Source organism: Peromyscus leucopus, chromosome 1 (genome assembly GCF_004664715.2).
Source record: "Peromyscus leucopus breed LL Stock chromosome 1, UCI_PerLeu_2.1, whole genome shotgun sequence".
Taxonomy (NCBI): Eukaryota; Metazoa; Chordata; class Mammalia; order Rodentia; family Cricetidae; genus Peromyscus; species Peromyscus leucopus.
Window position 1 is genome coordinate 105374327 of NC_051063.1, and position 70928 is coordinate 105445254.

The following is a 70928-nucleotide window of genomic DNA, read 5'->3' on the forward strand; positions in this document are numbered from 1 at the left end:
TTGACAGCTCCAGAGAGGCATTTCACAGACAAGGGCATGGAGGATCAGAGGGGGCAATCAACTGGCCCCGAGTCACCCAGAGAGAGCCTCTCTGAGGAGAGAATCCTGCCTTCTTGCAGAGAAGCTGCCCACTCTCTAGGGAGATGGGGCACAATGATGACGTTCTGTGTGGTCCTGCCAAGCAGTTCCTTATCTTTTCTACTGCAGAGGAGGACACTGGCCCTCGGAGAATTCTTGCTGGGTCAGGATTGAAGCATCTAGTGCCTAAAAGGTATCAGGTGACCAAACTCCTGCTCTCTGGGAAAGAGGCCTGCCACTTCTAGAGGAGGATGCGGTTTCTAGCCCAGCATGGAGGCAGTAGGACCAGAGGAAGGCTGCTGAGACATAGAACCTGGGGTGACGTGACGCCCCCATAGTTTAGGAGGTGGAGCACAGTGTTCAGGTGAGCTAAGCAGCCTCGGCAGGCACAAGAAGCTGAGCAGGTTGAACGTGCCAGGGGCTGCCCTGAGCCCAGTGAAGGAGTTCATGGCACAGCTCCTCCCAGAGCCCTTCATCCAGCTGGCCTGCAGACCATGACTTGCTGGAAACAAAGCTATGTCTCGTCAGGATAGAGAGGGCCAGCAAAAGGGGAGGCCTTGACTCTTAGCCAGATGGAGACTGGTTCTCCTCTGCTGGCCAGGTAGAGAAACCCAGGGAGAGGTAGACAGCCGCTCCTGTGCTCATTGCACGCCCATAGCCTCAGTCTCCCAATCTGAAGAAGGGACTTGAATTGAATGAGCTCCCCATTCCTTCCCACACTGACCTCAACACAATACACCCACCTTTGATGTCCTTAACTCACAGCCCACCTCCTGCTGTAAAGAAGAGAGAGAGAGAGAGACAGACAGAGAGACAGAGAGACAGAGAGACAGAGAGAGAGTTGGGGTTGGCTCTGAGCAAGTCACCTTTTTGAGTGGCAGTGTCCTCATAGGAGAAGCAAGCATGACCTTGCCTTCCCTGGACAGAGCTAACGAGCCATACATGGAGCAGGACTATAGAGCAAGGATCTGAGCCGAAGTCTGCTTGTGAGGCTAGGAAAGTCCAGGCTCCCCGAAGACCTTCATTTGCCGCCCAGCTAGCCTAGAGCTCATTTATAGATATCCGCTCCCGGACTGGGAGGCCAGAAGGAAGTGAAAATGAAGGTGCTGAGGGCGCAGTCTGGAGTGTTTGGGGGGAAGGTGCCTCTAACTATTTGTCCCCTTCTTTATCTTCTGAGCAAGGTCATGGTGACCGTCAGGACCTTCTTGGAGGTTGGTGGTTTGAGGGCAGGATTATTTAACAGATGGTAAACCTGGGTCCTAAGGAGCAGAGGATTTGCCCAGTATCCCGCAGCAGGGCTGTGACAGAGCTGGGACCAGAACAGAGCTCAGGAATCGAGTTCCCCGCATCCTTCCCCTGTACCCTGAAGCAGATGGCTCCACAGATGAAGTCTCCTGTTGTGTCAGGTCTACAGAAAGACCTGTCTCTACGTGGGCTAGCTACTCAGAGGGAAGGGCTCAGCTTCCACCAACAGCTCAGGGTTTACAACAGTTACCAGGCTTGGCATGAACCACGGGGCTGTGAGAACAACGTCAGGGACCCTGGGAGCTGCAGCGTTTTGCAAACCATGCCAACAGCAGGAGTCACTAAAAAAGGCATCAAGTTTCACAAACAACGGGAATCTGCAGATGGTGTGGAGATCACACACCCAGTGGGTCTGCGTGAAAAGCACAGGATGCAGCCAACACCAGTGTGCCCAAGTACACTAAGCCACCGAGCAAGGCAGGCCACGAAGCTTAGCGCTCCTGTGGATGGACTCTCCTGAACTTAGTCCAGGAGCTGGTCTGAGGGCCTGTTAACTCAGGTTTCATAAGTTCATATAGGTCCCTGACCTTTGCTCCAGCTAAACACTCCTGAATTCAGGAATAGTCTGGTTCCATATAAAGAACCTCTGAGGCTAAGCCAATGAGAAGAGAGCTTCTAGAAGTCTAAAGGGACCTCCCTTCCTGCCACTGTGCACCTATGACTTGAAATCTGGAGGCTTCCCGCCTCTGCCAGTCTCTAGGAAGACTCGGGGCCGACTGCGGACTGAAGGGCTGAGAGTCCAGATCTAATGTGGCTTTCCAGGCAGGACTAGAGTCCGTTCTTTCTGTCAGTCCAAGATAACTGCTGGCCTTCCTCCACGGTCACATGCTCACATGACTGGTCCTTCAACGACACCTTCATTCGGCTGAGTGCCTAGTAAGTGCCAGGCAGATCTGTAATCCACATGCCCCTGCTTTCTATGGCCAAGTGGGCTAAAGAAAGCTTCTCTATTGTTCCAGAGGAAGCTCGACTCTAAACCCACATCCCTATTGTATGCAAACGTCCTCTTCTGGAGATGGCCTTGGGCTCATTTTTGTATCTAAAATCTGGGCAGAAACTCTTCCCCTGAGAAGACAGTCTAGATTGAAGGGGGAAATGCCTGATTCTAGCAGCAGAGGGCCAGGACATGCTGCCCCAACTAATGGGGTACTCTGTAGCAAGTGACTGAGTGACTCATCTGTGAAATGGGGGGGCAGGCTCCCAGCCTGCTGGGTATAAAGGGCCCTAGGGAGCCTCACATGCAGACTCTCTATGCAAACCAACTGTTTTCTCCCCAGCCTGGGAGTGGCCCTGCCTCCTGCCATGCCCTCCAACTCAGCCTCTGGCCTCCAGGCTTGGCCTCTTTATGTATTTATTGGCTCGCTGTTCACATCAGCCCTGCAGAGGAGAATTTCTGTCTTTGACAGATGAGGTCACAGGCACTCAGAGAGGTGTAGAGACTCGCCTGTGACTCCTCGTCCCTTGGCTGGGGCCAGCTCTGGGATGGGACCATTCCTCCAGCTGTCCAAGCTAAGAATTTCCCATTCACCCTTTTGTCTTCCTTCCTTCTTCCCTCACTTCCTTCCTCCCTCCATCTAAGTGGCTGTGCCTGATGGTGCTTTGGGGGCCCATGATGCTTGAGGGGGCAGTTGTTCGTTAATCTGAACCCTTGAGGTGGATGGGAAGGGCAGTTGTTAGTGAGGGATGAGGGGACAGGGACAGGAGTGTGGTAAAGGAGGACCAAGGCTCAGTGGAGGCTTGCTTCAGAGCCCATAGATGGCCAGGGAGGCAGCAGTCCCACAGGAAAGAGGTCTCAGATGATTGGGACTGCAGCAAAGAGACAGAATGTTCTGGAATATTTGTCTCCCGAATGGCCCTGGATTTAAGAAGAGCCATTAACAGCTTCTCGCTCTTACTTCTGCTGCTTTCCAAGGGAAAGAGCTAGGAAGTAACCCACACAAGTCACAGGGCGGGAACCGCTTCCTGCCAGCCTGGGGGCTGGACCTAAACACACCCGCCTCCTTTACAAGTCCTGGGCTGTCCCAGCCAGAGATCAGAGGAATTAATTCATGGAGCTAAAGAAGCAGAGACAGCAAGGGTCAGGGCTAAGAGCCGGCTGAAGGAGCAAGCGCCCAGAGACAGGAGCTCTCAAGAAGGGCTCAGATTGAGCAGGGTCCCTACCACCTCTGCCTTGGGAGCAGCTGCTGTCCAATGTGGCCAAAGAAATAGCCTGAGGGACAGCTGATGCTCCCTGCAGCTGCTCTCTCAGAATCTGTCTCCAGGAGGCCACTGACAGGCTCACTTGCTCTCTGCTAAGCTCCAGGTTGAACTAGAGGCCACAGTTCTCCGCATTGCCCCATGGGGCCCAGAATAGGTAAGTGCAGGTGAAGGAAGGGAGGGCGTGGGGAGGGAGCCTGGAGGCTTCACCAGACACATGAAAGTATGAGACTACAGTGTCTTGGTAGTGTGCTGGGAAGACCGAGGTTCAGTTCTGCACAGAGCAAACCCACTGGTCTGTGGAACACCGGAGGGTGTATGGGTGAATGAGAGGGACAGGAAGGGAAGCCATTTACTCAGCTGGAGGCAGGGAGCCCAGCCAAACCACCCTGGTAAGCTAGAGTCCTGAGACCTGCCCAGCCACCATTAAGCTGATGTCCCAGTGTGAAACAACGTAGGGATGAATGAATGGTCAAGGCAGAGAACCACAGAGACAAAGAAGAGAGAGCGAGAAAGGAGGGGAGAGAGCATGTGCAAAGAGACGCGGGGATCAGCAGAACTAAGGGGTAGCCTGGGAGGGTGGCCCTGAAGGGGGGTCACAGTGAAGACGTGAAGGGACAGAAAAGAAGGGGAATGTGAGTGTGAGCCAGAAAGGCAGAGAACCACCAGACCACAGGGGCAGATGACCAAGGGGACTGACAGGCGGACTTTAGGCCCCATCCACAGGATCCACACAGAGGAGACTCAGAGAGAGGCCTGCATACACTTAGCAAGGTAGATGGCAATGGGGTATGAGGAGGCTAGAGGGGGAAACGTCTGGAAGGCTCCAGAAACCAAGCTTGGCATGGCATAAGAAAAGCACCAAGTGGCCAGGGCAGAGCGGCACACCCACCTGTGACAGGGTGGCTGGGCTGGATGCCCTGCAGTAACCCCTGGCCTCCCTGTCAGCTGCAATGTCAACCTTGCACCGGGCTAGGCAAGGCCAGGCTTGCTCCCAGGTGGCCACACGAAGGCTCCAGGCCAAACAGACTCTGCAGAATCACAGACACAGCTTGGGGACCCTGGCACGCCAGGAAGGGTGGGGATGGATGCTTCCTCTTGGGAGGCCTCATAGGAGAGAGGAGGAGGAGGTCAGGTGTGAGGGGGTAGGGGTGGGGTTTGTTTTGGTTTTGGTGACACAGGATTTTGCTTGTCCAAGGCTCATCTCCAACATGCTGTCCTCTGGCCTCTGCCTCCTGTGTGCAGGGAGCACAGGCGGGCACCAGTGAACCTGGCATAATGGGATGGTTTCAATGGGCTTACGGGCCATTGACAAACAAAATTCCCATTCATCTTCTCAGTATGAATGGGGGGGGGGAATTGGAGACCTGTGGCATGGGAAAAACTAGCACCCTCACTTCTGTACCTGCCTCCGCTCCCTGTAAAGGCTCAGCTCTGGGTCCTCTAGCAGATCCCTGACACACATGTGATAGGAAGCTGTCCCAAGGCCTCCCACGGAGTCACCAGAAGCCACCTCCACCTGTGCCTCCACAGCTTCCATCCGGGCTGTGGCCAGGCTCACTACAATAGGTAGGAGGATGAAGGAATGCAGTTGACACTCAGTCTTCGAAGGGTCCGGGGCCAGCTGTTCCACTAGGGACAGACATATGTATCTCCCACAGAGGTGGCCTGCCAGCTTGCAAGTGCCCTTAGATGGCAGAGTTCTCCTGTGTGTGTAGGGAGGAAACTCAGATCCCCACACTGTCCCCATGGTGAGATCCAGGGAAGCCATTCTTTGGCCTCAGCACCCTTGCTCAGGGAGCCCCTGCCCACAGCCTTTTCTTGGGAAAGATATGGGAGGGAAAGAATCATCAGCCTCATGTTCGAATCCCGGCTCTGCCCATGGACAACATGAGAACTCAACGAAATCGTCCCTCTATTTTAATAGCTGAGGAAGCAGATACTCAGAGAGGGCAACTGACTGGCCCAAGATCACCCAGCAGCTGACCCGCAGAGTAGAGGCCAGGACACCAATCTTCCTAATATTAAGGCCCTCTCCTCTCTGTCACTTGCCTAGGGCTTTCTCTTTCTCCCCCACTCCATGCCAGTGAACTCTGGCCTATGTTGTATACTACTCCACTGGCTCCTCACAAAGCAAATTATTTTCTGGGTGCCACTGCCTGGGGAGCAGATGTGGGGGTATGTGTGTTATTTCCCCCCATGACTGGTCTAGGAAGTGCCAGGTGGTGAGCTGGCCTTGACCTTAGCATGGGGCGCCATGTGGTCGGTCAGTGCCCAGTCTGCCTGCCCCTGTTGCTTGCAGGGACTGTTTCTCTATGTTCACAGTAGGTGGCAGGGACAGTCCCTTGGTCCCCAGTATGTTTATAAGCTTGATCTGGGGAGGGGGCAGCAGAGCAGAGGCTTCTCTGCAGGGACTGGCTGGGCCTTGACATCGGTGTGGGTGACTGAAGCATGGGGAGCCTTGAGAATGGTGTTGCACCCCCATAGGCTGCAGCCAAGGCCTAGCAATTGCTCTGGAATGTTAAGGAGCCCACCCCAGTGAGCCAAGAGGGCTGGAGGATGAGGCTTGATTCCATCCATTCTTGAGGCCTTGGACCCAGCCAGGACTGGACAGAGCTGGGATGATAAGATTGTTCAGTGAGTAAACAACTCTGTGTCCTGGGTCCCAGCTCTGTGATGCCCATCTGTGGAATCAGAAACACAAGCCACATGAATAAAAAATGCCAAAGTTTTCAACACCTGTGATATAGGCCTTTCACCCCAGCTACCCCAGAGGCTGAGTCAGGAAGATTGAAAGTTCAAAGTCAGCCTGGTGAACTACATCAGTGGTAGGGCATGGGCCTAGCATTCGTGAGGCCCTACACAATGCCCAGGATCATAGAAAAGATAAAGAAAAAAGAACACCAGAGAAAGGGGAAGGAGAGGGCCAACAAGTACATCCTCATGGAAGAGAATATAAAACAATTGTTTTTCTAATTTCAATTATTACGTTTTTTCTTTTTTGTGGTGGACAAGTGAATTAAAAATATAATTGATAGTGAAAGCATAAAACCTAAGCAAAGCTCCATGGCTTCAGAATGGCTTACTTCAAACTACAAGAAGTTCACTGAGATGCACAGTTTGGAACTGGGCAAGTATTTGAGTGACTGCTTTAATCTAACTGCGCGATGTTTTTATTTGTAATTCCATTACAATAAAGTGATTTCTGCTTAAAAATAATACTGAAAAGAAGAAAAGGCCAAGGTTTGAAATAGGCAAAAACAGTTGGCCAGCAACTGGGAGGGTGGTCTGCCCCCAGAGCAGGTGGAGGGTAGGAATCTAGGCAGAGAGTACCAGCAATGTGCATTTTAGAAGGGCAAATGGACTGGGCATGTTTGTGGGCAAGTGGGCAACCAGATTAAGGGATGAGGTCACAGGGAGCTATCTCAGAAAATTAAGCCAAAGCCAACAAGCGCTCTGACACAGAGAGCCCATGTGAGAGTATCACAGAGACTAGCTTAGAGGCCCTCGGGGCTACAGAAGAGGTGACCATGCTTCAGTGATCTGTGTCCCAGGGATGCTCCCCAGAGCACTACTCGGGTGTCACAGTTTTGTGAGTCCAAGTGCAGACTTCTGTCCAGATGAGGAAAGCAAGCCGGGAGGACCATGACCTGCCTCAGGTCACACATCTAAAGGCAGAACCAGCGACACCCGAGTGCCCTCTGGGTTCTGGGCTCTCAGTCCTCCCCTTTGTCCTCTTCAGGATGTCACTGAAGGCTCCCAAGGCTCCACCTGGTGCTCCTTGGGGTGACCTTGTGTGGCTGCTGAGCCTCACCAAGGTCCTCAGACTCACGCTGTGGTGCAAGAATGAGTGAATGGATGACTTGTGAGGTCAGCCCGACCCTGAGAGTGATCGATGAGCTCCTCGTGTGAAGGAGAAGCATGGCCTTGGGCCAATGGCCTCTTGTGTAGAGCTAAGGAAACTGTCCTGCTTCCCCATGGGCTCAGAACCCCCCTCCCCAAGCTCTAGTCGCTAAAGGTCGTCACGGGTTTAGATGGGGTAGCCAGGCCAGAACCGGGAACAGAAAGTCCCAGCACAGGGTCCCTGACCCAACTCGGAAACCACCAGATGCCTGCCCCGCTCTCCCCGCCGCCCCATCCTGACAGAGCTCCTTCAAAAAGCAACCGCTAGACTTCAAGATCCTTTCCCTGCTGGCAGGCCACCCAAGGGTCCTTCCAGAAGGAATTTCCCAAAAATGACAGCCAAGCCCAATTCCTGTCTGGAGACTCCCTCCCCACTTTCTGCCTTTGACTCTTCCTCCTTCACAGTGCTGGGCTGAGTCACATTGGAACTGGAGCTTGAGGCCCCACAGTCACCCTGTGTCCCCACGACCACCCCCACCTGTATATAGCCTAGGCTCCAGTCTTGTTGGCTATCTCATTTGGGTGAGTTCAACTCAACAAGCGTGCTTGTTAGCTAGGCTGGGCCTGAGAGGTGAGATGTGACAGGTGCGGGTGATGGGGGTGGTGGGGTGTGGTGGGGGTGGTGGGGGTAGGCAGTCAGTCAAGGGTGCGGCGTGTATAAAGGCCGAGGGCAGCATCTGATTAGTTAGGGAATGGCAAGAATCTGTTGGGGCTGGAGCATTGTGTTTTATAGGAATGGGTAGATGAAGCCTCAGGCTCTCAGGGGCCTTGAACTTGAGACTGGGATGACTCAACCACTATCCACCACCTAGATGCCACCCTTCCCAGGCTCAGACATTGAGCTTTTAGTGCTGGGAGCTGGTAGCTTTTCTGGTGACACCGATCCGCTATCTTGAAAAGTGGATCAATGCTGGAGGTCCTCTTTCTGCTCTCAGCTGAGGCACAGAGTAGGGCAGGTTCAGACACCGGCTTGTTGATGTCAGCTTCACATGACTCTCAGATCCCTAGACAAGTGACTTCAGCTCCTACCTTTTTCCTGGAGGCATGACCTCCTAGAGAAACCCCTTCCTATGGCTATTCTACTCACCCAACCTCATGTCCAGTGCTGAGCACACTGTCATTCTATCCTCCCAGTTGTCAGGGGCCAAGCTCACCAAAACAGTACACCAAGACAGGCATCGGAGCTCCCCCTCAGCTTGCCCCGTCACCGGGTCCCTCCAACTTCTCCAGCCCCACACCTCTTCTGTTTTTTAGTAGTAGTAGTGTAGTACATTGTGTGTGTGTGTGTGTATATGTGTGTGTGTGATATGTGCACACATACCATGGTGCACTTGACTGTGCACTTGTGGAGGTCAGAGGACAACTTGCAGGAGTCTATTTTCTCCTTCCAACATGTGGATTCTGGGGGTGGAAAGACAAGTGCCTCCCCCAAATCTTTGCTCTCACTTCTAGAGCCAGCAATGCACCCCCTCTCTGCCCGCTGTGGTGTTTCTGGATTAGTTCTGGGCTTCCTGGCCTAGTTCTCCACTTTCAGAGTGGTTTTCCTAAACCAGGAATCATGGCCAGGGAGCTCCCAAGCCCAGAGTTGCTGAAGACGGACAGAGAACAGGGAAGCCCCCAGGCAGGTGAAAGGGCCCCAGGAAATGGGCCCCACTGAGGCTCCAGCAGGGCGGGCGGACTTCTCTGAGCAGGCACAGCACCATGGACCGCTGAGTCCTCTCAGAGGCTCTGCATGCCAGATCTGCTGATCTTTCAAGACAAAAACATAAATCTGCAATTGGATGTGAAATTTCCTGATTTTTTTAAAAAAAATATGCTGGCAACTGATTTTAAAAACATTCAGCAAGCCAGCATTTTGCAGGCTTCAAAACAAGTCCCGGGCCCTGAAGTGCCTCCAGGCAGGGAGCGTCCAGAGGATGCCATCTGTCTCAAGGGACACCCCTGAGTGGAGGCCTTGGGCCAGAGTTTCCCAGTCACAACCCCTGCCTTATTGTCTGTGTGTTGTATGGGTCCCTTTGACGGCCTGGCGCGGTGTGTATGTGAGGGTGGCACAGAGGGGTGGGTGTGGTGTTTATTCTTGTACACCAAAGTTAGAGAGAAAAACAAACAGACGAAAAAACAACCCCTGGAATGCAGCTGAGGAGTGTGGGAACGGAAGGTAGAGGCAGTGTGGAGACTGGATGGTGGGAGGGGCAAGGAGCTGGGGCGGGGTGGGGGGTGGGGTGCGCTTCCAGTGGGGTCTTCCTGGATCAGATGAAACGGAGTAAGCTGAGCCTTCCAGAAGAAGAAAAGCAAGTTGTTCCAAGGCCTGGTGGCCAGACTTAGAAGCAAACTAACTGTTGAGTTTGGGCTGAGGCTGACAAAGCTGGCCTCAGCGAGTCCCTCGGAAGTTGCCCAGGCACCTTATCCCACACAGCCTCGCAGCGGGTGGGAAATGGGTTTGTTGTTCTTATCTGTCTGATCGCCAGCCACCAAGTACCCGGATCTCCGTGGTCCTAGGTTTTGCTTTCTGTAAGGTACTGGCTAGAACAGTCTATAGACAGTATCATGCCTTGACCCTCTCAGATTCTGCTTTGGCATTTCTTGGCAACTGATGCTGTAGTTCTCCAGAAGGTTCCAACCTAGGGGCTTTGGTTGTGGGTCCCTGGACTGGAGCCCTCTCAACTTTCTTCCCACATTTCCTTTCCTAACCTTTTCAGGCCACAGAAGGGAACCCTTGACTGACCAGTGAGCTGGCCAACAAGCTGCAGAATGAGCTGGTAGAGTGACAGATGGCGGCAATACAGCCACCTTTGACAACTCACAGAAGGGAAACTGGGCCAGAATGAGAAGTGACCACCCAAGGACTGTCACTGTATTTGTTCCAAGGCTGTCAGTGCAGAGCTGATGCCTGACATTAGGAGCCCAGAAGTCAGACAGATCTAGACTCAAATCCAAACCATTCACCAGTTCTGGGATCCTGGATGATGCTTCTCCAAGCCTGTTTGCTCACAGGTCGTCCCAAGCCCTGGTAGCATGCTCTAAGGATGTGAGGATACATGCATGCCCAACATAGCTTTGCATTTGGTGATGTTCATGCTGCAGTAGCCCCCTGCTTCCCCTCAGATCAAGATGGCACACACTAGCTAGGCATGGTGATACAAGTCTTTAATCCCAGCACTCAGGAAGCAGGGACAGCAGATCTCTGTGAGCTTGAGACCAGTCTGGTCTACAGAGTGAGTTTCAGGCCAGTCAGATCTACACAGTGAGACCCTGTCTCAAAAGAAAGAAAGAGAGAGAGAGAGAAGGAGGAGGAGGGAGGGAGAAAGAGAGGAAAGAAGGAAGAAAGAAGAAAGGAAGGAAGGGAGGGAGGGAGGGAGGGAGAGAGGGAGGAAGGAAGGAAGGAAGGAAGGAAGGAAGGAAGGAAGGAAGGAAGGAAGGAAGCATCCAGAGAGCACTGTCCCTAGTAGGGCCCTACTACTGCCCACAGAGGCAAGCTTCAGCCTAGCTCTCTGGTTCTGTGGGTACTGATACTTGGTGCTTCGTGGAAGCAGGTGGTGCCGCATGGCAGGACAGACAGCTGATAGACGGTGGACCCCCTGAGAGGGAAAAGTGTACCATTTATCAAGCACACACCACACACCGTAGATTGTATCAACACCAAACATGACCAACAGGAGATCCCAATGAGGCAAAGGTTACTGTGAGCTGCAGCTAAGACCCTGAAGTGTCACTGTGCTTTGGCTGAAAACCTGGAAATCTGATTTGAAACCTTTCAGTGCTGTGGGGAAAGGGTGGCCAGAGACCTGAGAAGGCTGAGATAAGAATCGGAATGTGGCAGTTCAGGATTGGTGGGAACTATAGAAAATGTGGACTTGGGGCAGGAGGGATCAAAGACTCTGAAGAAGTTGGGTGTGACCGCGCATGCAGGTAATTCCAGCACTCAGGAGGCTGGGGCAGGAGGCTTGCACATTTGAGGTCATCTTGGGCTACATAGTGAGACCCTGTTGACAGGAAAGAAAAGTGGGGGGGGGGGAGAGTGAAGGGGACAAGAGGGAAGGAGGGGAAGGAGGGAGGGAAGGAAGAAAAAAGGGGGGACTGGGGTGGGGGCCAGATGGAGGAAGGGCCCTGGAGGCCAGTACTCTGCGGATGGCTCCCCTTGAAGAATGGATCAGATTAACGAAGTACCGAACTGAACAGTTCAGCCATTTGCTTGAACTGGACAGACTAGGAAGAGACTACGAAGACCTCAGAAGAGCAGTGCCGTGTTAGGAGGGACAGGCAGTAGGTCTGGAGGCTCTAGAGGGGGGCCCGATGTGCAAGTAGGCAGGTTGGGCTCTCGGGGTGCCTTCTGCCCTGGAGAGGAGGTGCTGCTGCCCCTGCCCTGCATGTCAGAAGCCAAAGTACCCCGAATCTAAGGCTACAAGGCTGAACTGCAGCTTGTGCTCCAAACCTGGGTCGTTGCCTCTAGGACCACTGAGTGTACTGGGGGAGAAGGGTGCGGTTCTCTGGGTTTTGTGGTTGACTGGAGCCCGGATGAAAGAGGGAGAGAGGCGACCTAGAGGTGGACAATGGCTCTGCCAGAACAAAGAGGGGAACTTGGGAGCAAGAGGCGGCTCCAGGTGAAGTGTCCTCTCTAGGACATTTCGGAAGATTTATCTGGAATTAGTGGAAAATGGCTCCTGGTGGGTGTCGGTCAGAAGGCCAGTCCTGACAGAGACCTGCCTCATGGGCCTGAGGCAGTAGAGGGGAGATTTTTCCTTCCCTGATCCTGGCTTCATGCCTGAGACACTCCGACAAAAGACAGATTAGCAGGATAAGAAGTTCACAGAATTATTTAGTCCAAAGTTCATAAGATATGGGAGTCTCCAGTAGCAGACATGAAGAAATGGAGAAGTGTGTGTGTGGTGTGTTTATGCTAGGTCTGACGAAATATCTAATTGTAGAGAGGCACGATTGAACAAATGGAATATGACCTGATGGTAATAAACCAAAGGGGATCTAGCCAAGCCTGCTTTGAAATGCTTCAAATGGTAGGGGAGGGGAGAAGGTCAGCGAGTAACTTGCCGAGGTCACTGACCTGCTGCAGGGGAGGGGGGAGGGGAGAGGGACATCTGATTTCTGCTCTTCATTGCCCACATGTCATATTTGGGAGCAGCGTGTCTTGGGTCCTGTCTGTAGATACTGTCATTCATACTTGTAAGCTGAGGAAAACTGGGGCTCAGAAAGATCAAGAGACATGTTCGGGATCACCTTGGATGCTTGCTGGGAGCTGGGAGTCCAACTCAAGCTTGAGGAAGCCTGTACTCAGCTCTACGATGTCCTAGGGGTTGCCTTTTGCAACCTGACCCTGGGGCGTACTATGGGTTGGGCCTGAGTCTTTCCCGGAAAGAATGAGCAGAGAGGGAAGGGGCAGGCTGGTCTCTGAAGTATTGCCCCTTGCCACGTGGCTGCAGCTAGACTGAGCACCAGCTTCTGTTCGTGAGGAGCACGCAGCCTCGCACCAGAGGCTTGCACTGACCAGCTCCCAGGAAGCAGAAGTTTTGGCTGGCAGATATTCCGGGAGATGACTGCTCTCAGAGCCCAAAGCACATCGCTGGGCTTCCTCCCCAACCCAGAGAGAAGAGATTTGGACTTTGTGCGCCAGAAACCGTCATTTCACCAACGGATCGAATAAGCCAGGAAGACTTTTTGGCAGGGGAGGCTGCAGTGGAAGCTTCAGGAAGACCGGGAGTGAGGCTGCAAGTAGGTGCTTACCTAAGGCAAGTGAACAGAGCTCTGTGAATGAGCAGAGGAGAGGGCCGAGAGGAGAGGGGTGTGACTGGCGTAGAGGGAGGACTGTCCCCAGGGTCTCAGGAGCCCAGGCTGAGGGTCTGGTCTTGGGCTGGGGGATGCACATGCTGAGGCGGCCCACTGACCTCCCTTCCCTCCCCCATCTATTCCTTGCATTTCTTTCTGAGCTGGAACATCCTGTCAGTGACTTCAGACCTTCCAGCCCCAGCTACAGCCCTGCTGTTTGGTTGACCAGGCTCTGGGGCATGCCGGCATGGCCGCCAAGGTGACCTGGCTAGCTTAGAGTGGACCAAGCCAGAGAAGGGCGCTGTGCGTCCTCCCCCTGTTCAGACCGGTCCAAGGAGCGTGGAGGGCCATTAAGTTCGACATCTGGACTGAGCTGTTGGGAGTCCTCAGAAGAGACACAGAGGACAGAGGACACTGAGCTCTGGGGAGCATTCATGTGCTGGGGATGCATGTGAAGACCTAGATGGCAGAGGTGACAGGCCTTCCTGGTGACAGGAGCTGAGGCTCAGAAGTCGCGCCCTCGGTGTCTCTGGGGACAGTTGCCTTACAGGCCCTTACCCCCTCCTCTTTAGGTGACCCCTGCCATCTCCTCCTCTTTCTCTTTCCCGATGGCTCCCCACCCCAACACCCCTGCCAGGTGTTACCTTCCTTTGTTTCCTCTGGATGTCTGTGTCCCCAAAGGAACTCCTCCCAGACGCACGCACTTCCGTTTCCTCAAATTCTTCCAGCTACTGTCTAGGCATTTCTCCGGAGAGTCATATAAATGACAAATGTGAACATAAAAAGATGCCTGCCATCACCATCAAACCATACACATGACCTCACACCTACTTGGGTGAGCGTCACTCAAAAGACGGACCATAACATACGAAAAAAGGTGTAGCGAGACTGGAATGCGGTTGGCGGGCTTGTGAAATGGTGCATAGCTCCACAGCTCTTGAACCGGACGGACGAGGGGAGGAAGCACAGTGCCTTTCTCCATGTGGGCCGCTCAAACCTAGCCAAGTCACCACGCCCCCTTCCCCGCTCCCCGAAGCAGTGCCAGCATGTCCCAGGGCCCCCCCTACCCCCCCACCCCCCCCCACCCCCCACCCCTCCCATCCCCACCCCTGCCAGCCAGCACAGGGCTGGTGCTGAGGCTGGAAGGACAGCAGCCAACAGTTCAGTGGTTCCTCAGATAGCCCAACAGAACTGTCACAGGACGCAGCAATTCCACTCCCAGGCGTATATGCCCGAGAGGACTAAAAAGTGCAGACCGCCCACGTAAAGCGCTGTAATGACGGTTCCCAACACCCCGAATCACCCAACTGTTTATCAGTTGACAAGTGCGTGAACGAAAAGCAATCCAAGCACACAGAGGAGTGCCGGTCATCTGTAGAAAGACATGAAGCACTGACAGTTGCTATGATGTTGAGCACCTTGGAAATATTATGGGCTTTTAAAAATTAGTTACAGGTGACCAACCACATGTTAGATTATTTCATCCGTGTGAAATGTCCACAGTAGGAAACCCACAGAGCCAGGGAGTAGATTAGGGTTTCCAGAAGTCTGGTAGGGAGGAATGGAAAGTGACAGCTAGAGATGCCAGGCTTCCTGCTGTGGGAAGGAAGAGTTTTAAGACTGGACCGTGGTGATTGCTGTACAATTTTATAAACATACTAAAATCCATGGATTGTGAGTTTTAAGAGTTTTATGGCCTGTGAATTATATATCACATCAGCCATTTTGCTAGTTGGAGTTAGAAATACCTGACCGTAGAGCAACTTACAGGAAGGTTTGTTTGGACTCATAGATGAGGCTACAATGTGTCACCATGGAAGGCGCAGCTGCAGGAGCACAAGACGTCAGGTTACATTGTATCTACAGTCAGCAGACAGAAAAAGCTGAATGTGGGCAGGCTGGTACTTCACTGCAGTGTCTGTTTATTCAGTCAGAAACCACAGCCCTCAGGATGGGCCACCTCACTGAGTGGATCTTCCTCAGTTAAATCTCTCTGGAACCACCCTTACAGGCATACCCAAAGATGTATCTCTTAGGTGACTATAAATCCCGTTAAGTTGACAATCACAATTAACCGTGATCGGGGCTAATAGTTCTCAGGGCTGGAAGGATAGCTTAGTGGTTAAGGAAGTGTACTGCTCTTGTACAAGACTTGAGTTCCATACCTGTCACCCACATCAGGCAACTCACAAATGTTTGGAACTCCAGCTCCAGGGAATCCAATGCTTCTGTCCTCTATGGATATATGCACACACCATACATGTACACTTTAAACAATAGTCTTTGGGCTCCAAGCTGCCTTGTGTGAGGAACACAAAACCTTGGCCTATGGAGGTTCAGGGTCTCAGGAGCCCTTTTAGGTTTTCTTCTGGAGATGAAGATGAGCTCCACGGCTGAGAGGTGTTCGGAGTCTTTAGTAGACCATGTGAAATAAAAGGAAACTGTAGCCTGTGGTGAGGGAGACGTGGAACAATGGAGGAGGCTAGCCACAGGAAATGGATTGGGGGTTGGAAGGGAAGCTCTGGTCTCCAGCTGAAAGGATGCTGTACTGCAGCCTGGAGTTCTGGGGTTTCCACTGAGAGCCAGAAGCAGGACAGAGTAACGGACGTGTTTCCATAGTTACTGTGTGAGAAAGCCACCATGGCAGTGAGATCAGGGGTCCCAAACAGCTTTGCCTCCTGGGTCTGGTGGGCCTGTTTGTCCAGAAGAAGGTTCCGTGACATACATCTGAATAGCTGTGTGCTTTGATGTGTGATTTGCAGTCTTGACTGATTAGCTCTGTGGCTACACGTGAGATGGTGTCCTAGGACAGCAAGGGGTCTCTGTCTTAGAAAGGGAAAGCCTTTATCCCTTGGCTCTGGACCCAACCTTGACCCCACCCCTGACCTAAAAGCCTACGGAAAGACTACACAGCTCATACTTGATCTGAGGGTGGATGCTCCAGAGCTTGCTGTGGGCTAAGGGGACTGGAGTGTGTCTGAATGGAGTGAAGGTCTCCCGCAGGAACACATGGGACCCATGGCCTCTCAAGAAAGTCCCTCCCAAGGGTCTTAGAATCAGAAAGGCTAATAGACCGACTTTCAGACCCTCACAACCACCAAGGTCACGTTCTCCAGAAACTGTTTGCTCCTGAAGTCTACCTGGGTCGAGGACTCTTATCTGGGATTTTATCTCATCATCTGGTTGGATATCTCATTGGGCCCACAGGTGAGGGGCCCCAGATGCCAGACAGAGACACCAAGACCACAATGGGCACAGAAGACATGCCTGAAAGCAAAGTCAGCATGGAGCCTCGGGACTTACATCAGGATTCACAGCCCCGGTGGCTGTTCCACAACATCAAGGTAGGCACTGTCGGGCAAGGGAGGGGAGGGCCGACCAAGGCCAGCAGTGTGACACCAAGCAGCTGCCTCTCACCTCCTTGCCTGTGGGGTGGGTTTCTGGGTGACCCAGGGAAACTCTTAGCTTGGCTCTGGGCACAAAGAGAGTGAACATGTTCTTGCAGATGATGGGGGGAAAGACCTCTTTGCCTCTCATTCCCTTGGAGAAACGGAGACTTGCTCTGCGTCCTAAACTTGTGTGAATACTGGAGTTCTGGCCCCGCAGCAAGAGCCCGAGAGACTCACCCAGGAGGTGTCCGATCCTGTGCAGGATGCTGCACACCTGGCCTCTTCTGTTACTGTTTTAATAACAAGGATGGTAATCTGGATCTTGCACTTGCTAGGCCAGGGTTCCACCACTGAACCCCACCCCAGCCTTCAAGATCTGAGTTTCCTCAGTAATCCTAGGAGGCGGGGCCCTTGCCCTTGGCCTAAGGAAGAGACTGAGGCTCCAAAGTATTGAGCAAATGCCTCAAGCTCTGGCCTAAGTGCTCTTAGATTTTGGGTCTTTGAAGCAAGTTCTTCTTCCTCTAGGAATTCTGCCAGCTTTTTCCAGGCAGGCTGGGTTGTTTGGGGTAGATGAAGTGGGACAGATTGGAGAAGTCAGAAGAGGGAATGTCTCCATAGCAGTTCTGTGGAAACAGGGTGGGAATGGGGTGGAAATGGGGCTGGGAGATCTAGGAGAATCTTCTGGTAAAGGGAGTGGTGATATAGAGCAGGGAGAAAGGGCCAGCCCGATGCCTGGGGAGATCAGAGGGTCGGAAGGGCTCTGATGCTCCTGATTTAGTCAAGTGTATCTCTGGTAACACCCATGTCCATAAGTTCTACCTTAACTTGTCAACCTGATGAGATTCCACGGGTTACTCCAATTGACTCTCTCTCTCTCTCTCTCTCTCTCTCTCTCTCTCTCTCTCTCTCTCTCTCTCTCCTTCTCTTTCTCATCTCTTCACTTCCTTCTTTTTTCCTTTTTCTCATACATCTCCCGCCCCCTGACTTTGTTTACCCAACTTCTCTTCCTTGCTCATCTTTTGGCCTCACTGTCCCTCTGACCCAAACTCTGTCTCTGTCTCCCTGACTTCTGACGGTGTCCGCCCACTTCTCTCCTACAGTTCTTTGTCCTGTGTCACAGTATACTGCAACTGGCACAGCTCATGATCTCTGGCTACCTCAAGAGCTCCATCTCCACGGTGGAAAAGCGCTTTGGACTGTCCAGTCAGACCTCCGGGCTGCTGGCTGCCTTCAATGAGGTACTGTCATCCCTAGCTTCACCTCAGGAGTGCACGGAGGGAGCCCTATACTCCCAGCTCTGATAGCCTCCTTTCTTACACCCATGAACATTTCCTCCCAGTGCCCCCATGGAGCCCCCAACACTGCCTGCTCCCCAAAACGTTCATAGCTCTCCTCTCACAGCATGCTGGCCTAGGGTTGAAGCCCAGAAAATCTTCCTCCTGCCCTGGATCATCGAGTAGAAAAAAGGACCCAGCCATCATGCCCTTAGGAGCCCTTTGCTAGGGGACACTATTGGCTGTCCCAGGAAGAAATCACAGAAACTCATTTTCTACTGTCCCAGAGAGAGGCTTGAGTTACCTCCAAGACACCCTCTGACCGACCTTGGGGTGACAGGAGGGAGGGGTGATGCCGTGGCGGAGGTCTGACCCCAGGATGCCCTGGATCCACAGGTCTCTGCCTGTGGCCCTCAGCCAGGCAGGGAGAGGCTGAGCTGCTCCACGTAGATTTGGTGGAAATCAGTTCTGCTGGGCCTCAGCCATCTCTCACAGATGTTGTCTTTCTCTGGGAGGAAAAGTCTGCTCTCCCCAGCCCCATGGGATTTCTGTGAAATTCTCTTCCCTGGATAATAAACCACATTCCTCTAGACCCAAGTCCTGGCCCACCAGCTGCACAGTGTCCCATCCCCAGATGAGTCTCAGCATGATGCTGCTCTCAGATCTCACATGTGGGGAGGGGAAGCCAGTCCATTTGGTAAGTGGGGATCATCCCTCTACCCCACAGTCGGTACCCGACAACCCTTTGATGTAACTCACTCCTTTGAGGACCCTGGAGTTCACCCACCCGACTCCTAGCTCCCTGGGATTATGAGTCTAAGACTTGAAATTCCAAGCCTCAAACCCTTGGTTTCAGACTTTATTTGTGCCTCTCATTCTTGAGGCCCCTGAAGTTCCAAGTCCCTTCCCTCAACTGCTCACCTCCCTCCAAGACGAACTTGACCAGCTTTCCTCATTTTTCTCCTCTAAAGAGGCAACGAGACCCTTCCCTTTCCTAGGAAGACTCAAATTCTGCATGGTATTGTCAGTTTGTGTTGTGTGTGTTGTTGTGGAAACAGGGTCTCACAATGTAGCCCAGACTGGCTTGAATTCCCAGCCATCCTCCTGCCTCACTTACTCTCTGGAGTAGTGGAATGCCAGGCGTGAGCCATCATGCCTGGCTCAGAATCTCCATTCAATACATATCAGGATGGTTCTTTTTCAAACTAGTCAGTCTAGTGTACAGATGGGAACACTGAAGGGAGCCACAGCAAGGAAGGACCTCACCATGAGAACACCAAAGGGAGCCACAGAAAGGAAGGACTTTGCCATGCTTTAATTGCCACTTCATCCCGTTGCAGGTCGGGAACGTATCCTTGATCTTGTTCGTGAGCTACTTTGGCAGCCGAGTTCACAGGCCCCGTATGATTGGCTGTGGGGCTCTCCTGGTGGCCCTGGCAGGTCTGCTCATGGCGCTCCCACACTTCATCTCGGAACCATACCGCTATGACCACAACAGCCCTGGTAAGACACTGGGAAAGCGATGTCTTTTTGAGGGGACTGAGGAATTTCCGTCCTGAGCACAGGGCCCTTCTCCAAGCCTGCATCCAGGTTGGATGTCACTCCAGTGTACCTGATAGTCCTTCCTACTTCATCCCCAGTCTTTCTGATCCCAGTCCATGTTAGAAGGGTAGCTACAGGACAGAAGTGAAATCTCCTAGCCCCCTCTGGGCAAGGACCTGCTCATGTGTCTCTGTGGGGTTTTGAGGTGGGAGTGAACTTGTAATAGAGCCTGCTTGAGGACCTGGCATGCAGAAACTCCTTAGGGAAAGTCTGTAGAAGAGAATAACAGTATCATACGGCACTTCCTGGATGCTGCACATAGTTTAAACATTTCCATCTTTCATTTGTATTTGTCCATTTAATTTTCACAAACATCCAAGACAGAGAAGCAAGGCTTGGTGGAATACCCTGGCACTTAGGAGGTGAAAGCAGGAAGATCTGGAGTTCTAGGCCATCCTTGGCTACATACTGAGCCATGGGCCAGCCTGGGATGCATGAGACCCTGTCTCAATTTTGTTTTTGTTTGTTTGGTTTATTTTTTTGTTTCTTTTTCTTTTTCTTTCTTTTTTTTTTTTTTTTTTTGGTTTTTCTAGACAGGGTTTCTCTGTGTATAGCTCTGACTGTCCTAGAACTCACTCTGTATAACAGGCTGGCCTCAAACTCACAGAGATCTGTCTGCCTCTGCCTCCAGAGTGCTGGAATTAAATGCATGTGGCACCAATGCTTGGCTGAGACCCTGTCTCAAAAAGAAGAGAAAAAAATCAATTCTTGTCTTAGTTGGGGTTTCTATTGCTGTAAAAAGACACCATGACCACAGCTGTTTTTTTTTTATAAAGGAAAGCATTTAATTGGGTGGCTTACAGTTTCATAGTTTAGTCCATTGTCAACATGGAGGAACAAGGCAGCATGCAAGCAGACGTGGTGCTGGAGACAGAGTTGAGAGTTAAGACATCTTGACCCATAGACAACAGGAAGTGGTCTGAGTCACTGGGCACATCTTGGGCATAAGAGACCTCAAAGCTCACCCCACAGTGACACACTTTCTCCAAATCCGCACCTACTCCAACAAAGCCATACCTCCTAATAGTGCCACTCTTAATGAGCTTATGGAGGCCAATTGCATTCAAAATACCACAATGCTTGAATAAGTGGATGAATATAGTTAAATAAATAAATAAATAGTAATAGGATTTTGTTAAGAGCCTAGTTGAAAAAGGGGTGTCCCTTAGAGCAACCAGCTTAAGTATTTACTTTCCTCCCCTCTTCATCCACTCACACATCCATCCATCCACCCATCTACCCCCACCTATCCATCCATCCATCCATCCATCCATCTACCCATCTACCCATCCATACATCCATACATCCATCCACCCACCCATCCATCCATCCACCCACATATCCATCCATCCATCCACCCATCCATTCATAAATCCACCCATCCACCCATCCATCCATTCATCCACCCACCTACCTACCCACACATCCATCCATCCACCCATCCATCCATCTACCCATCCATTTACCCTTCCATCCATCTATCCATCCATCCATCCCTCCATCCATCCAATGGTTCATGTAACAAATCTATAATACTGCCTACTCTGTACCCAAGCCCTCAGGGCATTCAGGCTTCTCTCCAGGAGGCTCCCATCCTAGGAGAGGAGACAGACAGAAAAGCCAGCCTGCCAGTTTCACCTCTAAAGAGCTAAGACCTGGAGGTGGGACCATGAAGCAGACATGTCCTGGAAATTATGGGGTAGAGTGAGTATGACAATTCTACATAGCACCTGACTGCTTAGGAGACAGGGAGAGTAAGCCATTGGAGCACTGGGTGGAAGAAGAACACCTGTAGCTGGAGGAGACTCCCAAGGGCTAGAGGAAGGAGCATGGGAGAAAAGGGGTGTAGAGTGTGGCACAAACAGGGTCCCCCAAACTGAAAAAGTGAAGTGAAGAAAACATGAAGAAAGCAGAGAGCCAAGCTTGGTGGCTCATACCTATCATCCTGGCATTCAGAAGACAGAGGCAGGTGGATTGTCACAAGTTTGAGGTCACCCTGGGGTGAGTTCCAGGCTGCTTGGGATACATTGTGAGCTCTCATCTCTTATTTTTTTAAAATGCTGAGTGGATATCTAGAGTAGAGAGGATAGTTGTCAACAGGGCATCTTAGGATGCTGAAAAATAAGACTTCCTGTTTCTTTGCCCACAATTTCCGCTTTATCAGAGAGTTTTCTGTGCAAGGTCACACTTTGTCCTCCCTGCCAGCTCTGAGCTCTTCTCCTGTCAGAGCCTCGGTGTTCACAAGATCAGGTCAAAGTTTGCTATGACCCTCTCCCTGCTCTGACATGCACAACTATTTGCTCACTTTATCCTTTCTGCGGTAATCATGCAGCTGTGGGACAGGCCAGGCCATCTACAAGACCCTGAAGACTCAGGGATACTAAAGGCAAATGTGACCTCTAGGGTGGCTATTGTATGTAATGTCTACTGGGAACAGGGCACCGCTCACCATGGCATCAGTACTCCCACGGGGCAGAGGTTACCACGATGGCCTCAGGACCCCCGAGGCGGAAGAGGGAGATGCAAGTCCAGGCCCACAGCTGGAACCGTACCTAGACCCGACCCAGAACTATTCTGCTTTTAAACTTCTAATGTCTGCAGAATGTCTAATGTCTGGGAGATTCGCTTGAGGGGTGAGGACCAGAGAGGCAAGGGTCACACAGTGGGACAGCCCCTGATGACTTTGGTTGCATGGTTCTTCCCAGTACCAGGTGTGGCTCTCCAGGTGAGCTTGACAGCTTTGTCCCTGCTGACACAAAGGGAAGGTCACTGCAGTGGGCTGGGGACAATAATAGAACGAGGGTCTCACCAAATACTGGTGAGACCAAATATTGCTCACCAAATATTGGTCAAGGAATAAATAAATGTCTGGTACTAAATTAAGAAAATGCCCTTTCCTGTGCTCTGTTTTTATGTCCTGAACCGACAGCTTCTTCCCCAAAATGAATGCCAAGGACATCAGAGCCCTGCCTGTAGCCCCAGCCTGACCCGACTCTGTGACTTGCTGTCTGGAACATCTCATTTCAACACTGTGTCCTTTTGAGGCCCTGGGTTTACCCGACTGTGAACTCTCCCAGGAATATCCCTCCTTCCCTGTCTTTCTGGAAAATTCTTATTTGTCGTTCTCCACCCAGTTCAAACTCTACCTTTTTTTGGTCACCCCTGTCCTTCCACCCAAAGAGCCACCACTGTCATGACCCTTCTGAATGCCCCTGCTCAGGAAGGTGGCCTGTAGCAAGTTAAGAACAGGAACTGTGAAGCCACACTGCAGAGCCCAGCAGGTTGACATGTTTCTGGTCTGTGAACCCTAGGTTTTGGGGGTGTTGAATGACTTGTATCCAAGCACTTACAACAGTTCCTTACATTTGGTGAGTATTGTTCGTCTTAGCTCTGATTGTATTCTTACTGCCTTCTCTCAGAAAATCGGTCACAGGACTTTGAAACTTCCTTGTGCCTGCCCACGACTGTGGCCCCAGCCTCTGTCCGCTCCAACGACAGCTGCTCCAGCCGCACAGAAACCAAGCATCTAACTATGGTGGGGATCATGTTCACAGCACAGACCCTGCTCGGCATAGGTGCTGTGCCCATACAGCCCTATGGTATCTCCTACATTGACGACTTTGCCCATCAAAGCAACTCACCCCTCTACGTTGGTAAGGATGGTCTCTTCCCTTAAACTCTGAGAATGGGGCCAGGCCCAGGCAGGAAGAAGAGAGGCCAAGCATGAGGATGGGCCAAGAGAATTCTGGAGAAGCCCTAGGGAACTCCCCATCCCTGACCAGGAGACAGGACTGCTCTTGGAAGACTGGGTAGGCAGAGACCCACTCGGGGCAGGCAGAGATACCTACTCAGGGTGGTTAGAGACACACTGAGTATAGGTAGGGACCCAGTAAGGATAGGCAGAGACCCACTGAGGTCTGAGGGGACATACTGATGATAGGCAAGAGATGCTGATGGCAGGTGATGCCACAGGATCCCCACCAAGGCTTTGTGTTGCAGGGATCCTGTTTGCAGCGACCACAATGGGGCCAGGCATGGCCTATGGGCTGGGCAGCTTCATGCTACGGCTTTATGTGGACATTGACCGGATGCCAGAAGGTGAGTCTATAGAATGTTCACTCATCCCCAAAAGCAGAGAGAGAGAGAGAGAGAGAGAGAGAGAGAGAGAGAGAGAGAGAGAGAGAGAGAAAGAGAGAGAGAGAGAGAAACTGACCACTGGTCTTACGGGAGGCACAAAACCAGGAAGCCATATGGGAGTCCTGTCAGCAACACTGGCCATGGACAAGCCTTTTCCTTCTCCTCCCTGGACCTCAGTTTCCTCATTCTTGACATAATTTCTAGCCTCCTGTTTCTCACGAGTGTCGCCAGAATCTAGTGAAGTGTCAGAGATAAACTGTAAAGTGCTGTCTTCTGAGGAGCTGCCCTCTGTCACCACTGTACCCTCCTGCATACCCTCCCTCCCCCAGGGGCACAGGCATACTGTTGATAGACAATAAAATACGCTCTCTTAGCCTGTAGGGAGCACCATCTTCAGGGGGAAAGGCTTCCTAAGACCAGGGCCATAGCATGCTGAGAATTGAAGGCACAGCTTGGTGACTCATGTGTACCCCCGGGCCTCTCCCAGTTAGTTGAGACACAGCCTGGAAAACCTCGAAGACCCTTTTAGTGAAGAGACTACCTCAGAATCTGAGAAACTTCTGGAGGCATCATTTGGGAAACTAATCTCAGAATCAGCTAGAGGTCAGAATGCGCCAAGGAGTCTGGCTAAAGCTTGGTCTGAAGGTGGCCAGGAAGAAGGTGTGTAGGGGCCTCAGAGCCCTGGATCCCTGCATGTGCCAGGGGATGGGGGTGGGTGGGGTGGGGGCATTCTATTAGAGCAGGTCACTGTGCCTTCTTAGCTGATTGCTTGTCACACCAGCATGTGAGTTCCAGATGTGCCTCTGTCTCCTACTGCTCAGAAGTTCGGTCCCTTCCTTAGAGAGCCAGCAGCCACACATGTGTGACTGGGTGGTCATTCTCTAGCTTTTCCCCACAGGTTTCCCCAGTCAGGACAGGTCTGGACAGTTCTGCCCGACCATCACAAATGACAATTCTACCCATATCTCTCCCTTCTAGAACACTGGGCCCCAACACCAGACCTGAGCTCTGTTACCAGCCCCTTGATACCCTGAGAGAAAGGCCCTGGGAGTTGGGGTGACCTAGGTTTCCTAGTCACCTCCACTTGGGAGACTTCTGCAGGGATCCAGGGCTCTGAGGCCCCTACACACCTTCTTCCTGGCCACCTTCAGACCAAGCTTTAGCCAGACTCCTTGGCCCATTCTGACCTCTAGCTGATTCTGAGATTAGTTTCCCAAATGATGCCTCCAGAAGTTTCTCAAGTCTCCCACTTGAGAAACAGAATGTGTTTCCTATTTCTGTTGATATCACCTTGGCATACAGGGTAGATGTTGGCTCCAAGCCACCTCCCAGGTCCTTCTTTCTTCACGGGGTGGGTGGTTCCTGCCTGCTGCAGGCACAGACTCGCATGTGCTTGAAGAAGAGCTTGGCTCTGTCTGACATGGGGCCAAGGCAGACAAGCAATAAGGAAGGCATTGAGTACCATGGGTGAAGAAGCCACCCATCCCTGCTCTGGAAATCCATTTGCTAACTGCCAGCTTTTGCTCCCTCACCCCTGCCCGGAGAAGCTCAGGACCCAGCCCCTGGAGAACAGGCTGTGTGAGCTGCTGGTTGGGGCTGCCGGGGACTTGTATTTTTATAAAGTACCTGTGATGCTGGGGTGTTGTGTGACTTTCCCTGGGGAGAAGTGAGCGAATGTCTTTTCACCTCAGATAGGGCGGTGATGACAGACCAAGCTTAGAGGAGCTTGGTGAGCCACTGAGTTCACTGGAGTTACTCAGAGGAGCGTGGAAGTCTCAAGGGCATCCCCCAGAGACCCACCACAGCATACATGACAGCATGCAGAACCTGTCTTAAAGGCTGAAGACAGTTCTGCCAGGGAGGCTCCTCCCACCCAGAAATTGCTTATTGCTTTTATAACTGTAGAGAGGGCTCTGAGGCTCTTGTAACTTTCTCAGCCTCCTGAGTCTGACAACCCTCCCTTCAGTTCAGAGAAAATAGCTACCCAACACAGGGAGACCGAAGGAAGATGCCCCCACCTCAGCCTTCCGCCTTAGAAGTTTTACAGACAGTTATGCATCATGTTCTAATTAAGACAGGTAAGGGGCCGGAGCCATGGGGACGGGACTTGTCAAAGGAACACATTCATTAGCCCCCTCCCCCAGCCCTGTGGTCATTTGAAGCACGTCTTCAATAATATCAAATGCTTCTGTTAAACGGTCCCAGTTATTTTAAACATGCGGATTGGAAAACAACAGCAATCCCACCTTCGTTTGATTCAGTAGTAATACTTCATTTGATAGTGGAAATTGCACTAGGAACAGAAGCAGGAGAGAGAGAGCTCTACGTGTGTGTGTGTGTGTGTGTGTGTGTGTGTGTGTGTGTGTGTGTTTCTGTAATTCTCCCAACAACCCTATGATGTATAAAACTTCATCTCCTAATGTTATTGACACCTTTATGTTACAGTGGAAGAAATTGAGGTACAGAGATATGCGTTATTACTGGGTTCCAGGGATCCCCCCCAGCACTCCATTGGCTTAGTGGTTAAAGGTTCTCAGAGGTAGAAATGACAGCCAACTGTGACACTAACACCATCATTTTTCTTTTTCTCTTCCAGGAGGTATCAAGTTGACCTCAAAAGACCCGCGATGGGTGGGCGCCTGGTGGCTGGGCTTCCTCATCTCTGCTGGACTGGTGGTATTGGCTGCCAGCCCCTACTTCTTCTTCCCCAGAGAGATGCCCAAGGAGAAACACGAGCTTCACTTAAGGCAGAAGGTCTTGGCTGGTGCCGCGTCCATTGTCAGCAAGGTAAGTACCCTCACGTACTGGCCCCAGCTCAGGCTCCAGAACCCACCACAATGCTTCCTGACAGAGGGGTCATCCTTCCTGAGCAAGCTCCGCTGCCTGCTCCCAACAGGCCTGCACAGTGACCATCATGGGCCCTGTCCATGATCCAGGAGATGTGGGGCCTGAGGTAGAATGAAGTGTGCAAGTTCAACGTGCAAGTCAGGGAGTCCTGTAGTGAGAACACAGGCTTGCCAGGACTCACGTCCTTCAGGGTCGGTCACTTAGAAACTCTGGAGATTTCGACCGTGCTGGGCGATGTTAAGAAGTGGGTGTTGTCAAGCTTCGGTCTAGGGAGAGTTCCTGAGAGCAGAGGGATCTGAGCTGGGCACACAAGGACACAGGCAAGCACAGAGAGGAGGGTCAGGAGACGCTGGGTGCAGACGGCCTCGCCACAGGGTTCCACAGCAGACATGAACTCGGCCCTGTAAGGCACCATGATAGGGTTAAGGACACATTAAGCACTCTGGGCCAGGCTGGTGGGAGGCCTTGTCCAAGGTCACACAACTGACAGAAAAGCCAGGAGCTGTGACCCACAGGGCGGGATAGACGAGTCTAAGCCAAGGACTCCCAGTTTTCCTGGAATTCACAAAACCACGAGGCCAGAAGACAGTAAGTCAATTCCAAATGAAAAAAGAAATGACCAAGAAAACACAGCTCTTTCCCCCAATACTGGGGTGCGACCCTCTCAGGCCTTGCACATGCAGGACAGGGACACTAAGCTAAGCGTGTCTGGCCCTGGACACAAGTTTGAAAGTTTGTTTTAACAAGATAATTTCAATTTCATTAGTATTTTTAATACATACACACTTGACTACATCGGAGGCTTTGTGCAGTGTTTCCTCTTTTCCCAGGTAAGTAAGGTGCTTGTTAAAACCTCCAACGTATAAATTAAGTAAGGTGCTTGCTACTAAGTCATCCTAATTGCAAAAGAACAATTTATGCAAATCCTGCTAAATGTTCTGCAGCAAAAGGAATTCTACTTTCCATAGCCACATAGTGCTTTGCTTCTGGGAGTGTTGACTGCCGTGTGGGGGAGGGTCTCCCTCTTAGAACAAGAAAATTTGACCTAGGAAATGGACCTGAAAAGGCCATTTCTTTTTCATCAAGTTTTTTTTGATTGGGGGTCAGTTTATTAGAATGTGAGTTCAAGTCTGTCTAAGCCCAGGTCCATCTGCCCTGCTGAGCCTTGTCAACCACCTCACCCCAGGGCCAAAGACAGCTCAGGTTAGGACAGTCAGCAGGGGCCAGAATCACAAAACCCTTGCTGGCTTCAAGATCTTGGTGTATCCCTGGAGGGACCGGAAGCAAGGACTATCCAGCTGCGTTTACAGGTGCTGTGTGCAGAAGGACTGAAGGACAGGAAGAGTGTGTAAAGAGAGGCCACTGCGGCCGTGATGGCCATGATGGGAACAGGCATCAGAGCACCGGGGGCAGGGGGGGGGGGCGGGGGGGGGGGGGGCAGGGAAGAGGGTGGACACAAGCTCTCCCGCTCTGGGACAGGACTTGCCCAGAAGTGGTGCTGTTCTGCAGTGGTGACTCCCAGGCATAGTAAATGTCTGGGCTTACGGTGCCTGTGCTGGCTCAGAGGCAGGAGAAGGCATTTCAGCAGAAAATGAGAACTTGGCATCTCAGTTCTAGCTAACTTGGCCCAGCTCAGGCCAAGATTCAAATTCCCAGAACCTGGAGAGGAGTCCTTGGAATTAGGGATGTCCCTTAGGAGGACAAGAGGCTGTGTGGCTGGTGACAGATACTCCGAGTTGGGCCCTATATTTGGACAGAGAACAGTAGGAGTGGGTGGCTGTCTGCTGGACTCAGTCACAGGTCAGCCATGTGCTTTTGCAGCAGGTCACTTCCCTATGCTTGCCGTCGTGTGTGGTGTGTATAAGGTGCAGAGGTCAGGCCGCTGGAACACTGCGCAATTGCCTTGGGTTCTGAGAATGTGCAGTCCCGGCAGCTGTGTGCTGTGAAGCCTTGTGACGCTGGTCCCGACTGTGTGCCTGTCTGGCTGTCTGCATCCATGCTGTCAGCTGGTGGGGTTCTGGGAGGCGAGGAGCTGAGCAGTTCTTAAGAAAAGATTGAAGGCTGAGAACACGGTGATCTGCTTCCAGCGGCTCTTGGGCAATAAATATTGATGTGGGAGGAATCGATCCTCTGCCTCCACCTCCTCGAGGCTGCCAGGGCTGGCTAGGCTGCCTGCAGTAAGATTGACTGACCTGGCCCCTGAGGGTCACTAGTGAAGAGCATGGAGGAGAAAGGGTCCCATTGGGTGAGGTTGGCCGCTAGATCCTGCACGTGTCTCTCCTGCAGGGAGGGGGATGGGTAAGAAGGAAGCAGTCAAAGCCAGTCTGTTTGGGAAACCTCTTCAAATGTCTTCTCCTAGACTTAGGGCCCAGGAACCCCCTAAGTACCCTAAAAGTAAATGCAGCCATTAAAAGTATCCAAGAGATTGTGGTACACAATCTGAGGCTTGTCTGATCGTGAGAGGGTCTAGCTTGTGTCTAACGGGTGGGCTGCAAATTAGACAATGACTACCAGACTGAGGCTATGTCCTCTAACTGGCTCCATGTCAGTGGGTTGTTTTTACAGGGGAGTTGAGGGAGACACCCATACACCTGCCCTGAGGAGTGGAGGAGGGCCAGGTGCGGGGAGATGGGTGCTCAGGGATGAGGACTCTGCAGGGTCTTTGGAGTAAAAATGGCCTCTGACTGGCTCCTTGACATTCATCATCATCAGATTCCTGGATGCATTTCCCCTTGGGTAGTGATGCCCCATTCACAGCACTCTCCAGTATTCACAGGTCCTGGGAGAATCTGCTCTTGGGGCTGAGTCAGGAACTGGGAGGGGCCTGGCCACCTGCTTCCCTTCCTGGCAGGCCTCTTGCTTCTTGCATCAAGGCTCCTGGCCACGCCCAGACTTTGAGCACCACTGGGTGCCATGGCCTTCTATTTGGTCATATTTCCAAGATATCTCTGTGCGTGGGTTATTCCTACAATAATGCTGAGTTTAGAATTCCAAAGGTGTAGTCTTAGTGTTTTGGGTTTTGTGTTTATTGTTGACTGGTTGGGGTTTTATTTTTTAGACACTTGGGTCTCAATCTGGGCTAGCCTAGAATTTACTGTGTAGACCGGACTGATCTCAAACTCATGGTGATCCCCTGCCTCACCCTCCCAAGTGCTGAATTGAGAAGTCTGAGCTACCACAACCAGATGAAGTTCTAATAGCTGGGGATTTTCAAGTGCTTGTCTTCTAGAATCAGAGGAACTTGTGTGTGTGCCTGTGCATGCAGGTGTATTGTATGTGTACCCGAGCATCTGTGTGTACCTACCTATGCAAGTGTATGTGTGTGCACTAGTGTGTACGTGTGTGTGTGTGTGTGTATGTGCATGCCTGTGTAGACCAGAGGACAGCCTAGGTGTCTTTCTTTGGTGTTTAAGACAGGATCTCTGTGGCTAGGGGACCTGCCTATCTCCATCTTCTCTGTGCTGGGACTACAAGTGTGTGCCACTGTACCCAATTTTTCACATGGATTCTGGGCATCAAACCAAGGTCCTCACATTTGCATGGCCCATATTCCCCCTGGGACTTCTGGGTTCCTGCAGCAGCCTCTTAGAGTATGAAGTGACACTGACCTCCCTTGTCACCTGTGCCTCCCCCTTGTGGGTCCTGCTCTAGATTCCTCCCCACCAGCCATGAAGCTCCCTGTATCTCCCCCCACCCTGGCAGTGCAGGGCTGAGACTCCATCCTTACATTCCCTCTAAGCCCCAAGACTTGCGTGATCATGCAGCCCCTTCTCCATCTCACAGGAGGAGGGACTGAGGCATACAGAGGAGCCCAGAGGGGCCCAGCATGTGGTGGCCCTGTGTCTGTCTATATGAGGCTAGTTTCTGACCCAGAAGGTCAAAGAAGAGTCTCCCTTTCCTCACGTCAGGGCTAGAGTTCCTTTCGGGGTGTACTTGAATGGACTTCAAACTGTACCCCTATAACACCAAGGATGACAACATAGAGAATGAAGAAGGACTCTCTCTCTCTCTCTCTCTCTCTCTCTCTCTCTCTCTCTCTCTCTCTCTGTGTGTGTGTGTGTGTGTGTGTATGTCTGTCTGTCTGTCTGTCTTTCTCTCTCTCCCATCTCTGAAATCCCACTCTGTGTTTTATAGCACCATGCTTGCTTCTGTCTGTCCAGCGCTGGCTTCTGGTCTCACACACACAAAACGCATGGTGTACCACCCATGTGTCACAGCCTTTATCAGACATCACGATGGGATTTCAAATTGGATGAAGGTTTGTGTTGCTAAGAAACAGCTGGTCTAGACACACCACAGTTCGGCAGAGAAAAGACTGAGGCTAAAGAACGGATGGAACCAATTGTGGCATCTCATCCTCGTAATCTAAGCATTTGGGAGACTGAGGCAAGAGAATAACCACAAGTTTAAAGCCATCCTGGGCAATGTAGTGAGTTCCAGTCTTTACTGGGCTACAAGATGAGACTCTGTCTCAACACACACACACACACACACACACACACACACCACCACCACCACCACCACCACCATCAACAACAACAACAACAACAGAGAGAGAGACTGCTCTGGCCAAAGAGGCCCCGTGAAAGTCTCCCTGGCACCTGAGCAGCAGGGAGCAAGGCCAGGAGAAAGGGAGAAAGGTGGGGTACTCACGATGCCTGTGCCACACTGACCCAGCTCTCTGCTTACTAACCCTGGAATCTACAAAGCATCTGCATTTTGGAATGACATGAGAATGAATGAGGCAGAGTGTGGGTTAGGTGGTCCAGTGCCTGGCCCAGGCTCAGCGAGCAGGGGCTTATTCTTAGCACTTTTCTCTATCAGGTCAGATTTTAAGGGAGAGAAGAAAAACAAAACAACAGAAAACTACCTTTTTTTTCTAATATTCTTAAATGCTTAATTTTTTTTCCTAATTAAAAAGACATTAGTTGTTTATTTGTTTGTTTTTTCAAATTGATCTTTTAACAGGCAAGTAAAACGTGTGCCTATGTCTGGTACACTAAACATTTTGATCTATGTAGACAGGAGGCCAAGGCTACATCAAACTGTCCTGCAGATGGCTGTCTGGTGTGGACACTTAAAAATAATCAGTTCTTTGAGCGATTCTCAAGTTTCCAATACTATGCTGGGTCACTTCATCACCATCACGGTGTACAGCAGTCCTCCTGACCTTGTCCCTCCTGTGGACCTGCACTTTGTGAGCCCTCTGCGGCTGCTCCCTAGTCCTCCCCGACAGTCTTTGGGAACCACCACTGCACCCTCCCTTCCCTGAGTCCAGTTCCTTAGACTCCACCTACAGACACCCGTTTGCATCGGGCTTCTTACACTTAACATAATGTACTCCACCATCCTGAGAAATGAAAGAGTGCTGTTCCTCATTGAGAACAGTTCTCCCCTGGGCTTCATCCATTCACCTGCTGCTAATAGACTCTCAGTAACTGAACGATACTGCAGTGAACATGAGCATGCAGCTCTCTCTAACACCAGACATGGCTGATTTAGTTCACTGTACTAGTTTACTATTTACTTTAGGGGTTAATCATAGGACTATATATATGCATGCTCGGCAAGCACTCTACCACTCAGCTAGATCCCCAACCCTATTTTCACCTTTTTTTTTCCTTTTTGAGACAAGGCTCTATGTATTCCAGGCTCATTAGGTAGCCAAAGAGGCCGTGAGTTCCTGATCTTCCTACCTCCACTTTCCATGTGCTGGGAAAACAGGCAGTTCATGTGGTAGCGGGGCTCGAACCCAGGACTTCATGAGTGTTCTGCAAGCAGTGTACTAACTGTACACTGTACAGTGTGCCCAGCCCTATTTTTAGTTTTTGTGAGGTACTTCCATACTTTTTGGCTTATACTAATTCCCGTTCCCACCAGTGGGGTGCGAGGGCTCCTTTCCTGCTGCCACACCAGTGCGTGCCACCTTTTTTGACCAGCCACTCTGACTGGAGTGAGGTGATTGACCACTGCGTTCCTTTGCTTTTCAATATCTTCCTTCCATTATGTCCTGGAGAACATCTGAGCACTCCCAGCAACCCTGGGTCTGGCGCTAAGTACAACAGTAGGGGTTAACTGACGGTTAGTGTTCTTCCTGTCACTCTGCTGGGTTCTCCGTGTGGATCCTCTCATCCTACTCTTCTCCCACTGCCTGCCTGGGCTGCCAGGAAGTTCGGATGTTTACCCCTGAGGGACTTGAGTTGCAGAGAGTAGATAGCATGGTCGCAGGGCTCGTAAATGCTGCTGAGGTTCAGTTCCAGGTAAATCTATCCCCATGCCCGTTCTCAACCGGTCAATCAAGCAAGATGAAAGAGTAGCAGAAACATAAATATGAGCGAAGGGTTCGTGGAATGAGAGAGTAGTGTGCTGATACGGGAGTGGAGAGATCAAATCAGGGATGGCAAGTGAGCCGCTTAGTTGACGCAAAGCTTCTGATGGCCAGCTTCAGCCTCACCGGAAGAAGCCGAGGGCCAAGATGCCCTGGTGCTCTGCTCCAATCCTCTGCCCCACCCCCTTAGAGGGTCACCGGCTCTCGGAGAGCTGGTGCTTGTGACGACTTTCTGGGATGACAGAAGGTAGGCACTGAGAGCTGGCAGCCCAGCTCTGGCTCCATAGGACTGGGACCCAGCCCCAGGATGAAGCCTTCAAGGACTCAGATGCCCCCAAAGATAACTTCAGAAAGGCTGGAGGCCCACAGCAAGTCCTATTTCACAGCATGTGTGTACTGGAGGCTTGCAGTTGTCAGCACCAAGCCCCGAGAGAGGAAGTTCTACCAGGCTTGCTGACCTGGGCAAACCGCAGGCCAGATGGGCCACCCCGAGCTCTACTTTGAGCAGCACAGTGCTTCCTGTCTGAAGAACTCACTATTAGTCAGCGGTCCTCAAAACAGATGAGGACTGGAAGGTAGAAACAGATTGAAAGCATAGGGCGCACGAATCTGGGGTGTTGGGAGAATAAGGTCTCCATCTCTTCATCTGGCCCTGGTCTGTCACTTGTCCCCAGCTGCTGCCCCCAGGGAGTACAGGTTGTAGTCAGGTTGCAGTAGTGGCCGCAGTCTGCCTCGATGCAGGCTCTGGCTCCCTCCACGCTCAGGCCACATTGTGTCCTGCTCTGTCACCTTTTCTTCCCAGCCACACTGCTCTCTGAACCCCTCTTCTGACCCCCTGAGCCCCAGCAGGTCTATCTCTCCTCTCCTGTCCCCGACCCCATCTCCTCTGTCACAGCATGTACTGGGGGCTGCCGGAGAACCTGAGTTTGCTGGCCGCTCTACCACATCTCCTTGGTGGCATTTCCCACTTGGCGTTGTCCTTCAGCAAACCCGCGCAATAAAAAGTCCGGCCTCAGACAGACAGTACCTGCACTGAAGTGACTGGGCAGATGTGACAGGGCAGGGGACCAGACAGGAATGTACATGCAAGGAGCAGGTAACACTGTGACCCGGGCACAAAGCTCACAAAACTCCGCCCGCTCTCAAGGGCAAGCCTGCTCCTCGCTGGTGAGAATGTGGGGCAGTTGTCGGTCTGTGCCATCTAGCGTTCCCTCATTTCTTCCCCTCCTGGCCTCTTCCCCTCAGCCCCCCTGACCACACCACTCTCCCGTGATGTGACCAGGAGAAAGAAAAGGTCCCCTGGTCCTCTCTATGGCGGCGTGTCAAAGGAGGTATCGGATGGATTAGTCCTGTGTGGGTGGTGCTAAAGTCTCTAGTAGCTGCATTCAAAAGTGAGTGAGATTTCTTTTAGTAATAAATTTAGACTGGGCATGATGTCACAGGCTTGTAATCCCAGCACTGGAGATGTAAAGGCAGGAGGATGAGAACTTTGGAGTCAGTTGTATGTGATAGCTCATGGCTGTCGTCCCAGCACTCTGTCCGTTGAGGTAGGAGGATAACCATGGGTTTGAGGCATGGTAAGCTCTAGGCCAGCCTGAGCTACATAGGGAGAGTCTGTTTTAAAAGGAGTTCAAGGTCACCTTCAGTCAACCTGGACCACATGAGTCCTGTCTCAAAAAATAAAAATGCCTAAACTATTCCAATTTGGGCATATAATAATATAAAGAGTTCATTCCTATATCTTGAAAATACAATATATATTTTACACTTGTGACATATGCTGGTTGGACTAGCCATATTTTAAGTGCTTAGTCCCACACGGGACTAGTGGCTGCTGCATTAGATAACGTGGCTCTAGCAGGCATGTCCAAGCTACAGCCCAGAGGCCGCTATAAGCCAGGACAGTGGTGAATGCGACCCAACACAAAACCCCAAGTCTTAACTGTACCACATTCTAGCTGCACAATGCCCATTCTTAGAGCATGTTTGCTCACATGTGAAGAAGCAGAGGACCCCACCCCACCCCCTACTCTCTTCAGGTACCAAGGAGGTAGAACAAGTCCACACAGCTGAGGTCTAGCATCTCCTAGCATCTCACTCAGTTCTGCTAGCCCATAATTCACTGCCGGATTCCGAACTATCTCATTCTGTCTGAGGGCTGCCCCTGGTGTGACAACATCTCCTCTTGCCGTTCTTCTTCTTCCGAGAGCTTGGCACCGGCCACAGCACTGTTGGGGACCATCTCCGGTTCTTTCGGTGGAGATTTGTCAGATGTGATTTTGCTTCGGGCCCCTGTAATGAGCACCACGGTTCAAACAGAAGGAGATAAATGCAAAGCGTGCTTACGCAGAACCCCGTCCAGCAGGGGACAACACAATCCCAGAACACGTTTTGACTCAGACCTAAGTGTTTGTAAAAGAGATAGTTATTTGATTTCTATAAAAACCGATCTCATTTCTATTCTGAGTTCCCAGTCTCCCAGATCATTCGGAAAGTCAACCTTACTCTTTCTCAGGGCTCCCCCACCAAGGTACAGCAAATCCTGAGAGCTTACACTGTGACCACTCACCACAGAGGCCCCCAGCTCTCCCCACAAGGACAAGCATCAGTCAAGCCTGGTCACTATGGCAATGCCCGCCTGCTACCTTGGCCTGTATGGTTCCCCTTGGCATGCTTGGAACAGAAGCATCCTGGGGTGTCAGGAGTCTGGGAAGCCTGCTTCTCTGAGCCAGGTCTCTGAGGTACATGCCCCCCACCACTACTTACAGAAGCGAAAGGCTGCTTGTTGCCTTCCTCACACTCATTTCCTGCGCGGTCTCATTTCTGGTCTTTATCACAGAGAGAATGGCAAAACGCATTAGTGCTTTCGGCCCTGCCACACCCCTCCCCCCAAACCCAGGCCAGCAAACCCAAGCTGTGCCCAGCTAAAACGTCAGAAGATGGAAAGGCAATGCCCATGGGAGAGGGCATGCTTAGATTAATATCTGAGTGAATTGCCTGCCGGGACAGGTCAGGCTCTGGCAACCAGTGCAGGGCAAGAAGGGGAAGTGGTCTGTGATAGAAGTGGCCCATGGAGTTCTGAAATGGGAGAAGCAAGCATAAGGCTCTCTTGAAAGAGATGGGAAGCCGGGGTACACTGGCTCATGCCTAAGATCTTAGCTCTCAGGAGCAGCGTTGAGAGGATCACTTGGCCACATTTTGAGGCCAGCCAGTCAGAGTTACATGGTAAGGCTGTGCTGGCTGGTCTTATGTCAACTTGACATAAGCTAGAGTTATCTGAAAGGAGGGAACCTCAACTGAGAAAATGCCTCCATAAGATCCAGGTGTCAGGCATTTTCTTAATTAGTGATTTATGGGAGGGGCCCAGCCCATTGTGGGTATTTCTACCCCTGAGCTGGTCTCCTGGGTCCTATAAGAAAGCAGGCTGAGCAAACCAGTGGAAGTAAGTCAGTAAGCAGCATCCCTCCATAGCCTCTGCATCAGCTCCTGCCCCAGGGTCCTGCCCTGTTTGAGTCCCTGTCCTGACTTCCTTCAGTGATGAATGGTGCTGTGGAAGTGTAAGCTTTTTGGTCATGGTGTTTCATCACAGCAATAGAAACCCTAAGTAAGATAAAGACTCTTTCTCAGAAAGAAAAAAAAAAATAGAAAAATGCATTGAGAAAGAGGTATCCATCTCTCTACACCCACAAACTTAGTTCCAGAGAACTGGCTTCTCCTTACACTGGGCCAAAGTCTTCTCCCGCCATGTTGCTGGCTGCTGACTCTGACCTCAGGCTGCACAGAAAAATGTAATGACGTCAGACCACAGGTACCATAGGGTGCTTTTCGTGTTAGGTGGAAAGTGTGGCAAAGATGTCGGTAAGGGTGATGGTGACATTGATGATTGACGATAGTGGTGATGGTGTTGGGTCCGGGGTCACACAATAATAGGGGACAAACCACCCAAGTCTATTAAACCAGAAGCAAGCTTTATTTAAAACAAAATCACCACGGGGCACAGAAGCTTACCAGTTAACTGGGACCACAGTCAGAGTCGGGATTCTGAAGCTATGGCAAAGGGGCGGGTTTTAAGCCCCTTTTTATAGCAAAGGTAGGCATCAGACGTGGGATGCATGCTAGGCGTCACATAGAAACAACTATTAAAAGTTAACTTTGGTCCAGGCAGTTGTTGGCTATAAGGCGCACGGGAGTTATCATTAAAAGTTAACCCCTGGCTGTTGACAGAGGAGCTGGCTGGAAAGCAGAGAGCCATTGTTAGAAGTTAACCTTTAGAGCTGTTGACTGTCAGCTTTTATTTTATCTTATCTTAGGTTCACCATTTTATATTTCTGTATTCCTGGACCCTTCAATGGGATAGATAACCTTGATGGTATGTTCCAATTTAATTTCCTGTTGCTGGGATAAACCCCTCAAACAAAAGCAACTTGGAAGGGAAAGGGTTTATTTCATCTCATGGGTTACAGTCCATCCTTGAGGGAAGTCAGAGCAGAAACTCAGGGAGGGCAGTTCCAACAGGGGAAGTTCTTGAAGTAGATCTCATGGAGGAAGGCTACTCCTGGGGCTTTCTTCCAGGCTCAAGATCAACTACTTTCTTATTGCAGCCCAGGCCCACTTGCCAAAGGATAATCCTGCCCACCATGGGCTGGTCCCTCCTACATCGATTGGCAGTCAAGAAAATGACCCACACACATGTCCCTAGGCCAATCAGATAAAGACATTTCTTCAGTTGAGGCTCTTAGGTGTGTCAAGTTGATAAACAAGATTAATCATCACATAGTGTCAGTGACATTGGATAATGATGTCAATAAGGGAGATGTTATTGGGGACTGCAGTGGTGATAAGACTGTGAGTTGAGATGTCCCTTTTGGTGGCATTAGTCATTTGGTGATAGAGATGAGGTTGGTGACGGTGACACCGATGGAGATGATTATATTAAAGACAAGGGTGATGATATTATAATCACAACGTTGGCAGTGATTCTGAAGGCACAGGCAACAACAATAATGATGGAGATATCCCGGGGCTTAGACCGAGTCAGTGATAATCGTATTATGATAGAATTGTCATGAGCAAATTGGCCACCTAAATGGTTGTGAAGATGGTGCTGAAACACATAGGGCTGTCAGGACTGATGGTAGTCCTGGCTGTGGTAATAACTGTCACCAGCACCATGTTTAATTTGGCACGTTAAGAGCATGTTACAGTTTAACCACGAGAGTGTCATTCAGTCTTTCAAGTCTTCCTGTTGAGTTCCTAGAGGGCCAAGAACCAATGGAGCAGCGGTAGCCTGTGCTCCTGGTGAGGCACCAGAACTCCCTTGCCTATCCCCCCCCCCCCCCCCCCCCCCCCGCCCTCCCTGAACAGGGTCTCGTGCATCCAGCTGACTGGACCTGGCTGTGTGTCTTTCCAGGGTAAGGAACTCTCCTCTCAGCATGAGCCCTTAAAGAAAGAGGCTGGATTGGCCCAGATTGCCCCAGACTTGACTGTGGTCCAGTTTATCAAAGGTAAGTGAGCCCGGGGAAAAATGGAGGGGAGAAACCAGAGGTGCCTTTGAGATTTTACTGAACACAGCCCCTTAAAGCTCTTCTTTATTAATTAATCTGCATCTATGGGCCTCTCATGAGCCCAGACACTCCTAGTAAGGGTGGTCCTGTACCCCTCTCTGCCAGGACATCTCTTCTTACTGATGTTCATCACAGTCTTTCTTCTCCCTCCAGGTCATGTTCCAGAGCCCTTCTGTTCTCTAGATATGCCTGGCTCCTGTCAGGAATGAGGCTACACGCCTCCATCCTCTGGGCTCTTAGCATCCTTGGGACTTCTGTCTCAGTTCTGGCCTGTCTTTGCCCGTCACTCACTTTCCTCTAAGCCTGTAAGCAGGAAGCCTTGAACAAATGCTCGTCAGTCTCCTCCAGGCTGCAGCATGAATACAAAGCCAGGGACCTGGTTTCTTGGTTCTTTGTCCTTGCTTCTCTGTGGGCCTTGGTTTCCTGGGACAATTCCCCAGTACAGTAAGAAATAGACTCACTGACAGAAACTTCATGCTACCCTGATCCTGACACAAGAAAATCAATCAGTCAGGTACCAGAGCCCACAGTGGGACCAGGCAGCATTCTCTAAAGAACTCAATCCTGTGGACATTGAATGCCTGCTGTGTGCCAGACAAGTCAAAAGGGCCTGATTGTAAAGCCTGCCAGACGCTGATCAGTGTGCAGTCTTGTGAAGTTCTTCTCTGCTCTAACCTGAGCTTCCTCACGCAGAGATTGTGTTGGTGATGTTTATTTTGCCTTTCTCAAGGATTGGTATAACTGTCAAGTGGGGGGGGGGTGCGGCATGGATAGCCCTGCCTGCTGTTTGGAAACTGCCTATGTAAGGTATGCGCTGTCCTAGGAACACATCGCCCTTGCTGTTCTTATCCATGCCCAAAGAGAAAGTGGGTCTACTGTGGTTTAGGAAGGTATTCTCCAAAGTGATCCTTCACCCTTCACCAAAAACGTTTGGAACAGGAAAGAACTGGATCCAATTCTTGGCCAGTTTTCTAAGATTTTGTGTTGGGTTATCTGGAGAAGGGAATATTGGAATTCCGTGGGGCTGGGCTTAGAGGCAGTGACCTGCACTGTTGACCTCAGTCACCCCGGCTGCTGGAAGGCCTCAGCACACTATACCGTGGAAGAAGATATTGATCACTGCTCTGCTTTTCACCCAGAGAGCAGCTGGGGCTGGTTGTACAAGTGAAACCCTAAAACTGGTCTGGGCCAGTTCAACTCTGGACCGTTTAGCTTCTAGAGGAGCCATACAGGACCTGGAGACAGGGCTATCTGTAGATCCTGTGGCTGGTTAGCCAACTTGGCCACTGGACAGCAAAGCTCTACCAGGGCCATTCTGACTCCAGGGCCTGGCTTTGAGCATCTGCCACCATGGGAGAGGGAGAAGGAGAAGAAACTCTTGGGGAAGATAATCCCTGGCTGGGGAAGTTAACCTGATTGGGGCAGACATAGTCTCTTACAGCCTGCAAATGGAGGGGGGAGGTGTCTGAAGGAAGAGGCCTGGCCAGGATGCTAGAGGAGGGCCCGTCTGACGGGAGCGACATGGTCCAGGAGTTAGGAGAGGCCTTTGACCTGAGGCTGGAAACAGCACTAAACTGAAGGCACGCTTCTTCTGTTTAAGGCCAGTGCCTGGCCTCTGAGCTGGGCAAAGCTGGTGAAGGAGACAGACAGTCACTGACTTGAGGGAGGTCCTGGCATGTCTGCTGTGGAGATCTTGTGCTGAGTGAGGGAAGCCCTGTCTTTAAGAGAAAGCTGAGCCTCTGAGCGGGAGACAGGCCCTGGAATTCCCCTTCAGGTAGCTGAGGGAAAGGCATGGCCCTGCCCTCCAGGAATTTTCCATCCTTTGTGGAGAAGGCTGTTGCTGCTGAGGAGAGATGGGGGATGGGCCCACAGTGTTGATGAGCACAGCAGAAGGAGCAGAATGGAGGAGCCCTCCGGAGCCAGGCGGCCAGAAGGAACTGAACAGAGTGGGAGGGGCAGAAGGGAGAGCGGTTCTGTGGTAGAAGTGAAGAGAGCCAGAGGTACCCTGGCCTCTCTGGACAAACCTGAGTGTGTCCCTGCCTCTCTCTGGGGCCCACCCTGCAGTGAAGGTCAAGTGATAGAAACACTTGACCTTCACTGCAGGAGGGAGGAGGGAGAGACGGAGGGGAGGGGCTGCAGTAGCTACCTGGAAGGAAGTCTAGGGCCACCTACCCCATTCCAGATGCTAGCTGAACACACCGGTGACAAGAGACGAGGGACTTCAAGAAGGATGCATCCACGGCGCTATCCCCTCTCACCTCACCTGGGCTGACTTCATTTTCTGGCTCTGGAGGACACAGGCCCAGGCCGTGAGGACAGGGACCAGGCCACTTTGACTATGCTCTGAGGACTGATAGGCCATGTCTCCTGTAACTCAGGGACAAAGGCTCTGGTCTGACAGGAATCGAAGGTCCTCTCGCATGACCTCCACGGCTCTGTCTGTCTGCACCAGCACACCCTGGTTTCTCTTCCCCTCTTCCCTATACCTTATGTCTAACAGTGGAGAACCCCAGGAGTCAGAACAGAAAGTGTCCTTGGACACTCCTGAGCACCCCTACTCACCAGGACACCGAGCCCAGGAGGAAAGGGACTTGCCTGCCCTTCTGAACTCAAAGGTTTAGCACTTTCAGGCAGGGCGGCATGAATGAGGCACCGAGGCAGGATCCCCCATGCCAGAACAGCATAACCACAACCTGTCTCCAGGCTGGTGTCCTGGCCACACACCTAGTGGGAATACCTCTCCAAGTCCCCCGATTCTCTGCATCCCAACTCTGTCCTACATCCAGGAAGCCTCCTGGCCCAAGGCTGCCCAGGATTCATTTTCTCTGGAGACCTGAGATTATTCTGTCCCAGGCACTTGGACATTTGATCTGGTCCTCATTCATTAAACAGTATTTACAAAATGACTAGCGTGCCCTGGGTTCTAGAGATGAAGCAACTGATACATAAGAATGACTCCACTCTGAAGTAAAACGGGGGTGAGACGGCAGAGAAAAGCTAAAGGAATAAAGTGTGTAACCGTTGGGTACAGTGCTCTCGGAGACACACACTCGCTGTGAGGGGTCAGGGCAGCCATGGGCACCTGGGTGAGGACAGAGAAGGGAGAACTCAAGCCCAGGCTGGCATGGAAAGACCAGGACAAGATGGAAGGGGCCTGGTGGGGGTGGGGGCATGGGAGAATAATCCGACAGAAATGGAAAAAACCTGAAATGAGATGTGGGTGAATGAAATAGACTCAAGGAGATGGCATGAAATAGAACTGTATCGACTCCAACAGAACTGAACGGAAATAAACGCGTTAAATAAACTCCCATGTCACTCAATGAACTGGAAGACACGGGGAGAATTTCAAAACTGGAGCAGGATAGGAAGGAGTCAAATGTACCAGGATAGCCTGGGATGCACTAGAACGAAATGGAATGGAATGGGAGAAGCAGAAGGACCAGAAGGGGTGGGGTGGACAGACACCGAGGGTGTGGCTGGCTGCCCATGCTGACCTCCTTCCCACTTGTCCCAACAGTCTTCCCCACGGTGCTGGTGCGGACACTGCGCCACCCCATCTTCTTGCTGGTAGTCCTGTCCCAGGTGTGCACCTCATCCATGGTGGCAGGCATGGCCACCTTCCTGCCGAAGGTCCTGGAGCGCCAGTTTTCCATCACAGCCTCCTTCGCCAACCTGCTCCTCGGCTGCCTCACTATCCCCTTGTCCATTGTGGGCATGGTGGTGGGAGGCGTCTTAGTCAAGCGCCTCCACCTGAACTCCATGCAGTGCAGTGTCCTCTGCCTGCTGGGGTCGCTATTGTGTCTGCTGCTCAGCTTGCCACTCTTCTTCATTGGCTGTTCTACTCACCGTATTGCCGGCATCACCCGGGACCTGGGGTGAGTAGGCGCGTGCAGGGTGAGGGTAGGTCCAGTAGGTCAGTGAACCACCTACCTCTCTCACCTCCCCTGAGGCACTGTCTCCTCCCAATGCCCGCAGAGCTCTATGCATGTCCCTCCTTGGGCTCAGGTACAAGCAAGCAGTGGTCACTGGATTGCATCCAATGCCATAGAAGAAGCATGGAGGGAACATCAGGGGCAGGAGAAGGGCCAGAGGTTGAGTCAGGGTGCAGCCACCTGTGGGACGGCATTCCCAGGGTGACCTGTGGACCAGCAGAAGTGGGATAAAGGCCATGCCTAGGAGGTAGGACCCAGCATAGCCTGAGGGAGGCTTTTGCTCCCAGCTAAGGTTACATCTGCCCAAGAACAACAAGCTCCAGGCCTTGGAGAAGGGATGAGCAGGCAGCTGGGCAGTCCTTCTCAAGGAGGCAGAAGAGGTTAAGAAACCCTGCCTCTTCCTAGATGACCTCATGTTCCCTGGAAGTTGTTGTAAGCTTAGCTTGGCCCAGCACCCAGCTAGAATTCCCCAACTTCCTTCTTGGCACAGTCTCCCTTGCTCAAGGGCCAGATTCCCTCACCTGGGCTCCTACGCATGATGGGAGACTTGGGGCCCAGACACCTTGGTTCCCACCCTTATCACTTGGCTCCCTTCCTTCTCCTTTTCCCAAACAGCCAGGCTCTCTGGAGTAGGGCCTTCCATATATGGATTGTGTCCTAGACCCTGCAGCTGGGTCCTCAGAAAGCCCCAAGTCTGAGCTAGGGCCAGGTCTTCCCAACGATGCTTCAAGTGAAAAGTCAATGGGTATCTTACCATCAGTTTTTACGAGTCAATGGGGAAAGCAATAGAACAATGGTAGAACCCATTATAGAGATCTCACGAGGACCCAATGAAACATACAAGGGAAGCCTTGGGCCTGCTGAGTGTGTAAGAGACCTTGGCTCTGGACAGATGTCTGTGATGCTAGTTGTACAGGAACTAGCTCACTCAATTGGTCTCAGACCATGCTGTCTGCCTGTGTTTTCCTCCTCCTCCTCCTCCTCCTCCTCCCTCCTCCTCCTCCTCCTCTCTCCTCCTCCTCCTCCTCTCCCTCAGCTCTGGCATGGCATTTCACTCATATTCTTACCAAAGTTCTTATAAGTTGATTCATGGGTCCTGGGTTCTAATTCACCGAAGCTGCTGAGGCCAATTGACTTTCCCTCCACTGTTCTGTTGAGTCTCCATGTGATCTCTATAATGGATTCTATCATTACATTTACTGGTGGTACATGTCACCTGGCAAAGGAGCTGTGTTTCCTCCTAGCATGAGGCCAGGTCCCAGCCTATGTCCAAAAGTCATCCCCTGCCCCCACCCAGGATGCTCACCCCTTCCACCTCTGCCTCCCTGGGCTCCTGCCTCTGTTCACACTCTCATTTCTCCAGCTAGGGCACAAACACTTCCAGGATCTTGGAGGAAGCAGGTGCTCTGGTGGGCGCACCTGACGCAGTGAGCAGCCCAGGAGAATGAACACAGAGGTCATGAGACTTCAGGAGGGTGACTGAGAAAAACCCCAGCCCAGATAACAGAGAAATTAAGGTCCCAGAGGAAGGCAGGCACAGGTTGGAGACCCCACAGCTGCTTGGCCTCCTCGCAGGGGCCCCATCACAGCTGTGCTTTGCTGAGACAAGGCAACAATTGAGAGCTTGTAGAGAGAATGGCCCCTTTATCTGACACTCACTTCTGGGAGGAATTTCTCTTGTGTTCCGTCCAAGCACGGGGATATTTGCAGAAGCTTCCAGACATGTAGAATCCAGGGCTGGAAGGGCGCGCTGCAGACTCTGGCCCAGACTCCTCACCCCACCCACCCCCATTAGAAAGTCCCCGAGTTTCACTGTTTGTCCCTCAGGGAAAAGCTGCAGCCGAAATCTCTGGCCACTGCTCTCAGCGTCAGAGCCAGGCTGCAGAGAGGGCCCGGAGAGAGGAGAGCCAGGCTAAACACATTCGCTTTCTCTCTCTAGTGCTCAGCCAGAGCCAAGCCTGTTTCCTGGCTGCGCAGAGCCCTGTTCCTGCCAATCGGATGGCTTTAACCCGGTTTGCGACACCAGCGCCCACGTGGAGTACACCACACCCTGCCATGCAGGCTGCACAGGTCATGTGGTCCAGGAGGCTCTGGGCAAAAGCCAGGTAAGGCCAGCCTCCCACATAACCTCTGCCTCCAGGCCCCTACCCCTCCTAGTCTGGGCTGCCTATCATTCTGCCCCTCTCTGGTTCTCTCTCTCTGCCCTCCGTCATTGTCTCGTTCCTCTGCTTCAGCAGACACATCTCCCAGCATCATTCTCCCAGTAAGTTTCATTGCCAGCCAGGGCCCAGGGAAGGGAGCCACAGCTGGCTCCCAGCTGCTGGTCTGCTCGAGGAAATGACCCACAGGAATTTCAGACTGCAGGTGGGCAGAAATGGTCCCTACCAGTGCATACAAGAGTAGAGGGGACACAGTCCACCTGGGAGAGTCCCAGAGGACTCCAAAAGAAGCAGCATCTGTGACAGATCTTCCAGGGTCATTAGGCAAGCAAAGACTTGGGAAGGGAGGGCTTTCTAGGTAGGGATAACAGCCTAAGAAGAGATTTAAAGAACACACAGTGAGCGTGAGCTTCCTGGACCCCAGGCCCTGCACTGAATGGCTTACCTGGGTGAGCTCACTAACAAGGAAGCAAAGATCCACAGTGCCTAAGAGATGTTGAGCACTTAGTCTGCCCATTGTACAGATAGGAAGTGAAGGCCTGGGAGAGGACCAGGCAGTACCCAGGGTCTTCTATCAGAGCAGGGACTAGAATCAGCCCAACCTGCACTGGCTCTAGACGTGGGGGTCTGGACGTAGGGGAGGGTCAGCTTTCCAGCGTCGATTATTTCTTACCAGCTGTCAATTATCCTTGGTTCAACACGCACCCAGGGGTCTGAGATGGGCTGGTCTAGCCGGGGTGCACTCAGGTAGGTGACAGACTGAGATGGAGGAAGATAGACACCGACTTGATCTCCACCTTATAAGGCGAAATCAGCCCTGTGGGAAAGACTGAGACATCCGTGAGAACTTCCCACCATGGACATCGATGCCTAGGAGAGAAGCCTGGGAAAGAACCTAGAAGGCAAAGTGCCCAGCCTTGGTGCCCATCCCAGCTGTCTTCCCAGGAAAGGAGCAGTGTGGGCGCTACCATTCCAGTGCCCTGCTTTGGCATGTTTCTGCACTACCTGGCTCCAGGGTGTCTCCAGCCCAGTGCGTCACTTGGCATGTAACTGAAGCCCAAAGGCCACTTTTTGGTAATGTGAAGTGGTGAGGGTGTAAGGAACTGGCAGTACAGCCTGGTGATGCCTCTCAGCTCTGCATGGCATAGGTGGGCATCTGGGATGGGCAGCGATCCAAGCCCCAGGGTCTTTCCTCTGCCATTTCATCTCTCATCTTTCATCAAGTCTATCCCCTAAATAGCTCCGCCTTAAAATTCTTTCCCCATGTACCCTAACAATGGGACCTTCTGCTTGCTCATTCAGTCTGTCCCAGGAGTCACTGAGCTCAGATCCTTCCAAGGCTCCTAGATAACACCTTGGGTTTCTCAGCCCTTTCCATACTGGGAAATATCCGAGGTTTCTGTAGTAAGCGGTAGGAGGCCCAGGGGGTTCCAGGTACCCTAGGCAAAAGTACCACCTTTGAGGACTGACGGGACCAATCCCTGCACACTTGACCTAACCCATGGTAACTGTGCTCCCTCTGTCCAGGTCTGCCCTGGTGTTGCAAAGATAGTTCCATGGTTCGAAGTGTATTGCTCTTGCAGGGGACCCTACCTAGTTCAGTCCCCAGCATCCATGACCCGCAGTTTACAACCATCTGTAATTCCTCTCCAGAGGATCTGACACCCTCTTCTGGTCTCCATGGATACCTACACTCACATATACAGACACACACACACACACACACACACACACACACACACACACACACGTAGACACCCTGACCAATAGGAAAGGAAAAAGAAAAAGAAGCCCCAGCCTTGCTTGTTACAGGCACCAAAGTGGCACTGATGGCCAGACCACTTCCTAGCTTATCCCCAGCTGGAGGTTCTGCAGGCGGCCATCAAACACACCAGGGCTCGCCTAGGGACAGTCTCTCTGCCTCACAGCTGTGCCCAGTCTAAGCACAGTCAGTCTGCCTCCAGGCACCTCTCTAGACTCAAGTGATCACAGATCAACTGATGTCAGAGTCCGGGACTCCAGCCAGCTCTGCCTTGCTGGCTGTAGACACTTGGGAGCTCCCCAGGCCCGAGGCCCTTGGCCAGCTGCTGCCCTTGGAGGCTCCTGAAGGTCTGTCTCCTCCTCCTTCTCCTCACTCCAGGTTTTCTATACCAACTGCAGCTGTGTGGCAGGGAATGGCACTGTGCCCGCAGGTTCCTGTGATTCAGCCTGCAGCCACCTGGTGCTGCCCTTCATTCTTCTCATCAGCGTGGGCGCGACAGTGGCCAGCATCACCTACACACCTTCCTTCATGCTCATCCTAAGGTGACAGGAGGGCAGGCAGGGTGGGTGGGTACCAGGAAGCCGTTCGCCACAGCCAGGATGGGATGTTCCAGGGAAGAGTTGAAAGAATGAGGCCGCTCAAGTGTCCTAACTAGCTCCTCCCTGTTTTGTCTTTAGTCCCCTGGCAGCCTGAGGACATGAAGCTTTCTCTCCCATCTTGCAGACAAGGAGCCTAGGGTTAGAGAAGTTCAGAATCTGGGGCTAGTTTTATGGCCTAGATGCTTCCTTGCCCGAGGGTAGGGGAGGTCTTGGGCACTGACCTGGCCTCCCTGGGTTGGGAGGTGGAGCACCCTGTGGTGAAGAAGAGGTGGATGGACACAGGGATGTCTAGGAAAGCAACGGAATCCCTGTGGGCTGGTCCTGCACACCCCTCAAGGTTCAGAGCATGTAATGAGGGCCTGCTGTGGACCCAGGACCTGCAGGATGCTGCTTCTAAGATCTTCCTGTCCCTTGTCCTGAGAGTACCAACGGGCCTAGCAAATGGTCGTCTAAGATAGTCCTTGGGTAGGGCCTGGGATAAGGAGACCCGAGAGCAAGATAATTCTGTTGTCACTCCGCTCGAACTTTTCTGCTCACTAATGACAGTCTAGGAGATTAGAAAGGAATATTAGGTACCGAATGTGGTGGCACATGCCTTTAATCCCGGTCCTCAGGAGGCAGAGGCAGGTGGATCTCTGTGAGTTCAAGTTCTGCCTGGGCTACAGAGTGAGGAACAGATGCCTACAGAGAGTTGAAAGTGCAGGTGGCTTGAGGCCTGGCTCAAATCTCAACAGTTGTCAATCTCTTTATCTGCAGAATAGGGCTGGTGACCTGCCCACCTCCTAGGGTGAAGTGAGCTGAGTGCAGAATCCCTGAGTTTTAGGGAGCACCCCTAAGTGCCAGCTGTGGGCACTGTTTAGAAGCCAGTCGCTGCTGGCTATCCCTGGCCACAGGGTTACAGCGCTGGGAAAACTGGACCGGGTGCATAGCTGTCCCGGTATTGGCTCTCTCAGTGGAGAATCCAGCGGGACTATGGGATGGGCGTGACTACAGTGGTGTCTGTGAGCCTGGCAGTTGGTATATGGGCCTAGGATGCAGGGAACTGGACTCTGTAGGTTGAGGGGTAACAGGTGTAGGCTCTGAGCCTTCCTGACACCCCTGACCTTCAGCCTAGCGGGGAGATTGGCATGGCGAGTGGAACCCACCTATGGAAACCTGCTGCTGTATGGTGCTGGGACTGAGTCTGGGTCTGTCCTCAAACAACCACGTCTTTCTTGGTAGGGGAGTGAAGAAAGAAGATAAGATCCTGGCAGTAGGGATGCAGTTCATGCTCCTGAGAGTACTGGGTAAAGAGCCTGCCTGGGGACCTTGGTGGTGGTGATGGGCATCCAGATGTCTGCTGTGTGCCAGGCCTAGAAAACACAAGCCTGAGTGGGACCTTAGGGCCCCCAAATGCATGGGGTAACAAGACCTGACCATGTCTTTGGAGGTGATGTGCCTTGGCTGCACCAAGCCTGATGGAGGGCTCCCTCTAGATACATGCTAAAGGGTGGCTGGAGGCCAAAGACTCCTGGGCCAAGAGACTTGCGGCTTGCATGTGCCGAGGGTGGGGCACTGGGGCATGGTGACCCTCTGCTGCCCCCTGAGCCTCTCCTTCTCTAGCCTGGATGCCCAGCCCTGTGATCCATGGAAGTGCCATCGATACCACCTGTGTGCACTGGGCCCTGAGCTGTGGACGACGAGCCGTCTGCCGCTACTATGACCATGACCTGCTCCGACACCGGTAAGCATGAGGGCGGGAAGGCCCATGTCAGGGCACACCCACCCTCTAAACCAGAGACTACCTCTAAGAGAGATCTCACACACAACACCTGGTTTGGATCTCTCGATGTAACTGAAGCTGGCCTTGAATTCCCAATCTTTCTGCCTCTGCCTCCTAAGCACTGGGATTATAGGCATGTGCCACTAAACCCTGGATTTCTTTGTTTTGTTTTTTTTTTTTGAGTCAAGACCTCATTCTATGCCCGGGCTGTTCTTGAACTCACTAGGTCAGCCAGGCTGACCTTGAACTTACGACAATCCTCCTGCTTCATCATTTCAAGTGCTGGGATTTCTCACATGAGCTACTACACCTGGATAGCTCCCCTTAGTATGCGTGAGGAAAATGTAAAGCGAAAGTAAGAGACCCTAGGCTCTGATGACTGAGCCATCTCTAAGCTGTCAGTCATCAGAGTCCCTGTGGGAACCTAGGGGAGAGAGCCTTGGCCCCTCCACAGGGAGCTCAGTCTTTCTATCTGTACAATGGAGGGCTCAGAGAAGCCCAAAGACATGGATATCATAGGCTGAGTGGATGTGGAAGAACTTGCAACCAGGCCAGGGCCAGTCAGGGAGTGGTCACCTCTAGCTCTGAGCTATGGTTCAGTTCTTGCAGGCTGGGACAGTCTGGGAGGCTTTTGCCAAACAGGGGCCTTCAAGAGTCAAGTAGAAGAGGCCTAGTCTGGGTCATACATCCATCAGTAACAGAGTGAGAGGGATATTTAGTCTCTCCCCCATGCATCCAGGGTCCCTGCAGAGTTTCCTCTGTCCCCAGACCTCAATGTCTCTATACCACGTCTACTAACTCTACCATTCCCACCCTGAAGCTAAAGCCAGTCCCTGAAGAGTGGGCTCCTGAGTTCAAGGTTCCTCCTTCTTCCCCCAGATTCATAGGCCTCCAGTTATTCTTCAAAAGTGGATCCCTGGTGTGCTTTGCCTTAGTTGTGGCCATCTTGAGGCAGCAGAAAAAAGAGGCCAGCATCAAGGCCACTGTGAAGAGCTCTGACCTACAGCAGCAACTGTAAGCATCAGGACCACAGAAGAAACCCAAGGATTCCAGAAGGTCAACAGTCCCAGTCCCACCAGACCAGGCATGGCAGCCACAGTCTTGTATCTTCTGAGCCTTTTGCCCAAGATGGGGTGTTAGAAGTACCATGTTCCAACTCTGGTTCCTCCACGAAACTGTGAAGTGACTTTGAACAAGCTTCTGGCTTTGCTTGCTCTTTGGAACCAAGGAGTTGTTGTGTTGGTCATGTCTCAAGCAAGAGGGTTGTCCTTATTCCTTCTCCAACCAGATGACCAACCTGGAACCAAGCTTTGTTGGTGGGGAGGAACTGTACCGCATCTCTGTTCCCCCCACCCCCCACCCCCGATTCCAGGATAGACCATGCTATACTCCGCACAGAGCCTCAGCCCAGCTCTGTCACTCATGGAGACCCTCTCCAAGGATTCCAACTCACAGGCTCCAGCTGTGCACATCTGTGAAGGCCTCCTCTCCAGGTCCAGGCTGTCTTCAAGAAATGTCTATTTGGCGCCCCCTGGAGGCAGAGTCCAGAGACAAGATTAAGGCAAGCCCCAAAAGCAGGGAGGAGGAGGTTACCATATTTGATGAGGTGTGTGCACAGGAGAAGCCTTTCTTAGCTGAGGTGGAAGAGGGCCTCTCTGACCCAGAATGTCTCAGCTTTTGTCCTCAGGGAGCCACAGTTGGGGAAAGGGAGGTCCTTCCTTTCCTTTAGAGGTCTTGTAACTTCAGAGACCAGTTTACATTTGGAGTTTCTTCTGCTAAATGTGTGTTGTCAGGATCTCACACATATGACCAAGGGCCACCAAAGTCACTGTGGCTCTTGGGAGTAGAATCCTAGACCATATCTCTGGATCTTTGTAGCTAATACCTGATTCTGTAATGACCAAGTTGGGTTGACCTCCTGTTCTCTAAAAATCCCTGGATCAGTGTGAGCACAGCCCAGCTCCATACAGACGGCTATGGTACAGCACTCTTGGGTCAGGATCTCTGGAATCGCCAATTCTTTTCCAAGTCAGGCCTTGTCTGGCTTTCTGGTCAGTCTTATCTGGCCTAGTTGCTTCAAGGCAGCAGAAAAGCAAGCCCTGTTCTGCTCCCAGCCCAGTCTGTTGATACCGCACCCCCCCATCCATGTGGCCACAAAGAGAGGGGAGAAGGAGCCAGCCGCTGTCTCCCTACTCTGTATGCCTAGCTCTTAGTGAAGGACAAGGTACTTGTCTCCTGTGCAGAAGAAGGGGATATGGAAGCCCTCAATTCTGTCAGGAATGGTGGCACATGTCTGTGACCTAGCACTGGGGGACAAGATCAGGAATTCAAGGCCTATCTCAGCTACATAGTGAGTTTGAGTCTAACCTGGGCTACATGAGAGTGTCTCAAAAAATCCAAAAGGAATAAAGAGAAAAAGGAAAGAGGAGAAGAGGAGGAAGAAGAGGAAAACAGGAGGAGGAGGAGGAGAGAAAGATGAAGAGCCTAATCACTGTTCTATCCTACAGTTGAGTGTTTAACCAATACCTGAGCCTACACTAATCAGTGCCAAGAATTTTGAAGTCCCTTCCACCAAGACAAGGCTGTTAGCAGGTCTTCATTCTGTCCTTTCTCCTGCTCCCCAGGTTGTACAGGAACAACCTGGCCGTATACATACAGCTTATTATTAAATTTGCCTTTGCATAATGCCTCTTCCAAGACAAGAATTTATTCTTCTAAACTGCATTAGAGGTTTGCGTCAACCACGTCGCTTCCAGTTACTTAGATTTCGGCCTCACCGAGTTTATTCACTCTGGCATTTTGCATTGTGTTTTCTCTTTATATTCTGGTCTAATTTTTCCTTTGACTGGTTTATTTCCTCTAGCAATGGTTTCAAAAATGGAATACAATCACAGGGCTGTCCAAGTCCTTACTTGTTTCCATAGTAAGGAGAGAAATTGCCTCAGAAAGTTTAAGTGAGGTGCTTGGGGCTACAATAATACATATATAATTATACTATTATATATGTATGCACATACACACACACACACACACACACACACACACACACACACACACACACACATAAATAATGGTGGGGCCAGAGCTGGATCCAGATTTGTGAAAATCGAAGCTAACACAACTCAAAAGAGTTCTCTTTATGAAAGAAAGAACGCAGAATAATGAATGCAGGTTTACTATGGAGACTGTATTTCATCAAAATGCCTGAGACCAGAAGTATTTTGGATTTGAGATCTTTTCATATTTTGAAATGTTTGCATCACTATCATGAGATCTCTCAGGAGTGAGACCCTAATCTAAGCACAAATTCATCTGGGTTCCATACACACCTTATACACACACAGCCTGAAAGACATTTTATGCAATACATTTAGTGTTCCTGTGTGTGATGAGGACCAGTCACCTGAAATCAGGTCTGAAGTATTCCGTGTGTGTGTGTGTGTGTGTGTGTGTGTGTGTGTGTGTGTGTGTTTGCATTAGTGCTCAGGAAGTTTGAGTGTTACAGCCTTTCAGATGGTGGGTTTCATGTTGGGAAGTCAACATTTACAAAATTAAATTAGAAAATAAACATCCAGAATGAGGAAAAAAAAACTCACTCCCTCCAGAAAAATGGCGTATTTTTAAAAATTAAATAATTACACTGCATATCTGTAATCCATCCACACACCTCCATGGTTAGGATTCTCCACAGACTGGCTTCTGGCTCCATACACTTTCATATTTCTCCACTTCCTCCTCCGCTCCTTTTACGTTTCCAGGGCCACAAGCCACAAACAGAAGCCACTACATCAGTGTTTGCCTCTCCGACATCATAATGCCAAATGAGGTGGGCAGCGGCTGGAAAGTTCCCCGGAAGCCATTCTTTATACAGAGATGGCCACAGTGACTTCCCTAGGCACAGCAGTAACTGAGGTGGACACAAGGACATCTCAGGGACCCCCGCCTCCTCCTCGACCACTTGCTGAGGCATGAGGGAGGCTGGAGTGGGTAGAAGTGGTTCAAGTGTCTCCCCTTTGCAAATTTCCAACTCTGAGACCAAATGGCATTTCTGGAGGGCCTCACTGGGTCTGAGGAGTAGCCCAGGGGCCCGCCAGGCACTCCCCTCACTGGAAGCTAGCCTCTGGGGGAGCTGAGGGGTGGAGATGAAGCCTTCATCCCACTGTAGGACCTAGCCCTTGCAGAAGCTGAGGACTGGGGACCACAGTCTTCTGTTGGGCAGGTGAGGCGGCTTAGGCATCAAGCCACATGTCAAGAGTGGCGTGAAGAAGGTAAAAGAGTCTTCTCTAAACTGTGAGAGAAAATGCATACACACAAACACACAAGTATAAACACACATGCATGCACATAGCACAGACATACACATGCTCACAAATACATGGATATACATTCACATGCACAGGCATATACCTCCTAACATACATGCACACACATACATACATGCCAAATGCACACACATGCAAACATGTATACATACACAGAAACATAAAAACTCACACAAGCACCTATGCACCCACTTAATGTGCACCCACTTACACACATAATAATTCACATGATCATGCGCACACATGCTCACATGATATTCACATATGTGGTCACACACGGACATAGATTCTTACACACATGCATGCACTCACAAAACACAAGCATAAACACACACAGAAGCTACACATTCTCTCACACACATGTGCACATGCACATACATGCCCACACTTACTCCATACACTCACATGAACACTTTCAGACACACACAATTTCACACATACATTCAGACATATTCACATGTACACACTCATGTACACACCAACTCACACTTAGAGTGAAATGCATACATATTCATGCACATACACAGAAGCTATGTACAACAGACACACACAAAAAACATGCACTCATGTTCACATGATCATATATGTATACACATGCATACACAGAGGCACACATGCAACTCCACATACATGTATACACATGTACACCCACAAACTCATATCCACAAAGTCAAACAAACATGAACACACACCTCGCCTCCTGTCGACCAAGAGCCGTGAGCATCTGCGAACCACGGTCTCTCGACCCTGCACCAGGCCCTACCCGCTTCACTGCTGGTGAAGCCCCAAACAGATGGGGTAGGCACCAAAAACAGCATCTCAGTGTCTGGCTTTCAGTTTCTGTTTGCTTGGAGAAGCTGGAAAGCTCCGGGGCAGGCAGATGCCCCTGGGGCCCTGGCTCCAGGAGCCGTGGTCAGCTCACTCCACGCTCACCGTTCATTACCTGCACGTGCTGAACATCCCCCTTGACAGACCCAGCTGTCCTGTGTCCCTCCCGACACCCTTCTTCATGAAGTCCTGTCCTCTATCAAGGCCCAGTTCAAAAGCCTCTACCTCGGAGGAGGCAGTATGACATGGCAGTGAAGGGACAAGTTAGGGAAGTAGCCTCATTAAAGACACAAACGACATTTAAAAAAACAAATTTATAAACCAAGCCAGGTGTGGAGTGCATGTCTGTAATCCTATCACCCAGGAGACAGAGGCAAGAGGATGGTAAGTTTGAGGGCAGCCTGGGCTACAAAATGAAACCTTGTCTCAAAATCCTAAATAAATAAATAAAAATATAAATAAAATTCACCACCGCTTCACTCCCCTGCCACACACACACACAAAGATGCACAGTTGTGTGTGGTTTCAAAGGTGGGGGCGGGGCTCTAAAGCCCTGTACAGTCTTCCTAAGAGGCCAATATCTCAGGTCAAAGTTCTTCATAGTGGAGCTGAGAGACATCAGACTTAAGTCCAGACCTGGAGTCTGCCATGCAGTCACAGCAGGACCCTGAACAACTGACCACATCCCTCTGCGCCCAGCTCCTTACCTGTAAGGCAGGTAGATCTGCCCTGTCTCCGTTTCCCATGATCGTGGGGCCGGGTAAGGTACCACCCTGGGCTCACAGGCTCAGCACCTGATGATTTGTGGCTTTCCCTTCTCCTGTGTTGGAGAGGATTTAATAAGTACCTGGAGCAGAGGGCGGGAGGGGCGGAGGAGACAGGAGGTTCACCCCCATGCGCTGCCCTGGCTACAGTTCCCCTGCTCCCTAATCTCTTCTCCGCTGTCAGTGAGGGTTCAGCTGGCCCAGTCTTATCTCTCCCCACAGCCAGCTTGGGACAGCTTTTCGCCTCCAGATTTACATTTTTATTGATTTTCTTCTCCCTCCAGAGCTGCCCTTCCCGTCTGCCTCCCCTTTGGCTATAAAATGGGTCTACTGTGGGGCATCACAGTTCTGGGGCCAACAGAGGTGTGTGACGGGTCAAGCACGGCTTCGGCCCCATTCACTTACTCGTCAGAAACCCACCCAATCAGTATGTCCCACAGGCATCTGGGGACACGGCCCCATGTCCAACATAGCCTGCTCTTCGGAAAGCTGCTGAGGGTGCGTGGGTGCAGGACAATCAGGCTTTGGATGCCTTCCTTGAGGGCAAGGAGGAGCCCTTGAAACATTGATTGATGGATTATTCCATTGACTGGTTATTTTAAGCAGGGAATAACAAGATGTGTATTTTAGAAAGGGCCACTGGCTGCAATCATGGGGGCTTAGGGCCGAAGAGAGAAGCTGGAGGTTTGGCATTTAGGCAAGTGGCTAGAGCGGTAATCAGGAGAAGGCGTCGAGCTACGTCAGAGGCGGCACCCTAGAAGTGGAACAGCCAGGTTAGGTTTTGAAAGATGAGCAGGGTAGAGTTGGGAAGGGTGCCGGGCGGAAGAGCTGCGGAGATAAGGGAAAGGCGGACAGAAAGCTCCTGGCAGGCGAGGAAATTTCCACTCACTCTGAATAGCTCAGCATGACCTGAAAGGGCGGTGAGGGGCAGAGGCTGAAGAAGTGGGTCAGGGCCCTGGGCCCCTCAAGCCCTCTGTCCCCTGAACCTGGACACAGGTGGAAGCAGGATACAGAGAGAGCTGGGCTGGACTCAGAGCTCCAGGTTGGGGTGCTCCTTCCTTAAAACAAACCTTCCCTGTCCACAACACTGCCACAGTTTATAGAAAGGAAGGCAGAAATGGGGGTTCTTCCCATGGAATAGATTAAAGCACCTGAAGGCCTACAGTGCACAGATACGTCAAGCTGAGCATCATGGCACACATCTGTTTATCCCTGCATTTGGAAGGTGAAGGCAGAAGGATCAGAAGTTTAAGTTTAAGGCCAGCCTTAGCCTAGGTGAGGCCCTGTCTCCAAGTACGTAAGCAACCAACCAACCAACCACACACACACACACACACACACACACACACACACACACACACACGAGAGAGAGAGAGAGAGAGAGAGAGAGAGAGAGAGAGAGAGAGAGATGAGAAGATGGATCAGCAGTTAAGAATGCTTGCTACTCTTCCAAAGGACCCAAGTTCTGTGCCCAGCACCCACACTGGGTAGCTCGCAACTGCCTGTAAGTCCAGCTCCAGGGACCTGACACCCTCTTGTAACCTCCTTGGGCACTTGCACACTCCTGTACACACACACATACATATACATAAATAAAAACAAGAGAAAAGAAGTTTAAAGAAAAGAAGCGCAGAGGTTTGTGGTTTTGAATCCCACGTCCATGGCAAGTGGGATGAAAAAGAAGGAGAGAAAAACACAGCAAACAGAGTTGGGCTTTGGCTTCAGCTTTTTCATTTTTTCATGTCCCCATGTCTTCTTCAGCCTTTGTCCCAGGTATGCATAGCCCAGCTCTGTCACTCCCCAGATGAGTAATGTCACTGCACAGCTGAGTCTTGATTTTTTTCCTTTGTAAATAATAAACCCCAATCATCGAAACAATTGAGGAAGGAATACAAAAGCGTAGCAGTGTAATAGTTACCTGTTACTGAATAACAAATGACCACAGAATGTACCAGGTTAGACAAACAAGTATTTTTTTTTAATCTTACACCATTTTTGGAAGTCAAGACTAGTGAGTTACACGGGAGCTGATGCTCGGGGTCCTCACTGCGGGAGCTGCATCTCGGGGTCCTCACTGCAGGAGCTGCATCTCGGGGTCCTCACTGCGGGAGCTGCATCTCGGGATCCTCCCGGCAGGGGCTGCGGTTCGGGGTCCTCACGGCGGGAGCTGCATCTCGGGGTCCTCACGGCAGGAGCTGCGGCTGGGGGTCCTCACTGTGGGAGATGCATCTCAGGGTCCTCACTGCGGGACCTGCATCTCGGGGTCCTCACTGCGGGAGCTGCTGTTCGGGGTCCTCACTGCGGGAGCTGCGGCTCGGGGTCCTCACTGAAGTTGCATTCAAGTATCTGCCAGGACCATGGTCAGCAAAAGGCTCAGTGAGGGGCCAGGCATAATAACACACTCCTCTACTCTCAGCCATCAGGAGGCAATGGCAGGAAGATCGCCACGAGTTTGAGAGAGACTACAGAGCCAGACCCTGCCTCAAAAATAAACATAGGGCAAGGCGTGGTAGCACACATCTTTGAGGACAGCTCTTCGTAGGCAGAGTCAGGAGGATCTCTGAGAGCCTGGTTTATATAGTTACTTCCAGGCTAGCCAGGGCTACATAGTGAGACCCTAATAAAGAAATAAATACGGCCAGCAAAGTTGCTCAGTGGGTAGAGACACTGGCTGGCAAGCCTAGTGATTTCAGCTCCGTCCCTGGGGCGCACAAGATGGCAGGAGAGAAGATTCCCTCTTCTCTCTGTCCTCTGACCTCCACATATGTGAGCCATGGTAAGTGTGTGCCCACACATATAAACACAAAAGACAAGCAAACAAATAGGCTCAACTGAGGCTAGAAGATTCATCTCAAACCCAGCAGTGGACTGAAGTCTTCTGTTTTTTGTACATGGTCCTCCCCCTGAGGCTGCCCATCCCATGTAAGCCAGCTTCCCTCAGAATGAATCACCCAAGAAACAGACTGTGCTATCAAGATGGAAGCCTTGGTGTTCTGGAGGTGACACACTGCAACCTTTGCCACATTCTTTTGATCATCAGACTCACCCTACTACCATGTGGAGGGAGAATACAAAATGTACAACTACCAGTTGTGTGTGTGCTGGGGCCATTTGGAAGGTGTCACCCACATGCCCAGAATGACAGCTGGCACCCAGTGGGTACTTATTCCTTAGAGGCATCTATTACTCTCACAGTGATCACAGCTAGGCTGAGAAGGCAACATTGGACAAGAGAAAGGAGAAAGTACTGCAACCGGGAATGCTCTCTAATTAGCTCAATTGCAGAAAGAAAGAATATTTAGATAAAAGTGCAACCAGGGAGACTTCCTAGCAGAGGTGGAGAGTGATTCTGAAGAAGACAGAGGTGAGTATGACAGGCTGATTGCCACTAGCCATGGCTTGGGTGTGATGTCCTCTCCCACACACAGCTCACGGGTTTGGATACTTGGTCCCATATAGTGGCACAGTTAGAGGAGCCTTCTTTTTGAGAAGTGAGACTTCCTGGAGGAAGTGGGCCCCTGGAGGGTGAGTCCTGAGCGTCCCAGCCCAGCTCCAGTTCCACCTGGATTTCTCTGCTTCTTGCCAGCTGATGTGATATAGCCAGCCTCTTCAAGCTCCTGCCACAGCCATGAGTCACTTCTGCCACTGTGGTGAACTGCATCCCTTCAAACTGTGAGCCAAGCTAGTGCCCTCCTCTCTTTAGTCTCAGATATTTGGTCACAGTGATGAGGAAAACGACTGATATACTAGCCCACCATCAATCTCCTCTTCTTTGATCTATTGGCAAGGTGCCCAGTCACAGGGATGACCCAGGTCAGCAGTGGCCATGCCCTCCTCTCTGCCAGTGACGGGTCACATGACTCACTTTGATGGACAAGATGAAAGGATGATCTGGTGAGAAATCTGTCTTCCTGGATGGGACAGTGGGTGGGAGAGGAGACTAACTTCCTTACCACCATATTCTTCCTTTGGTTGATGCCACATCAGACATTTGTGACCACAACGGGGTGGGGGCTCCTCCACAGCTCAGGAGGAAAAAAACCTAAATCACCAGAGGTGTGGTTCAACCACCAGATCAGGCCTGGGATCACTTCCTTCTGGCTTCCTTGTTAAATAAACATGCCACCGTGAGGCAAGTTCTATTTCACGTGTTCTAACTGATCCTGCCTCCCGCTGGGGTCTTCTTTTTCTGAGGAAGATACAGAGAAGAGTGAGGCAGTGAAGGACCCTAGGCTGAGAGGCAGAAGTCCTTGGTCGAACTCCAGCTCTGCCTCTGAGATGCTCTGCCATCCTGAGTAAGTCCCTACCCCCACTGGGCCTCCAATAATTATAGCTAATATTTATCGACTGCCTGCTGCATGCGAAGCACTCTGCTGAGAGCTCCCATTGCATGTCCTGCTCATCCTCTCAGCAGCCCTCTCACGCCAATATTGCTCTCTTTATCTCATGGATAAGGAGACCGGAGGCTGAGACCTGAGGTTGCCAGCAGGCTCACAGCAGATCTCTGGCTTTCAAATCCAAATTTGTCTCCCTGAAACTTGGAGCTCCTAACCATAGCCGCTGTACAGCCTAGCACTAAAAGGGAGCCTATGGTCAAGGTGACCTCTCGGGACCTTTCCAGCCCAATAGTCTTTGATTTGTTGTCCTGTTTATAGCTAGATGATCAACAAGCCAGCTTAGCCTAGCCGAGAGAAGAGAGAAATAAGGGCCGTCCTTAACCATCCAAACAGCTGTCATGTGAATGGGGATTAGACTTACTCATTATGGATCAGAGGACATGAGCCGGGCCAGTGGAGACACTACAGGGAGACAGAGGGTACAACTTACATAAGGAAGAGCTCTGCAGTAGCCCTTCGGCAATGGGTAGAGCGGGACCCAGAGGTAATCACTGCCCTGGCATGGAAGTTATGCAAACCTGTATCTGACAAAGCTTTGTCAGAAGTCCGGTATGGCATAGAGACAGACATGAATGACTTAGGGTTTACAGGAATTAAGCAGGATAACATGACCATACTCCCAGCACCCTAGGATGTAAGGTTTAAAAAGTGTGTGGGGGGTGGGGGTGGGGGTGGGTCAATAAACTGAGTGGTTTTTCCTTTTGACTCTGACACTCTTTGACTTTAAGATTCTCTAGTATTTTTTTTTTCCTTCCTGGCTCTAACACTCTGCAGCTCTATGGTTTTAAGATGCCCCAATTCTTTCTGCCTTCCTAAGATACTATGGATTCTGATACTTTAGCTGTGACTGTGACTCAAAACGCCGAGAAGCCTGTGATTTTTTGATTTAATAGCCTCTCGCTTTAACGATTCGTTAAAGTGCCTCTCGTCAGTTCCAGACACAAGAGGGAACTGCTCCAGATGGCCTGGACACGAGCTGAGCTGCTCCTGCCCACCATGCACCCCTGTCACCCCCACCCCAGCCTCTGTCTTCCCTCCCAATCAAGTAATGGTCTCCTCAGTCCCTGCGCCACCCCACTCTGCCACTGCCTCTTATCCTACCAGATGGTTCTTCACTCCCTTCATCCTGGGTGGCTCGTCAGACTGGAGCCTTCACTAGTTCAAAGGGGACAAAAGAGAATGAGGGATTTGGCCATGGTTCTTGAGGCACCTAAAGGTTAAGGATTTGTGTCTCTCCTTTTATTTCTTTTCCTTTATCTTCTTCTCCTCATTTTTCTCCAGGTAGCCTAGGCTGACTTAAAACTCACAGTCTTCTTGCCTCAGCCTCCTGAGTTTTGCAACTAAAGTGCCACACCCAGTTTCTTGTTTTTATTCAGATCTAATTTAAACTTATCTCCACCAGGAAGCCTTCCATGATTGACACTAAATATCTAGCACCATAACCCAATTTATAAGTGTGAAACTCCATGCTCCTTGATTAGTTATTGTGCACACAGAAAATTCTGTGTGTATCTGTCCCCCTATCTATGTATGAGATTACCTCTGAATCCTCAGCTAGGCTGAGAGCTTATCTTCCTATCAGAATGGAGGCTCCAGATAGACACAGTTGCATCTCCATTATATTATGCCTGAACTATAGTGAAAGGTTGAATCATGATCTTCTCCCAGTTCAATACATTCCCAAAGGCAAGTTATGTCTCTGTCATTGAACTGAGGATTGCATAAAATAGAAAGCATGGGTCCCTTTAAGATAAGGAAGTCCCCAAGGTCAAGGACTGTGTCTCCAGCCTCAGACTGCACCAGAAGCCTAACTGACAGCAAGAAATCTAGGGCTTCTCCAAGCTCTACATATTCCTTCCATCTCAGCCCAGGACTGGACACAAGAAAGAGTGTTTTTCTTAAAGCAAACAGACACAATTTTTAAGAAGGAAGATGTAGGAAGTAGCATAGGAACTCAATGCCTTTAAACCCTCTCTAGGGTCCACTCTGCACCCTCTTTTCTAGAAGCTGGAATGATCCTCTCCCTGCTCCTCCCAGGAACTCAGAGCAAGTGAAGATGTCAGCACCTTGGACAGCGCCCAACCCATTCCAGGACTCGGAGCCAGAAAACGAAGCTCTCCAACTCCCTCCGCCTCTGGGTGATGGATTTCCTCATTCCTCAATTTGATTAAAGCCCAGTAGATAACCAGAGCGCCTTGTTCCTTTCTCTTCTCCCTTCCTGATGAACATAATTAACTCTGTTAGGCTGGGGATACTTGCTCTCAAACGCTGCCTCCCAGCCCCCACCCAGGCATGAATCAGTAGGACACAGCCAGGACGCTTGGAAGGCTCCTGGAGTGCTTCCTGGGCAGTGGAGGTGGAAAAGGAAGCTTGCCTTGAGACATACAGAGGCTGATATAGAGACTGGAATGTGCTAGTTGGATGAAAGTACCCCTAAACAGAAGGTCAGAAAATTAGGGATTTAGCCCTGGTTGTATTACAAATCTAGCGAGGGCTAGCCACATGTATTTTCTTTCTGAGCTTGATCTTACATTTGCAGTATGAAGACACTGCACTGGACAATGTAAAATGCTACATTTGATGCTAAGATCCTATGAAAGGAAATCTTTAGACCAGAAGGAAAATGATTTGTCCAAGGTCACACAGAAGCTCATGGCAAAACCAGGCTTGAATTCAGTTTCTGGCTTCTACCCCAATAGAATTTCCAATGAACAGAATTCATCCCTTCATCTGTATCACAGACTTTCTTTCCATGGAATGGAAGCTTAGAAAGTTGAAGATGGGTAAGATTATATTAATTGGTGTTGGCAAAAGAAAGCAACCTTTAAGATATATAAGAATACTGATGTCTCTAAAGAGACCAGAGTACCACCCCCAAGTTATGCGATTAAGAAGAATGATCACCTGAGAGTCAGACATTCAACCTTGGGTGCATACAAACCAGAACTGTTTTGGGATTTGCCAAGGCCATCCAGAGAGGAAACTGTAGACTGCAGAATTCTCATGTTTATCTATCTGTCTGTCTGTCTATCATCTCTCTATCTATTTATCTATTTATCATCCATTTATATCTATCTCTACCTCACTCCCTCTTTTTTCTATCCCTCCCTCCCACTTTCTTCCTTCTTTCTCTACATCTTCCTCTTAATTTTTTTTTAATTTGATGCAGGTTCTCATGTATCCCAAGCTAGCCTCAAACTGGTTCTATAACTAAAGGTGACCTTGAACTTCTGATCCTCCTACCTCCACCTCCTAGACTACAGATATGCACTACAACACCCTCTTTATATAGTGCTGAGGATTGAGGCCAGAGCTTCAAGCATACTGGGAAAGCTCTACCAAGCCAGCCATTTCTCAGCCCCCTGTAGAAACCTCTGCAAAGAAAAAAAATCAATTATCCTAATCAATCATTGGAATGCCCAATGAAAAACATGGAGGAAGAAGTAAGCCAATCAGCAAATACATTTTAGATGTCTGTACTGTATTCAGCTCTTTGACAGGCATATAAAGAATGATACATAACTTGAGCTCTCTAAGCACTACATCTTCAGTATGTCTCTTCTGCATGGAATTATGTTCAATGGACCTATGCATCTAACCTGCTATTCCATCAAGGCCAAAACCAAATGTCTCCCTACCAGGCAGGCATCCATATCTTCATTTAGATGGTACATCCTCCTCTGACCCTCCAAAGCTTTGTTTCTGTTTTGTGATATTCAGCACCATTTCCTTTATCTGCCCCTACCCCCTTCCAGAGTAGTGACGAAAAAGAGAGCACCTGAGAATGTATTTTCTTCAACTCTGAATTCCTCAGAATACTCAACAAAATATTTGACATGACAAGTACAAGACGAAAGGAGAATAGATAGATGGATGGATAGATAATGTATGGGCAGATAGATGATGGATGATGGATAGATCACTAAGTGGATGGATGATGAATATATAGACCACTGAAAAGCACAGAAGTTGAAGAGATAAATATGTGGATTGGATGAATGAGTATTTGAATAGATTTGTGGGTGAATGGATAGGTAGATAATTGGGTGAGATAGAAAATGGATGGGAATTAAACTGATTGGAAGATGGTTGGGTGGGAAGGTGGCTGACATTTGAGTGAGTCTCTGAATAGACTGAGAAGGATATATAGGCAGATAAAAAAGGCTGCTGGTTAGGTTTTGTCAACTTGGCACAATTCTAGATATAGTTGGGGAGAAGAAATCTCGAATGAAGAATTGGCTCTACCAAATTAGCCTGTGGGCATGTCTGTAAGCGCCTCTTCTTGATTAATAATCTATGCGGGAGAGCCTAGCCTACTTGGTGGTGTTACTCTTGGGCCAGTGGTCCTGAGTGGCAAAATGTACTTAATATCACAAAGGTATTTTTTATTAAATTGTGTGTGTGTGTGTGTGTGTGTGTGTGTGTGTGTGTGTGTGTGTGTAACTGTGCACATGCATGCCACAGAACTGGGAGTTAGTTTTCTCCTTCTACTATGCGGGTTCTGGGAATCAGTCTCAGGTTGTCAGGGTTGGTGGCAACCACCTTTACCCACTGAGCAATTTTGACAGCCCACAGAGGTCTTTTTTCCTGGAGACTTTTCTTTGGCAGTGCCAGAGTATGATGGGGCTTGCTGACTCTGCTTAAGCTGAATCAGAAGTGGAAAGTGCTCAGGTACCAGTGGTTTCAGGCTGTATCCATAGGAACACAATAACGAGATTAAAAAAGACAGACGCTCCTGCCTTGCCCTGCACTGTTCACACTCCCCTGGAATCCAGGTGACATCTACAGTTTGCGCACACAGGAGATACGGGAGGGAATTATCTAGGAAGTCTACCAACTAGAGTTGGTGAAAGAGCCAGGAGTGTTCGTCTCAGATGAGGACAAATGCAGGAGAGGTGATCACTTTGTCCCAGGATCTGACTGTCCTAGGACCCATAGGATGTGCCCCACGGCCACGGAGGCAGAGATAAGTCCAAAGAGAAGCCCCAAGACTGATGCCTCTGCCCCATATGAGGAAGAACTTCTCCCAGGTGGTGTTCCCACATAGAGAGGCGCTGTCTTGAGGGTGAGCTTCCCATTCCTGAAGGCATTCAAGCACATCTGAACACCTCTTCCAAAGAAGCTGCAGAGTGCCGACTCACTCAATGCAGAAGGTAAATTAAGGTCTCTTTCCTCCACTAAAATTAAACCATCTGCTCATCTCTTCATTCCTCAACAAATTAGGTTTCGCTGCATCCTGTGCTCAGAGTGGAACTCGGGGAATTTCTGTCCGGGATTGGAGGAGATCAGAGAGGTAGACAAGAGTCTTATGGGACTCTCCGCTTCCTTCCATGGAAGCCTGGGACTTGAGGAATGAGGAGTGACTGAAAATGCCCTTCCATGTACCCTAAATGAGTAGAGAGGAGGATCAGAGCCACTGAGAGCCAATCCGTGACCCAGATTCCCTGTAATGAATGTGCCTACGTCACTAACGTGTTGGCTCCTGATCAACGCCATCTCTTCAACCCTGGCCTCGCTCTCTGTATGAGGAGATTAAATCAATTAGAAGGAGATCTGGCTGGCGCTGGTTAGGGACAGAGGATAATTCACTTACATAACAGGGGATTGAGGTTTGGGCTTGACCCTTGAGCGGAGGGTTGGGGACCTCACATACCATGCCTTCACTGGGGGGGCGGAGCTCCTGGACCTGAGAACCGGCATAGATAGGAGAAGAAGCCCCAGGGGAGGAGAGTAGTGAACCCACGTCCACCTCCCTCTTCCTTCTGAGATCTAGCCTTCCATTCTCTAGGCTAGAAGAAAGTCAAATTGAAAGGTGACTTTTCTGTCCCAAATGAGGTACCTCAGCCTTCAGGACCCCTCACCTAAGCCAATATACATAAGCCTCTCTCTTTAGCCTGATATTCAAAGCCCTGTGGTCTCCCCAGCTGCATCATTTGCCTCCATGGGGTAGGATGGACAGAGAAGCAGGCACCATGTCCTGGTACCCTCTGTGCCAAGTGATGTAACAGTTTTGTGTGGGCAGAGCACGGAGCAGGCGCAAGCCAGGGAGGTCTCTGGGGCCAGTTCTGGAAGGTTCCCCAGAGGAAGCAGTAAACCAGCTCACCAAGCTGTAAAGGAAAGATGTATTAGCGAGAATAACCAGGCTGGCCTGGAGGAGAAGGGCCTTTGGGTGGAGGAAACAGAATGATGTACACAGTACAGTATAGCCATAAGGCAGCTCAGCAGTAGTTATGGTGGATAGAGCCTCAAGTGAGGCAAGAAAGAGGGAGATGAACAGGAGGCCTTGCTGGTCCTGATCTGACTTGGATGGTATGTCAAGACAGGACCGAGGCAGGGATCTCAGCTCTCAGATCAGTCCCCACTTCCTGAGCACCGACAGCATGCTGCAGTCAGTCTGGAACCGGGGAGTAGGTGTGAAGCAAACAGAGATGAACCTGACTAGAGCTCTGGCTCTAGGAGTTCTGGAAAGGGTACACAAACATTCTCCCTTATCAGCTGGTTAGGTCCAGTTAGCTCTAAGTGAAATGGGTCTGGCCAGAGGCTTCTAGAGCTCCCATCGGCTGGGCCTGCCTGAAGCCCTTTGTCCAATGCCTGAGATGCCCAGACAAGCAGAGGAACTGACCAGGGTGGGGGGCAGCTCCTGACATCTCACTAGCCTCCTGGAGGGTGTAGTGAACAAGGGGCTCATAAACAAACCCGGACAGATGGGGCAACAGCGGGACAGAATGGTAGCCTGCAGATGAGAGCGCAAAGGTGTTTAGGTGTGGACTCGCCAGCATGGAAGAGAAAGCCAGCCGGAGGCATGTTGGGGGGTCCTGGTGGCTCTTATCTTGAGCTGTGCTGTGTCCCCTGGAAGACACGACAGCACCAGGGAGGAGGGCAAGGATGGGGGGTTCCTGGCTGTTTGGATCCTGGGGTGAGTCAGGCAAGGCGTGCGAGCCTGAGTGTAAGTACCCCCCCCCCCCCCCGGAAGCTGCTGCGGGAACTTCCTCCTCAGCCTCAAACCCTGTTTCACTCCCCAGTCTCTTTCATTCTTTCCTTCAGCTGCTTTCTCTGAAACCTTCCCTCCAGGCTGGCTCAGCCGAGCAGGGAGGCGCGCACCTGAGGGCTGCCCTGTTTTTTCTACAGAAGCCCTGCACCGAACACAGAGCACCCAGGGTTCTTCTGCATAAAAGCTCGGGCTGGGAAATGAGTCATGTGCTTCAAATGTATTCTCGTGTTGAAAAGATTTCAGAACTAACCTTTGTGGTTGCAACAGCTGGTCCCAGTGCTGGGAAGAGAAGGGAAGTGAAAGGAAGGGAAGGGGAGGGGAGGAGGGGAGGGAGAGGGAGAGGGAGGGATGTGGAATACAGAAAACTATTTGAACTAATTATTCCAATGTTTTCACAGGATGATTGGTGGGATAATGAAACGGGGAGTAATATTTTTTGTTTTGTTTTATATTTCTGTACTTTCTCTGAAACAAAAGGCACAGAAAAGAAAGTCAGAATGGTTTAAAAATAGCAGTGTTGGCATAATTAGAGATAAATATGCCTAGAAAAAAGACTAGAAGGAAATTTGTCAAACAAACATGTTTTTATTGCCTTCTAATTCTATTTTTCAGGTTTTCCATAGTGAGAATACTGTAAAAAGAAAAAAAAAACCACATATTTTAAAATCCAAGCATGTGGAGCATGGTAGTGTAGTCCTGTAATCCCAGCACTTGAAAGACAGAAGCAGGGGGATTACTGTGAGTTTGCGGCTAGCCTGGTCTGCATAGTGAGATCCAAGCCAATCAGGGCTACATAATGAGACCCTGTCTCAAAAAAGAAAGAAAGAATTAAAGGAAGAAAGGAGGGAGGGAGAGAGGGAGGGAGGAAGGGAGAGAGGGAGGGAGGAGGAAGGAAGGAGGCAGAGAGGGAGGAAGGAAGGAAAAGAAAGAAAGAGAGAAAGAAAGAAAGAAAGAGAAAGAAAGAAAGAAAGAAAGAAAGAAAGAAAGAAAGAGAAGAAAGAAGACAATAACAAAAAAAAACATGTAACAGTGAAATTAACAAGAGGTTTGGTCCTTGTAAAGGCAGCTGGGAGTTTTCTGGGCAGCCTGGCCGCTCTACAGTGTGGGCAGTCAAAGCTGATGCAGCCTCTTTCTATCCTAGTAGCCATCATTATCTCAGACCGGGCACTGAGCCTGGGTGGGAGCAGCCCAGCGCTCCCACATCTTGTAACGATGTGTATGTTATCAGCCCGGTGTGTGCTGAAGATTTTTCAGCTCTGAGGAGGGGATGGCCTCCTCCCCTTTGGTTTTATCTCCCATTTTCCAGGCTTTGAGGCTTACCATCTCTCCCCAAGTGGGGCAGGGCTGCACCGTTGTGGATTCCAGGGCCCTTCTGAGCCTCTCTGGGTCTCTCTTATCTGGATTGTAAACCCCACCCCCTTGCCTCCCATTTACTCTCTTCTGCAAGTCCATTTCCTTAGACAGACAGATGATGGAGATTTAGGGCAGTCCTGCAGCCTCCAGGGACCCCAGGCTAATGGGAAAGCTATTCCCTATCCTACACATTCCCTAATCAGATGGGAGAAGGCGGGACTCCCCAATGGTGGGCCTATATACACAGGAAAGTCCATCTCAGCCAGCTTGGACTCCCCAAACCATCCCCAGCCCCCCAGGCCTCCTTCCTCCATCTCAGAACCCTTCTCTTTTCTACCCCTTTCCAAGTATAAGGAGTCGTCTTTATGTGCTGTGCATCCTCTAGCAGTTTGTTTACCTCTCTGTGCCTTGGTATGTTTCCTCAGAAAATTCATAAAACTGACTAGCCTGGAGGCCTTGCAGCTCAATAAGCACATTCTATGTCTCTATTGCCCTTTCCCAGACCCTTCTCCTGGCTCCCTCTCCTCCTTCCAGGTACACCCCTCTGTGTGTGCCCCTCCAGGATGGGCCACTGGTTGTCCTGTAGCTGAATGCTGCAGACAGTGATACAGTGGAGTGGGGGTGGCTGGGGAGGAGGAGGGCCCAGGCCAAGGCTGGGGTTGAGGAGGCTGGGCAGGGCAGCCAGCCAGCCTAGCAGCCCATGCCAGCACTACCTCAGCAGCTTCTGCTAAACTCTAGTCCAGCATCTACACTTGGGTGGCAGCCGCAGGACTGGAGAGGCAGGGTGGGGTGCGTAGCCTGCTGAGATCAGCAGCCTCCAGAAACCTCTCTGCAGGAGGGGGAGGCTGCAGAGAGCCAGGGCCCAAGCCTGGACTCTGGGATACTTGGAAAGGATGCTTCTACTATTCCCCAGGGGAGGGTGACTCGGGTCACCTAGAATCTAGACATGGGCAGGCCCCCAAAGGATAGAGCAGTCTCCTCTAGAGAGCTGCAGGGGTAGCTCAGAGGTAGAACACTTGACTAGTATGTGTAAGGCCTTTGGATTAGTTTCCAGCACTCAGTCTCCCCAAAGGAAGTTTCTGCTACTCCACAGGGACTCAGGAGTCTTCTGGGGCAAGAAGCTCACTTGTTCCCATGGCAGCTATTCCAATAGTTCATGTATCAGTTGTCAGGGGGTCTTAGATATCCACTTACCCAGCATGCCAAGCTGAGTTCACCCTTCCTATCCATCTCATCTTGCCTCGTCTCTCAGCAAATGCTTTGCTATCCACAAGCCAGAGACCATGCCCCAGGCCCTGACTCCACGTTTGCCATCTGTCTCCCATCCCCCGGCACTTCCAGCCCGCCCACTTCTCTGCACCCCCACACCTCCACTCTGTCCCAGCATCAGTGCCTCTCCTTCCTCCATACTCCATGAAGCTTGTCTTGTACCTTGCTCCTTCAATCAAGCTGTGAGAGAGGCCTTTTGAAGTGCAATAATTTGGCAGCACCTCTCAGCCTAAAAGCTCTCAGAAGCTCTCCCTGACCTCTGGAATAAAGGCCAACCTCTTTGGGGGGAGGGATTTTTTGGGGGGAGCAAGGTCTCATGTAGCCTAGGCCGGCCTTAAACCTGATGTGTAGTCCAGGATGGCTTTGACCCCTTGATCCTCCTGCCTCCCCCTCCCAAATGCTGGGAATACAAGTTTGCAGCCAAGATCAACAACTTTAAGAAGACCTTTGACTGAGCCAGGTGTAAGTCGACAACCTCTTCCCCACCCCCCATCCCTCTTCCTCTACCCCTCACCCTCTCCTCTTACCCCTAGCCTCCAGTTTCCGACTCACCCGGCCTGTCTCCCACCTTAGAAACCTTTGTATGTGTATTTCACCTTGTCTCCCTTGTGGGCCCAAAGCTTGGGCTGCTCTCTTTTTCTGCTCCAAATGACTCCTAGGACATCTGTTCCTCACATGTCCCCTGCCTCTAAACATGAGTCCCCAGCCCATTCCACCTGCAGGAACAGCTGCAGGATTCAGCAGGGGGTTGCAAAGTAAAAGTGTCCAGAGCCAAAGTCCTGGAACCACCTATTGTGCCAAGAGGAACATCCCTGACTGACTCCCAGGGCCTTCCAGGACTCCCATCTATGAGAGGGGGACTAAGGGTGGGGGTCTGGCAAGCCTCCCTCCCCCAGTCTGCTCCTCCTGGGGCTTTGCAGTGGGCATCAGTGCCCCTAACACTGAGGGGCAGAGGTGAGGTGTCTAGCCTGGTCTACTCTTGCTGGACTCCTAGCCAAGCCCACAGGCGTGGGTGCTCAGGCCAGGAACTGTTTCTTGTGCAGGCTCAGGTCCCCTACAGCATTCTGCGCCCCCAGGGCTGTCCTATTCACCTGTTGCAGCGTGGAGTAGGGCTCTTCTCCCACATCAGGGGCTCAACTTGCCTCAGGGCTTGGAGTTTCCATTTAGCCCCCCAAGCTTGGTTCAAGGACAGGCTCAGAAAAGAGGCCAGGAAAGGCTTTCCTACTAATTCAGGAATCATAGCACACAACACATGCTTTTTTGTTTTCTTTTTACACAAATTGTATTGCATGCTGTTTCCTATGCCCGGAGCTTTCCATGAAGAAATGAAGAATCTACCCAAGGATATGATGAACCTGGATTTAAAAACATAAAAACAAAAAGGAGGTCTCACTATGTCACTCTGGCTTGTCTTGAACTCACAGAGATCCATGCACCTTATCCAAATCCCTTAAACTACATCCGATTGAATGGGAGAGCATGGGGGCTGAGCCATGGGTTCTCTGTCAGGCTGACACGGACTCACCAATCTACTACTGACACCGTCCAAGCAGCATGGTAGCCTCAAGCATCACTGTCGGGTCCAGCATCCAGACTTTCATCAAAAGACCTTGTCAGAGCTGGGTGTGGTGGCCCATGCTTTTAATCCCAGCACTTGGGAGGCAGAGGCAGGTGGATCTCTGAGAGTTCAAGGCCAGCATGGTCTACAGTTTAAATTCCTGGACAGGCTCCAAAGCTACACAGGGAAACCCTGTCTCAAAAACAAAACAAAAAGATGTGTCTGAGATACAAACGTCTTTAGCAAATCAAGATTCCACCATCACAAGAGAGGAGAGCTGGCTTGATTTCTTTTCCTTTTTAGGAAACAAGGTCTCTCGCAGCCCAGGCTAGCTCTAAACTCCAATGTTGCCAAAACCAACCTTAAACTTCTTAGAGGAGTATATGCCTGTGTCTAGTGGTGTGTGTGTGTGTAGATAACGCCTGTGTGTGCACCCATGTGTACTCATGTGATGCCTTTCTCTATCACTCTCCCCTTTATTCCCTTGAGACGGGGTCTCTAACTGAGCCTCAAGCTTCCTCTGTTGGCTAGGCTGGCACCAGTGAGCCCCAGGTATCCACCTGTCTCCACTCCCCAACGCCAGTGTTAGGCGCAGGCACAGCCATGCTCAGCTGTGGTGCTGAGGGTTCAAACTCAGGTCAGCATGCTTGCACAGAAAATGATCTCACTCATCCTCCCAGCCCAACCTTGATCTTCCTGCCTCCACCTAAGTACCGAAACCATAAGCATGTACTGCCATGCCCAGTTTATCCCTCAGTTTTCTCAGTCTTTGTTAACGGTATTGAGTCTGGAGGATTTTCAGTGAAAAACCACACCCAGAAAGGATGC

At 51.0% G+C, this 70928-nt stretch overlaps 1 protein-coding gene across 1 annotated transcript; it reads left to right on the forward strand.

Annotated features, from left to right (window-relative positions):
• The first annotated feature begins 3384 nt into the window (after positions 1-3384).
• Slco2b1 (solute carrier organic anion transporter family member 2B1) lies at positions 3385-50778 on the forward strand. The gene is made up of 14 exons (XM_028877512.2): positions 3385-3736; positions 16468-16604; positions 17750-17887; positions 19264-19426; positions 22945-23178; positions 23525-23623; positions 26259-26449; positions 38248-38341; positions 41922-42279; positions 44276-44441; positions 46636-46799; positions 48078-48142; positions 48459-48579; positions 49498-50778. Exons 1-14 carry the CDS (start codon positions 3721-3723, stop codon positions 49634-49636), a joined length of 2085 nt encoding a protein of 694 aa, XP_028733345.1. The 5' UTR covers positions 3385-3720; the 3' UTR covers positions 49637-50778.
• Positions 50779-70928: the final 20150 nt, after the last annotated feature.

Bases quoted from the DNA above. Each gene is read 5' to 3' on its own strand.
- Slco2b1 (XM_028877512.2), top strand. The intron at 23,624-26,258 runs GTGAGTCTATAG...TTTCTCTTCCAG, and splicing joins CATTGACCGGATGCCAGAAG to GAGGTATCAAGTTGACCTCA. The intron at 46,800-48,077 runs GTGACAGGAGGG...CTTTCTTGGTAG, and splicing joins TCCTTCATGCTCATCCTAAG to GGGAGTGAAGAAAGAAGATA.